The following is a 72,089-nucleotide window of genomic DNA, read 5'->3' on the forward strand; positions in this document are numbered from 1 at the left end:
CAATTTGCAAATTCTGTTTCCCTGCACTTCTTGGGAGTTTTTTATCTTTTGTAATTCACATTTTAGGAAGTTGTTACTCTCTTGCATAGCTTCTCTTTCCTTTTCCCATTTCTCTTCTAGCTTTCTTTTAAAGTTTTTAATAGTCTCTTCTAGGAGAGCCTTTTGTATTGGGGACCAACAATTGTCTGGAGACTGTATGCTATTAGTCTCTTCAGGGTTGAAAAGCTGTTCTCTTTCTGTATAGAAACCATTAATCATTCTTTTGATTTTTTTTTTTACTCATTTTGTTAAAGCCTGTAAAGTCTGCCTTCAGAGCCAGGAGGTTACCAGCTTCCTCTGCAGAGCAGATGTATGGTGTATGGATGGGTAGCTGTCCTGCCAGCTGGCTACAAAAAGCAGCAAGGTACTGGAGTGCTCTGGGAAAGAGTTCCCCACCTGAAAGTAACTCAGGCCTGCAGGGTCAAGCTGGGAAAGTGCCCTGCAAAGAACCCCAGCTGTGTGAGATAATGCCTGTCCTGGGGCTGGACACTGAGTAGTGAGGGTTTCACTTCCCAAGTCAAATCTCACCCTGGGCCTGTGAGTATTAGCAGTTGAGCAATGAATGGATTTGCAGGGACAGGAAGTATCTGCCCAGGAAGGATTGTCTGCTGGGGAAGTTCTATTGCCCCAGGCCGAGCCCCCCATTGTGCCGATTAGAGGCTGTCTAGGCTGTGCCCCCCTGCTATGCAGATTAGTAACTGCCCCAGCAAAAGCCCTGAACTGCAGGATGTGGCTTCAGGGCTGCCTTAAGATCTGCCTGAATAACTTCCGGGTTTGAGTGGTCACAGCCAGATTTCATTAGGTCCTGGCGTTTTTTTCAGAGTACTCTCAGTTTTAGGCTTTAATTTCTCTGCCAGTTTGCTGATTTATAGTCAGGCAGAGCAGTTAGCCTATGGCAGAGTCATCTCTATACCTTCTCTAGCCCCAGAGATCATCCCTGCCCCTGGTCTGCTTAGGACACTAGTCTCTCGCTGCCTGTGCTAGTCTGTTCCTGGCCCCTAAGGATAAACCTTTCCTGGTGATTTTCCAGATTGACTATGGCTGGTAAATTGTAGTGCTTCTAATCTTCATGAATTTAAGCAATAAAGAACTATTTTTGAGGCTGGATTAAATAATTGGTTACGAGGGGAATGAGAGGAGCTTAGAGTCGTGTGTGCCTTCTCAGCCATCTTGGCTCCGCCCCTCATTCATGGCAAGTCTTTATAGATAAAATACTAAACTTGATAAGCTGTGTGACTTTGGATTATTCATTTTATCTCCCTAAAAATCAATTTCTTCATCTATAAAATGGGAGTTAGAATAGCTTCTATCTCACAGTATGTTATGTCTCTAATAATTTATAATGTGATTTACAAATCTTAAACCTCTATGTAGATGTGAGCTATTATTAATATTTGTTAAATTGTTAAATTGATTTTTATAGCATAACAATCTTATAAAGTAACACAATATAGTCATCTTTACTGTCTTTATTGAATTATTATGGCTAAATTAATTATCCATATATGATACTTTAAAGCAGGAGTCCTTATTGGGATCCATTGATAAATTTCAGGAGATCCATGAAGCTGGTAGGGGAAAAAAATACATATTTTCCCTTAATTTTTCCATATTTCAAAATGAAATTTAACATTGCATCAAATTATTTTTAAAACATCAGCATTATTTTGAGAAGGGGTCCATAGACTTCATCAGACTATAAAAAGGCTCCTTAATTAAAAAAAAAAAGTTTTAAAATTCTTGGTTTAGAGCAAAAAAAAAAAAAAACGAAACAAACTAACAAAAAAAAAAGCATTGTGATCAATGCCTCCTGTGAGTTGAAGACCCCAGATATAATAAGAAATTAAGCACAATAATGAAGACATAGAGACCTGATGAGGAAAAGGCCATTTGGAAATATAAATTAAAACATACACACACACACACACACACACACACACACACACACACAAAAAGTGATACTAGTAATAAAATCACACAATCTTGGAGTTGGGAAAAACATTCAAACCCAAGTATTCAAAGGGTATCTGAACAAGCAAGTCACCTCCAAGGAAGCTGCAGAGTGAAAGGGAGGCAGAGTGATAGTAATGGGAAAGAATATTACCTTGAGAAGGATAAATGTTCTTCTCTTGTTCCATTTGATCTTGGGCAGCTAATCCATTTCCCTCCTTCATTGGTAGGATAAAGAATCTGAACTAGACCTCAAAGTTTCCTTCTAAATGTAGAATTCAATACTCCTACTATAGGGAAAAATAGAAAATCAAGCATATTTCTTAAATTCTTACCAATAATTAATTAGTAGAATACAATATCATGGACTTGGAAAGATGTCTATTTTAATCTAAGTTATTTCAGTTCAAATTGAACCTGAAGAGTTTTGTTCCTTTTCTTTTGTGACCACCATATTGATATATGAGAATGAAAAGAGAGAAGATAAGCAAAAGACTTTCAAAACAACTGGTAATTGTTATAAAAACACCTATCCTCCTCTTCCCTTCCTCCTTTTATCACCCCTTCTGTTTTTGGAGTCAGCGCACCTTTATATTACAGTCCTTACTTCAGAAAAAATTAAACAGAAAGTTCAGTTTGTTATATAAATTATGAAAAAAAAAAAGGATGAATAAAAAAACAGACTTAAAAGTTATTGGTAGAGGATAACATGCCATTAAAAAAAAAAAGTGTGGTTAATAACACTTATACTTAATGCAACCACATTTCCCTTTAAAGCACATACACACATGCACATAAGCATTTGTAGACACAGACATAAAGGATGATCTTATCACTTGGGATTTGCATTATGTGATTTTCTTTTAAATTAAAATTTCGAAATCATCAGTTTTCTAAATAAAGAAATCTCAACATTCTACTGCCATTTTCTTCCAAATTTTTATAATACTTCCTTATTTGTATTGAGCTTCAAAACTTGTTGTGTATTGTGGATTTTTCCCCCTACTCAAAATTAGGTCTGATTTAATTATTTTTGCATTTGCATCAATAATTCTTTGTTAAATCTCACTTAAGTTGTTATGAAAAGCACATCAGATTAAAAATAAGGTAACACTATTGCTAGTTTTGCTTCCATTATCCAAGGTTAGGTCACTTAAATTCTGTGGGACTCAGAGTTTCCTCATCTGTAAACTGGGAATATAATTTGTTCAATATCCTAGGAATAATAGCAGTGATTTACATAATGCATTCAGGTTTACAAAGAATTCTACAAATATTATCTCATTTGATATTTATAACAACCTTTGGAGGTAGATTTTATTATTATTGTTCATACCTTAGAAATGAGAAAATTCAGGCAAAGGTTAATTGACTTGCCTGGAACATGATTATAGATATCTTAGATTGCATTTGAACTCAGGTCTTTCTGCCAGGCCCTTTATCCTATTAATCTCCCTCGATAAGATCAAAAACCAAAGTGAATACACTTCAAAAAGTATGAATTGCTATGTAAATTGAAGATTATAAAATTATCAATGTTAAAAACATGCAAAGGGATCCATTAGAAAAGAATTTCAGGAGACAGATTAATTTATAATGCTAAATAAAATAGTTTTGAGGAGATTAAACAAACATTTAAAAAATATCTTTTACATCCAAGGCCATATGCTTGCAGTCTAATAGCATCTATTCCATTTACATGGTGACTACTAAATAACCACTTTTCTTTTTAAAGTTTTGTAAGGATTTTTCATAACCATTTTGCCACAGGAAGCTTCTGGGACTGAATCCTCAAATGGATCTTCTTCTTTCCCCAAGGAGTATATGAAGACCATTCTTTTCTTCTCTGACTATCTCCTATATTGTTAGGACAAGTCAAAAATCCTATCTAAATTAAACACCCTTGGATGCTCAAGCACTTTAGATCACACATATAAATACACACTTATTTGTATATGTATGCATATATATGAATATGTATATTCATAATCTATATCTATTGACTGATCTCGTAGCCAATCTATGTGGCTGGATAGCAAAGTGAACAGAGAACCATCTCTGGACTTAAGAGGACCTGAATTCAAATCCAGCCTTAGAGGCTTACTAGCTATGTGATCTTGGACAAGTCACTTAAATCTGTTTGCCTCAGTTTTTTTTTTTTTTTTCTTCTTCTGTAAAAAATCGATTGGTGAAGGAAATGGCAAATCATTGCTATATCTTTGCTAAGAAAATCCCAAATGGGGTCATGAAGAGTCAGATATGAATGAAACTGACTGAATTATACATATACACACAGATATATACATATGTGTGTAGCCTATGGAAATTATAGGATCCTATAGATTCTATACATATACAATACCTAGGTATGCAACTACTTACATCACAGAACTATTGGAGGAGGACAGGAAGATTGAGGAAGGGGATAAGGAGAGGAGTAGAAGAGGCCAAGAATAGAAAAAGTTACACCTCCATTGTGCAAAATATAATTACTATTTGGGATGTTACAGTGTATTCTAACATAGAAAGTATCATTTTATTTTTGTATCCAATCTTAGTTTAGGATTGAGACAGGTCAGCTACTACAATTTTTATGCAAGGAACAACTTAATCTTCTTTCTGCAAATATTGATGATAAGTTACAGAATCAAAACCAGAGAATTTTAGAATTGGAAGAAACTTCAGACACCATTTCCTCCAACTTATACCCCAAAATTTTTGAGCCTATCAAAATCTTTTTTTTAGATCTTGACTTTGCCAACTAATTTGTTCACTATCTTTTCTGTCTTGGGTCATAAGCAAATATAAAAACAAAGTAGGCATATATATATATATATATATACATATATATATATATATATATATATATATATATATATGTATATATATATATATATATATATGCCTACTTTGTTTTTATATTTGCTTATTTATATTTATATACATTATATAAATATATACATTATATATTTAATTATATTTATATACATATATATGTATGTATATGTATCCACACACATGTATTATATGTATGGGAATATATATATATATATATATATATATATATATATATATATATATATATATATATATATATTTATACCATACCATGATTCACATATGTATACACAAACCCCCATAGAAAGATAGATAAATACACACACATCTCTTTACCCAGAACATTGATAAAAATATTAGATGTCCAGGAATATTACCCTGGAAGCCTCCTGCTAAGTGTTTACTGGATCCAGTGATAATTGCTCCTTTTGACCAATACTGGCCATTTGACTAGGTTTAAATACATCTAATTGCATTTTTATCTAATTCACATGTTGTTATTTTATCCCCAAGAATAATATGGAAATTTTTAAAAATCATATTTTTTTGCTAAAATTTAGGTAAACTCTACACCATTCCCCAGTTTAGGAAGTCCGTAAAAAAGTAGAACTTAAAATTAGTCTAGTATGACCTGTTCTTAATGATTTAATGTTGGCCCTTAATAATCACTTTTTTCCTTCCTAGATATTCTCTAAACATCTGTCTCCTCAATAATCACTCTTAGAATTTTTCTGGAAATCAAAATCAAATCACTGGTTTATAGTCCATGAACTCTCTTCTCTTTCCTGTTTTGAAAACTAGGAAAATAAAATATTATTGTGTATCTCTAATGCTCCATAGACATACAAATATTACTTTTGGTGACTTGTCAATCACATTTTTGAGAGGTATTTTAAGAAACCAAGTGGAAGACTGTAGAAGGTTTGGGTTCAAATTGTATCTTTGATATTTGTCACTAATGTGACTCTTAATTTAATCTCCCAGTGATTCATCTTTCTCATGTATGAAATGAAGGGGTTGGACTAGATCTCTGCGGCTCTTCCAGCTTTAATTCTATGAATTTTGTCACATTGGCATTGATGAATGAATTAGCTGATATCAAGATATTAATCACATGGAAATGGTTAATAAGGAATACTGAACACAATTCTCCTACCTAAATTTCTTTCAGAAATATCTGTGGTACTCAGTTAATCTTGAGAAATGGAAATCACAGCAATCTTCAGCATCCACTTTTGTACTCATTTTCTCTGGAGCTTTTTCCTCATCTACAAAATGAGGAGGTTGTAATAAATGGTCTCTCTGATCCTCTAGTTCTTTTTAATTTTTATTTTAGATTTGAAATTGCAGGGCACAGGCAAATATGAATACCTTTGTGCTTCTTGGCCCATTTCGGATGGACCAGATGATATGTGGTGAAGGTAAATCATTAGCAATAAAATGCACATGAAGTCACTGGCATGTAGGGAATCTTGGGATATGCTGCTGGGAGAAAATTGCATTTTGCATTGTGTGTATGAGGATTTTCAGAGGGAATACATCATGAGAACAAATTGTTAGAAGTAATTGGTTTTAAGATCACTGAAATTGCACTTTTTTCACTAAGCAAAGGTTATTTTGAAAGGATAATTGGTTCAGTGCATTAAGAATATATATGGTTTCAATTAATTGTTTAACAAAATGGGTACTTGGGAAAGAGACAATAGATTCCTTTTTCTCTTTGGCCTGCAGGAAAAAAAAAAAAAAAAAGCAGCTGGAAGGCTCTGAAGACAGCGAGGATTGGACATGTTTTCCTTCTCTAGAATCCCCTAAACTCAGATACTTTAGTGATACACAAAGAGAATTTCTCTGTGCCACTACCTCATTTGTGAACCTTAAGAAAATGATGATCTTTATGTAGTTTATTTTTGCATGTGTCAAATGAGTGCACATGTACCAATTTTATCTTTTACTATATGTTTTTCATATTAATATAGTGTTCATGTTCATCTAATACAATTTTCTCATTTTATGAACAAGGAAATGGAAGTTCAAAAATGTCTGAGTAGAGCCTATAGTAAAGTGTAAAAGGAAATAATATGAGGTATACTCAAAAAATCACCCAGATAACAATCTAAGATTTAAATATAAGTCTTTTAATGCCAAATCTAAAGCACTATATAGTATACAATATTACCTCCTCTAGTCAAATTACAGCTTACTGATTTAGGTTTCATATGTATTTGCTATCTTTCTACACATGACTCCTAAATCTACATATTCTGTTATAATTTCTCTCTTGAATCCTAGTTCCACAATACCAACTGCCAGCGTCAGCACCTGTCTAATGATGTACCATGGTCAGCTCAAACTCAAACAAACTCTTTTATATCATCTCTCCTAATTCCACCTCTCCTTCAAGCTTCCCTAATTCTATTTGGGCCACCTCTATCATTTCAGTCACTCAGATTCACAAGCAAAGAACCATTTCTAGTTCTATACTATTTATCATCTCCCTCATAGGCAATCTGTGGCCAAGTCTTGTCAGTTCTATCTCTTGAGCATCTCTTGCACAGATTCCCTCTCTCTACTCATAATATCATAATTTATCCTTTTCCATTTGCATTGTTACAAAAACCTTTTAAATGAAGATATGTATTTAAGTCCTAGTTATGCCTTTCATCATCATTGTAATCTTGGGCAAGTTATTTAATTTCTCTGGACCTCAGTTATTTAAAATGAAGACATTACTCTGGATATGTGGGGTCATTATAAACTTTACATCTTAACATCTTTGCTTCCTAAGTCTTTGGTCCATTTGTTCTTACCTCCCCTTTCTAGGATCTTTACTTGTTTCATTCTCTCCTATACCATATGGTCTGTCAGATAACTAATTGTTTCATTCCATTCCATTCCATTCGATGCCAACTGATTGCATTTCATTCCAGAATCATTGATTATGGGATTGTCTTGTATTAGCCATTTTTCTAGGCACAAAGATCCAGATAAAAATATAAAAAAGAGTTCTTGTTTTTAAGGAATGTGTATGCTACTGGGAAATACAACTTTTATGCAAAAAAGTAAATGCTTGAGTAGGAGAGAATTAACTACTAAGGAAAAGCATCAAGGCTTCCTGTTGGAAGTAGCCCTTGCACTGAGTTATGATGTAGGTAGAGAAGGAAGGGAGTTCATTCTAGGCATGGATGTAAAGTGTACTCTATGCTCTTTGAAAATATAGAAGTAGAAGTTTGAATATCAAGTTTAGAAAATAACAAATAGGCTTGTTTTACTGGAAAATAGAAAACAGAGGAAAGTATTGTAACTGCTAAATGTAGATAGATTGTGAAGGGCTTACAAAGCCAACAAATAGGAAGGTTTGAGTTTTATTCCAGATGCAACAGGGAGCTATTCATGGTTGTTGTTGTTGTTGTTTTCTAATCAGGATAGTAATGGCTATAGAAGTGGAGAGGAAGGAAAGGGTATGAGAAATGTAGGAGAGATCAAAACCACAAGACTTGATAATTAATTGCATTATGAGAAGTGAAATAAAATGAAGAGTCAAGGGTGATTCTGAAGATATATGGCTAAATAATTAGAAGGATGATGATTTTCTAAATAAAAATAAAGAAATTCAGAATAGGGATGAGTTCTGTGTTTGACATATATCAGGGTTGGGGTACCAATAAGGCATGAAAAGAAGACTCCAATAAACAGTTAGAAACTAGAACACAGGAGGGAGATTAGTTCTAGATATATAGATTTAAAAGTCATCTACAAACAGATGATCTAGATCATGAAAGTTATCATTATGTCATTAAGAGAGAGGATGTACGGAGCAAATAGAAAACTGCCCAAGGCCAAATCAAATAGCGTTCCCTTTCTTTGAGGTCAGATCTTTGATGATAATGCAGCAAAAGACATTGAAAAAAATGGATCTGATGGGTAAGGAAAGAACCTGGCAAATGCAGAGTCAATGAAAGTCAAGGGTGTAAAAAATATCCAAGAGAAGGGATTGACAATCAATGTCAAAAGTATTAGAAGATTCAAAAAAAAATATTTATAGAGAAAAAGGCTTTGCAGAAAAGAACTTCAGTTGATTTAGATTACAGGGTGTTACAAAATGGCTGGGAGATGACAGTGAAGATAGTGATTGTTTTATTTCTAAAGTATGCTGGAGATCTGTATATATTTATATGCAATAAAGTAGGGTTTTTTTGCGGGGTAGGGGGGACAAGCTAGAGATATATAGAGAGACAGAGATACAGAGAGAATAACAGAAAGGGCCGAATAGAATGTATGACAAAATCAATGGATCAATTAGTATATTTATTCAGTACCTACCTTGTTCCAGTTATTGTGCTGGGTCCTAGAGATACAAACTTAAATAATAATAATAATAATCAAATATTTTTGTACACACACACATAAATGTGTATATTTAGGTCTTTATCCCTATCTTCCTTCTCTTCTTTTTTCCTCCTTTTCTCCCTCTATCCTTTCCTCTATCATCTCTTCTTTCTTTCTTTTTTCTTTCTTTTTTTCTGTCCTCCTTTCTTTTCTTCTTCCTTTTTTCTTTCTTTCTTTCCTTCACTTATCTATCCTTTCCCTTACAAAAAATGCTTGTCTTATTAAAAAAGAAAAAAGAAAAAAAAAAAAGAAAAGATTGTGACTCTGGGAAAACCTGGGTGGGCTAGTGTACTTCTTCTTGTACTCAAGATCTACAATCTACTAGCTATAGAAAGCTGCTATATCAAACCCAGCTTGGTGTCTCTGTGCAGGAAAATGTTAAGACAATTGGCATTTGATAAAAATTTCTCCCTCAATTTATAGGCATAGAGATGTCTGGGCAACTGTTAGATACCATTTCTTACTAACTCCCTTAATTATTTCTAGGTACTATAGTATGGCATATAACTAAAAATTATCAAGGAATTTTACAGCCTACTGCAGACTATTACTGTATATTATAGTAGCCTATAATCATTCTAATGGTCTAAGATATTGCAACTAATTTACCCAAGGTCTGAGCACCAGAAGTATAAAAATTGCTTGAGAGTTTTATACTGCATATAGCCATTACCACAAAGGAGGGTGTATTACTCCTCATTTCTTTACAAGTGTCAACACAAATCCAACCATCCAACAAAAGTTGGACCTAAAAGCTTTTTGATTACAGCGATTATTACAGATTTTACATGAGATAAAAATGTAATTGCTCTGTTCCTTCCCCCATCTTCTCTCTCCCTCCCCCCCACCCCCAGCCTTTTCCTCTCTCCTTTAGCACCTCATCCTCCTTGCAGAAATCAGATCTTCTTATTTGATTTTCCAGGTCAGTTCCAGTGCCCAGCAGCAGCTGCTGCCAGAAAAAGGAGCTGGGGAACTCTTTTTCACTCAAGACAAAATGGATGACATTTCTCTCAGATTAGCTCACAAAAGAGTTCCTTAAAGCATTGTTTCCATTTTTAGTCTTTCACATTTTCTTATGTTTATGTAAATCCATGCTGTCCATAAAGATTGTATATCTCAAGGTACTTGGATAAAGCCATGGAAGAGAGAATTTATTAAAGGCAATGATCATTCTCTGTCCCTTTCATATTTTCCTCCCTCAGGGTTCTCAACTCTGAAAGCTTTTCTCTCTTTTATCATCAGAATTAACAACTAACCAGCTCTGTTCCTCTTCCACCAACCCCAGCCCTCATTTTAAGAATGGCAATGATTATCACTTCAGTTCCATTTTACCACTTGATATCAATGTTTTTTTTTTTTTTTTTTTTTTTTTTTTTTTTATTAAGGGATAGGCACTTCAAAGATTTAGTAAGAACTAACATGAAGACATTTCCTTATTAATATATCAGAATTATTTAGAGTAAGGAGAAAGAGACCATTAGAGAGAAGGCACTATGAGGGGGAAGAGAGAGTAACATAATAGTGGCCTTAGTCCTGAAGACTTAGCAAAGATCTTCTGATTAGTCTAGCCTGTTAATGGTTTTCTCCTACCTCAGGGAGTATCTTTTTTCCTAGTTAATTGTGAGTTCCCCTGAGGAATTTGTCTTTTTCCTCATTAATTATATGCTTTCTCAACTTTATTTCATATTTGCCACTACTGGTGCTTATTTTACTTCTTATTTTTGTCTATAACCTATACCTTTAACTAAACTTGTCTGTTGCCAAACAGAATGACCATTGTGAATTAATGATATTTAATTTGAACTAGATATTGCTATCCTGACCACATAAAATACCCTTGCAAAGGTTTGGGACTCCCATCAGGCAAAAGTGCACAGCAATGCTAGCTTTGAATGTGAATGCTTAGCTGGGGAGGAACTGAGAAAGTTGTGAAACTAATCACCTTCTTAAATTCACACACACACACCAAGGAGATACTGAAGGGATTATATCCCAAGATGATATATTAAAAAAATATTACCCTACATATTTTAATTTTAATATTTTGAAATGCAATTGGGGTTAAGTGACTTGACCAGGATCACACAGTTGGGAAAAAATTACATGTCTGAGGCTTGGTTTGAACTCAGGAACTTCTGACTACAGGATAGTGCTCTATCTACATCTAGCTGCCTTATTTTCAAAATGATTAATTTTTTTCTCCTCTGAAACTCTTTTTCTCTTGTTTAATCATAAACTCTTTCTCCATCCTCATAGATCTGATAGACAATTGCTTCCATGGTTTATTGGTTTGCTTATGATATATCATTGCTTATACATATTTTTTAAACAAGTTTATACATTTCTCATGTTAGTCCATGCCTAGTTTCTGACAGACTACTTTTTGATTTTCCCAAAAGTCTTTATGTCAAATGATGACTTCTTGTCATCAAAACTGAGATCTTTGGGTTTATCAAACATTTGGTTAGTGTGTTCATTTCCTTCTATATTTTGTGTAACTAACCTTATCTTTTTTTCCTAAACCTTTTCCTTTCCCTGTTATTAGAGAAGGCAACACCATTCTCCTAGTCCCTCAGGCTCACAATCTGGAGTCATCCTGGATTATTCACTCTCTTCCCCATCATCTTCATATCCAAGGTTTTTACAAGCCCTGTTGATTCAAACTTTTGCAAGATCTCTCTAGTCTGTCATTTATACCTTTGACAATATCACCACTCTAATGTAGTTCTATTGCTACCTTAGTTTTCCCACCTCAGTTTCCCTGGATTATAATAGCTCAGTTTCTCTGCCTCAGTTTCCCTGAATAATTATGTGTTGGTTGCCCTGGTATCAACACATCTTCCTGGCCATTAGGACTGAAATAATTAGGGCTTTGGAGCTCTGGCCACTCTATCATTCCAAAGAGCATAAAACTCCAGATGGCTTATCTCAAATGCCTGGGCATCTTCTGGCCCAGACTTCCTGTCTCTTGCTCGACCATTTTCTTCATTCCCAGCTTATCAGAATTTATGATCCTTCTTCACCCCAACCTGTCAGAATTAAAAAGTTATGGTCCTTCCTGGAATTTCCACTCATCAATGTTCTGCCCCCCCCTTACCTTTGTTTCCCTGATTGCTGGAGCCCTATAAAAGTCTCTGGAATTACTTGCTTGTTGTTGGATGCTTTGAGACAAAAGTCTGATCCAGCTGGCTGGTTGTGGCTATAGCTACACTAGTCCAACTTGTCCACTATTAAAATATTAAAAACCTCTAATCTCTGTCTTGTCTCAGTTTCTCTGACATTACATCTTGTCACCTCATACCTTGTTTATTGCAATAACCTGTTGACAGCTCTGCATATCTCAAAATTTTCCCCATTCTGATTCAAAATGGAGAGCTACATTGACATTTCTGAAAATGCAAAGTCCTCTATAAAGGGAGGCTTTGAGAGGAGTTTAATGCTTCACTTTCTAGCTCTCCAATCAGAGGGGAGTGGCAACTGAGGGAGTTAAAATAGTCTTTATTATCAAGAATTTGAGTCAAACAGTATGGAAATGAGATTTTAAGTTATGACTGCTAATTGTGTAATCTTCCAGCCTATTTTCCCATATTTGTCTTTTTCCCCCCCTCTCTTTCCTGTCTATTTTGCTTCTGATGAGTCCTCCCTTAATCTACCCTCCTATTTATCCCTTTCCTTTCTCTTGACCCTTTTCCCTTAAACTTCTCTTTTGGATAAGAGGAATTTCTATATCCGAGCATGTATACTTTTTGTTCCCTCTTTGAATCAGTAAAGATGGAAATGTTTTGTCAAACATTCTCCTCTTTCCTCCTTTCTTTTTCAGGTCATTTATCTTTTTTTTATTCTTTCTTTCTTCTTTTTGAAACAATCCAAATATTATAACATCATACTCAACCCCTCTAACTCTCTCTAGCACCATGATTTCTTTCTGGCTTTTTTCCATTTCTACCTAAATCTGCTTATATTTATAAGCTGTCTTCATCTGGAAAAATGACTCATTTTGATTTTGTCTTACTTTTTCATTCAGAATTTGATTTGGAGAATTTTCTAAGTTGAGATAATGTGCTGGGGAATTAAGGTTAAGGGAAAAACAAACACACACACACACACACACAAAAAAAAAAAAAAAAAAAACCTTTCACTCCATCATCTTGCCTCTAGTTCTATTGTTTTATGATAGTGTTATATTGTGGTATTTTTATTTTGTATATTGTATAATTATTGAATATAATGTATAATAATAATATTATTGTACAATATTAATAATATTCACTTACTCATTTACTTTAGAAAATATGTGATTTCAGAAACCTCTGCCTACAAGCTCATAAGCACTTTCAAGGTCCAGCACATTCTCTACATTTTTTGAAACCTTGCTTTGAAACCTTCAATTTTTATTTCTCACTCTTTTAAAATACTCTTTTGGAACCTATGGATCACTATATGAACAGACTTTCCCTTATCCCTCTTTTATTTTTCTGCTTTGCCATTCTGTTCTCCTTTCCTTCCCTATAAACCTTTCTTTTTCCTTTTTTCTCTGAATAGTTAATCCTTAGTTGATACAATGTTTTTTTTTTTTCCCTTCATTTTCAAGATATGTTTTAGCAAGTGCCTTTGAACCTAATGTTAGCCATGGTATGTTACTTCTATTGCCCTCAATTAAAATGGTGAACTTCATTATTCACATTTATTTTTATTGAAGCTAATATCTTATCTTATTTTACCTAATAGAAATTTCTGACTTTTTAATAATTTTAGTGAATACCCTTTAGAATGAAGAAGGTTTTCTTGGTAAAAATTAAATTATGGTAGCTTACATATGCAAATGTCAGATTTAATAATCATTTTCTTCTTAGAAATTATGAACTCAACCAAATATTATTCAGGTAGATCATTTTTTATACTGATTAAGTTACTGTCCTAAACCATTTTTTAAAAAAATATATATTGTCGTGAGATACTTGAAACACAGCGAACACTTTAAATAGCAGAATCTTTGGTTATCAAGTTTGATCCATGGTTCAGGTTAGAGAATGTACTTAAAGGAAATTTCATTTATTTTTTTTAGAAATAAAAATATGTTCTAGAAACTTTGTTATTTACTTTGAGTCTTCTCATTGTGCCTTCCTCTTTAGACCAAATTTCTGATATAAAAAGAATCCCATAAATGCTTCTTCAATAAATAATCCAGCTCCTTTAAAAACATAACCAAAAACAAACAACAACAACACAACAACAAAACTATCTGGATCCAGTCTTATTACAACCTTATTAAAAAGTAACTTACTTTTCTGGCTCAAAAAGGAAATAACATAACATAGGGGTATAGAAATCTATTTTACCCTATAGAAAAATAGGAGGGGAATGGGATATGGGAGAGGGTGATAAAACACAGGGCAAATGGGGAGGGAATGGTCTGTAGCAAAACACTTTTGAGGAGGGACAGGGTGAAAGGAGAGAGAGAATAAATGGAGTAAAATATAATTAGGAATAGTAATTGTAAAAAATATTTTGAAGCAAGTTTCTCTGATGGAATACTATTGTTCTTTTGGAAATGATGAACAAGATACTCCTAGGAAAAAAAACACAGACAAACAAACAAACCTGGAAAGTCCTCCTTGAAGAAAGAGAAATATACTGTTTACAAAGTAATAGCAATGTTCTTGGATGACTTGGTTATTCTCAGTAGTACAATCATCCACAACTACTCTGAAGAATTTATGATGAAAAATCCTATTCATACCCAGAGAAAGAACTCATTGTGTCTGAATACAAATTAAAGCATTCTTTATTTCTCTCTATATATATTTCTCTCCTTATTAACTTAATATTTCTTAAGGGTTTTTATTTTTATTAGGGTAGGGCATCTATTTTTTTTAACAACTTGACTTTTATAGAAATGATTTGCCTAACTTCATATGTGTCTTCTCAATTATGAGTGGGGATAAAGGAAAGAACATAGAACTCAAAAATCTTAAAAACAAATGTAAAAAATAATTGTGTTGAATATAACTGGGAGAAATATTAAATAAATATATTTCTTTTAAAAAGTGACTCATTGTGTTCCAAATCACTATTGATCAGAGAAATGCAAATTAAGACAACTCTGAGATATCACTACACACCTGTCAGATTGGCTAAGATGACAGGAAAAAATAATGATGAATGTTGGAGGGGATGCGGGAAAACGGGGACACTGATGCATTGTTGGTGGAGTTGTGAACGAATCCAGCCATTCTGGAGAGCGATCTGGAATTATGCCCAAAAAGTTATCAAACTGTGCATACCCTTTGATCCAGCAGTGTTTCTATTGGGCTTATACCCCAAAGAGATACTAAAAAAGGGAAGGGGACCTGTATGTGCCAAAATGTTTGTAGCAGCCCTGTTTGTAGTGGCTAGAAACTGGAAAATGAATGGATGCCCATCAATTGGAGAATGGCTGGGTAAATTGTGGTATATGAATGTTATGGAATATTATTGCTCTGTAAGGAATGACCAGCAGGATGAATACAGAGAGGCTTGGAGAGACCTACATGGACTGATGCTAAGTGAGATGAGCAGAACCAGGAGATCATTATACACTTCGACAACGATATTGTATGAGGATGTATTCTGATGGAAGTGGATTTCTCTGACAAAGAGACTTAACTGAGTTTCATTGGAGAAATGATGGACAGAAACAGCTACACCCAAAGAAGGAATACTGGGAAATGAATGTGAACTATTTGCATTTTTGATTTTCTTCCCGAGTTATTTTTACCTTCTGAATCCAATTCTACCTGTGCAACAAGAGAACTGTTCGGTTCTGCAAATATGTATTGTATCTAGGATATACTGCAACATATTTAACATATATAGGACTGCTTGCCATCCTGGGGGGGGGGGAGGAAGGAGGGAGGGGAAAAAATGAAACATAAGTGATTGCAAGGGATAATGTCGTGTAAAAATTATCCTGGCATGGATTCTGTCAATACAAAGTTATTATTAAATAAAATAAAATTAAAAAAAAAAAAGTGACTCATTTGTATTTTTTATTTAGTCATGTCTAATTCTTGATTTCACTTCTAATGGGTCTTTTTATTTCTTTGTTTGTTTTTATTTTGGCAAAGATATAGGAGTGGTTTGTTATTTCCTATTCCAGATCTTTTTAAAGTTGAGGTAAATGGGGGAAACAGGATTAGGTGACTCGCCTAAGGTCACATAGCTAGTAAGTGTTGGAAGTTGTATTTGAAGTCAGTTCCTCCAAGTCGCAGAATGTTCCCTCAATACACAGAACCATTTAGTCACCCTGACTTAACTTTAGGCACTCTTTTTTAGAATTATACTGAATTAAAGACTTTTAAAGAAGTTGTCCTTCTTTCTTAGACCCTCTTAAATTTGTTAACAACATTATTCTCCATGCCTGAGGCAATCCAGACTTTCTCTTCCTTCAGGGTCTACATTAGATGTAATCTCTCCCCAAAACTGTTCTTTGATCAGTTACTTGAAATGATCTCTCCTTATTTAAATTTTTCAAAATGAATATGTCTAGATCTATTTCTCTTTTTTATCTTTTATCTAGCCAGTAAACCCCAAGTTATTTTGGGAGAGTTCATACATGCAAAGGGTGAGGGGATGCTTTTAAGAGCATGTATAGGTAAGATTATGATACCCTATCCTATCTGGACAGTGAGAGAGGGAAGGAAGGAAGGAAGGAAGGAAGGAAGGAAGGAAGGAAGGAAGGAAGGAAGGAAGGAAGGAAGGAAGGAAGGAAGGAAGGAAGGAAGGAAAGTAATAAAGGAGGGAGGGAGGGAGAGAGGGAAGGGAAGGGAGAGAGGAAGGAAAGGAGGGAAGAAAGAAAGGAGAGAGGGAGTGAAGGAGGGAGTGTAATGCCAAAGAAACTGAGCAAGACAAGAGATTAGAGACCAATTCAATAGTTTATTAAATTGACAGAAATACTGGGACCAATGGATCCATGGTTGATCCCAGGGCCAAGAGTCTATTCCTGAGTATCGAGACAGCAAGCTTTTTTATAGAATAACAAGAACAATGACATAGTGGGGGAGGCACCTAGATGGGATTAACCTAATGGTGGGGGAGGTTACTGATATTCTAATGACATCTAAAATGGATAAACCTTTATCTTGTCAAACATTAAGAAGGAATGTCTATAACCTAAAGATATAAAACCTTTATCTCAAACATTAAGAGAAAAAGGTTGTAACCTGAGGCAGAATAACTAAATAGGACAATTGGAGAAACTGGGTCATGACATTAAAAAGGGAACTTTGGCACAACAGGAGGGAGAGAAGAGGGAAGGAGGGAAGAAGGGAGAAAGGAAGGAAATGAGGGAGGGAGGAAGGGAGGAAGAGAGGGAAGAAGTAAGGAAAGAAGGAAGGAAGGGAGTCTTCCAATTACTCACAGACACTGTTGTTTGTCCTTTATTTTTGAAGAGGATCATGACATCAGGGGAGTGATACCATATCATGAAAGCAAATTGGATTTTAGTGAAGGGAGGCTGTGTAAGGTCACTTGCTTCACTTTTCTCCCAGAGCCATCTGAGTCCTGTGGCCAGATATAGATCAGGGTGATAGGGGTGAACCCTGAAATTGTATCCCCTTTAATCTGTTAAAAAAAAAAGAGAGAGAGAGAGATTTAGAGTCTCAGGCTCTCCCCTGGGAAAAACCTACCTTCCCAAGCCTTTCCCAAGTTAAGTGGCTTCATTCAATCAAGAGATCTTAGTCAAATTATCATCTATTGAAAAAGAGATCTTTTGGGGGTGACCCAGATCCCCTTCAGGGAATTCCCAGACTCTGGTAGAAAGTCTTCAAACTCATAGTTAAGCAATTTTATTCAATTGCAGATCTCTGTTGATGGTCCTTTATTGATTAGCCCAGACAGCTCCAAGCTCCAGGCCAAACATTTGCCCATATAACCAGGGGTCTGTTAACACACTTTTGCCAAATTCCTAATGAGGAGTTTTGCCCACTGAGAGAGCATCTTCTCAGTTAACAATAAACTTCCCTTTTGCCATACAGACTTTTTGGGTTTGCATATTCTTTCGCATTGGACCTACATGAACCAGAGGGTATTCCACATGTCAATTCTTGCATCTCTTCACTATCACTAGCACTGCATTATTTTGGTTCCCTGACCAGGAATCCCCAAGAACCTGGACAAGGTAAAATATTTTCTTATTTTCTATTCTATAGCTAGACACCCAACATTTTCTGGGAAAGATTTGGGTCATTAGAGCCCTAGGCTTGAGTAGAATTCTCTCAGGGATGCTTGAAATGGGAATTCCTGTGGTCTGACAAAAAGGCCCCTTAATCAGGGAGCATTTTGTCATCTCTCTTATCTCTAGAGATGTCTAGAGATGGGTGAGGAGTTATAGAATTGGGGAAACTAATGCTTGTGGCAAAATGAGATAAAACATCTTTATTTCTTTTTCTTTTCTTTCTTTTTTTAAAATAACAATTTAATAATTTAATTTATTTAAAAGGGAGAGATTTACTGGGACCAAATGGATCCATGGTTTGGTCCCAGAGCTGAATGAGACTATTGTCTCAAAGAACCCAGCTGTGAATGTCAGATACAAGATTCTTTTAATAGGGTAACAAGAGCAATGACATAATGGAGGAGGTACCTGGATGGGGATGACCTAATGGGGGGAGGCACCTAGGATGGCATAATGGGAGGTACTGGAGAGGCTCCTGATATTCTAATGATGTCTAAAATGGATAAAGACCTTTATCCCATCAAACATTAAGAGGGAATGATTATAGCCTAAGGTCTAAGATATAAGACCTTTATCCTAACATTAAGAGGGAATGGTTATAACCTGAGGCAGAGTAACTGAATAGAGCAATTAGGGAAACTGGGTCAGAACATTAAAAGAGAACTGTGGCACAACATTCCACACTCTTTCTCTTCTAACTATTCAAATCATTTAATTACCTTCCTCTAGAAGGTCTTAGCACCACAGTTTTGACCAAAACTATCTTAAGTAAATAAACCAAATAAAAACCAAAATAAAGCTAGAACAATGCAAGGACTTATGTCAAGGACAAGTGTCTCCCTGATTACCCCAGAGTTAATCAGCAATACACAAAGCTCCTCATTGCAATCATGTTAGGTCCTCTGCAGAATTGTCCTCTGCACAATTCACTGTGAGCTAGGTCTAAGGTCATTTGTGCATGACTCAGCCTCTGCTTACAGAGCAGCAGGGCTCAAGACAGTTGTGCTGCCTATTCAGAAAGACAATCTGCTCCAGGAGAGAAGGGTGAGGTTTGGGGTAGCTCTACTTGTCCCTGCCCAGAGGAACAGACAGGAACGCAGAAAGGATCAGATTTCTGAGCAGATTATGCAGTTAGACCAAAGCAGGTAAAACCCAAACTTTTAGAAGCCTGATACAAAACTTCAAGGTTCTTTTAAGTATGCTGAAATACTAATTTAGAACCTGGGATAACAGGAGTGGAGAAATAGATCAGAGAGACTGCCAGTTCCAGGACAGGTGTCTGATTTCTGGCTGTTTCTAAAAAATAATCCCCAAAACTGAGTCTGCCAGGGCAATTCAACAGAATAAGGGGTTCCAAGGTTAAAGCATAACTAGAAAATCAGTCCAGTAAATTTAAGCAAGGAGTAAAGGACTGTTTAAAGGACTTCCAATAAAATCTGAACTAGTAAGATAGGGGGCAGAATAGAAGTACCTAAGAAAATACACCAGTTTCCCCAATTTCCTATGTCTTCCTTCCTTTTTTTTTTTTCACAGAAAGGAATTATCAAATAACCATTCCACATATAAATGCCAAGAGTGAATCAAAATTCCTATACATATATATAACAGACTAAAAAGCTCTCAAACATAACAGCAATAGTTGAACAATTTCTATCCCAAATCTTAAACACAGAAATAGTTTTAACAATTCAACCACTTTCCCAATCCCCCATATCAGTCCAAATTACATGAGGAGCAGGGGCGATAGTTTTCTCAAAAATTACTTCCTGCTGAAGATGGGCAGAGATGCTCAGTCCAGGGAGGGAGATGGGTATAGTGTGAGGTGCTGACACTCAAAACTGATCTAGGTCCCAGAAGCAAGTCAATATATCTGTAATTTGACCAAATCTAGAAACAAAAGTAAATCTTAACCAAGAAAAGTTAAAACAGTCTGAGATAGAAAGATTGGTCCACAAGGATTGCTACAAGATGTGGTCTCTCATTAGTTATAAACCTTAAAAAAAATTGAATATCCAGACACAATATCTAGTAATATATAGATGACCAGACTAAATACTTATTTGCTCAAGTATTTAGGGTATAATGATTATAGATAACTAGCCTGAAAACAGCAAGGTATGACATAATTAAATTGCATTAACAGTTTCTTCTTGACCATTGCTCTGATTATAGAAATCAGTTACAGGAAAAAAAAAAAATGCAGGGACATATTAACTACAAACCCAAGAAATTTTACCTCCAATAACAAATCTCATTAACCAAAGTTTTGGATAAATTCTAAACAGATATTTACCATAACCTTATATTTATACAAATCAGTTTGCTACTTTTAGCCAAGAGCCAAGTAGCTACAACTTGATCCAAAAAAAAAAAAAAAAAGTCTGGAACAATTTAGAGGGAGAGGGGAGGAGAGAATTCCACATGGCTGCCCTTCCCCCCACTCTACCTTCAAAGAGGCAGGGGGGAGGGAAGACGAACTTAACTCCAGCCTAGGCTAACTAGATACTTCATACTTTAAGTAGCAATGGGGAGGGGTGGGGTGACTTTAAATCTTCACCTTTGAAGACAAAAGATCCCTCCCCAACCCAACCTTTAAAGTAGCAGAAATCAGTGTGTGTGTGTGTGTGTGTGTGTGTGTGTGTGTGTGTGTGTGTGTGTATGTGGGTGTGGGATTCTACAAAACCCACATGTCCATCAGAGCTGAATTTAAAGCATAACTTACAATGTTATAATATAGGTAACAAACTCTGAACTGAAATACAGCTTAAAATTTGCAATAATATAAAACTACTTTTCCTATCATAATTCAAATAATAAGACAGCATAGTTTTTCTTTCTCTCCCTCTGGCTCCACGTGGCCATTATTCCCAATGGACTTCTCCCAAGCTCCAACTTTGGCCAAAAATTGGAGCCTTCAGAAAAGTCAGATCCTTTTTGCTACATGCTTTACCTAATTAGGGGCATGTGACCCCTTTCAGGCAAGTTAACTTCACTTTAACATTAACATATTGTTCTTTTAAGATCTTATACTTAAAGATAACTAAATCTAGCCAGCATAGGGAACAGTAAAATTATTTCCCACAATTTTAAAACTGCTCAAAAGAATACTCAGAACATATCTGACATGCAAAGGCAAACTAGTAAAATTATTTCCCAAATTTAGAATCATCCTAAAATTCCTAATCAAATGTTTTCTCCAGCTGGAGTTCAGAATTATACTAAATACATTGAAATAATCAATTCCCAAATTTGATCATTGTTCTTAAACTTAACAGAGCTCTTAAATTCTTCTTCTTCTTCTTTTATTATTATAGCTTTTTATTTACAAGTTATATGCATGGATAATTTTACAGCATTGACAATTGCCAAACCTTTTGCTCCAATTTTTCCCCTTCTTCTCCCATCCCCTCCCCCAAATGGCAGGTTGACCAATACATGTTAAATATGTTAAAGTATAAATTAAATACAATGTATGTATATATGTCCAAACAGTTATTTTGCTGTACAAAAATAATCGGGTTTTGAAATAGTGTACAACTAGCCTGTGAAGGAAATAAATGCAGGTGGACAAAAATAAAGGGATTGGGAATTCTATGGAGTGGTTCATAGTCATCTTCCAGAGTTCTTTTGCTGGGTGTAGCTGGTTCAATTCATTACTGCTCTATTGGAACTGATTTGGCTCATCAAATCAGTGGCTGATGGCCATGTCCATCAGAATTGATCATCATGTAGTATTGTTGTTGAAGTATATAATGATCTCCTGGTCCTGCTCATTTCGCACAGAGCTCTTAAATTAACAAAATAGACAAACAAATCACACAGAACACACATAGAATGTGAAGTCAAAACATTTAACACAGACCAGGGGCTATCTGGAAAGAATAGCCCTGAAGGAAGTTGTTGGCTCCAGTCTTTTCTCCCATAATCCAAACGGAGCCTTTTTTTTTTTAAAGTCAGATGGTGTCTTAAAAAAAGACATCCAGATTTATACTCTGGAATGCCCAGAGTTGTGCCAACTGGCACACAGATGTGTTTTAGACACCCAGGGTAGGGTTGTGTCTAGAAGACACTACTCCCAGAATTTATGCCCATCAGCATTTCATAATTCTGGGAATCTAGATGCTAGTATACAGAACAAAACAGAACAGGTCTTAAGACTTAACCAGTTGGTACCCCAAAAGGTACCGAGATAGACTTACTCTCCTATGGCTGAAATTGGGGTGTCTACCATCAGGCTGTTGTGGCTGGAAACTACTCTCTGTCCCTGAGGTTCTAGCAAAAAAAATCCAGGTGGGGCAGGCCTCTCCAGGCCAAGACCAAGAATTCACCCCGAGACCCAAGGCAGAGACTGGAAAGTCTCTTATTTCTAATCCTGCTCATTTTCTAACATCTCACTGGGGAGCTCCAAAATGTAATGCTGGAGAAACTGAGCAAGATAGAAATTAGAGAAGAATTTAATAATTTATTTAAAAGGGAGAGATTTACTGGGACCAAATGGATCCATGGTTTGGTCCCAGGGCTGAATGAGACTATTGTCTCAAAGAACCCAGCTGTGAATGTCAGATACAAGATTCTTTTAATAGGGTAACAAGAGCAATGACATAATGGAGGAGGTACCTGGATGGGGATGACCTAATGGGGGGAGGCACCTAGGATGGCATAATGGGAGGTACTGGAGAGGCTCCTGATATTCTAATGATGTCTAAAATGGATAAAGACCTTTATCTCATCAAACATTAAGAGGGAATGATTATAACCTAAGGTCTAAAAAATAAAACCTTTATCCTAATGAACGAGATAAAATGAGATCTCTCAAGACAGTTGTGAAAATCGAGTAAGGCTTCATCTATTTCAAAGTTTTGAGTAGGCCTGAAGGACTTTAAGGTCAAGGGTTTAAGGTTTAAGTCCCCTTCTTGTTATTCTCCCTATTTCAGCCAAATATGGGCAACTATGTACTTGTTGGCCAAGTTCAATTTCTTGGGTAGTTCCCACGTTTAGAATGTAAGATCCTCAGCCAATAAGGATGAGGGTCAGTGGTGGGAGGGGGAATTTGCATTAGGGATAAAAGTGCCGACCCTACCCCCTACGGTGCTTCCTCCCTTCGACTGTCTGCTCGATGGTGGGATGCCCGATTATCGCGAGAACGTAAATAAACTTTGCTTTGCTTCTAGAGTTCTATCCAGTTGTTTTATTAATGATTTCTGACTCACACAGTTTTGGGGGCTCGTTCTGGGATTACACTACTTGCGGTGAGTAGGTGAACCCTTGGGGTGCTAGCGGGGTGGCGCCCTGCCCTGATTTAGGCAGCCCGCCAGCGTCCAGGGCTTCTCCTTAATCCCCAAGGAAAGTGGGCCCGAAGTGGAGAAACTCAGAGCAAAGCAAAGGGAGAAACTCCGCGGTAAAAATCCCGACCGGTTGGTGGAGGACAGATATCAGTCAAGCAATTTGCTGCGCAGCAACCCAGAAAAGGTAAGCCCCCTGTGAGGCCCTGAGTCTTAAACTCGGAGGGGTATCTGGGCAGGAGCCTGTGAGGCCTGGAGTCTTAAACTCTGGGTCTCTGGACAGGATCAGTTAAGCCCCCTGTGAGGCCCTGAGTCTTAAACTCGGAGGGGTCTCTGGACAGGAGCCTGTGAGGCCTGGAGTCTTAAACTCTGGGTCTCTGGACAGGTAGGCTTGGCTAGGCCTTCTAGGGTGACTGGAGTCAATTGGCGACAATTGGCGTGTTTGGGTGTTTTTGGAATTTAGATTCCGTCCAAATTCAATGGGTGTGGCCCAGTCCCAGCCAGCCCTCGCGGAGAGAAATGAGAAAAATGATCAGAGAATACTGGTAGATAGTCCCTTGGGAAACAAATTAAGTAATTGGAACAAACTGCCAAAATATAAAGGAAAAAGCAAGAAAAAGATGATAAGGTATTGCTGCTTTGTCTGGGGTGACAAAGACATTGGTGGAGGCACTATTTGGCCTAAATTTGGCTCCCTTGAAGATTGGGTGTGCCAAATACTGAATTTGTGTGTTAATAACAAAGAACCTGTTAATCCAGAGGAGGTTCTATATGCAGGACTATGGCTTTCCGGGGCTTCTATAATGTTGAGTAAGAGTCCAAGTGTAAAGGACACGAAGGAGGAAACTTTAAAGACCCAGCAATGGGACCCATTGTTATCTCTCCCACTATCTGGTGGAGGATGCATCCTCCATACTTATCCCCACCCCCAGAAGAAGCCATGGTTTTAGGAAAGGGAAGGTGAGAACTTAATCCCATCAGCTCCTCCTGGGCCCCTCAGGGCAGGGGAGGATTTAATTCGATTGACCCCACCTGGACTCCGAAAAGAGTCATTCTCCTCTTTAAGGAAGGAATTAGATCAAATTCAAAGAGATATCCGAAATTATCCTTTGCCGGGAACTAAAACCCCAAGTCCTAAATTATATCCCTTAAGAGAGGTTCCTTCGGCCCAGGGAGGTATAGGATTTGTGAACGCTCCCCTGAGCACCACAGAAGTCAGGGCCTTTAAGAAGGAAATGAGGTCCTTGATAGAAGACCCCACTGGGCTAGCAGAACAGTTTGATCAATTCCTGGGCCCTAATGTTTTTACTTGGGGAGAATTTGTCAATTTTGAATGTTCTCTCCTCACTAGAGGAGAGAGGACTAATTAGAGGTGCAGCTATGAAGGAGTGGATCAGGAGAAACCCTCCAGCTGCAGGAGTAGTGTGAGCTAACCAGAAATACGGTTAGCAGATCCCAATTGGGATCATAATCACCCTATACATCGGGGAAGTATGTGGGATTGAGAGAGTGTGGCTTCTTTCCTTTCCCATGGATCCTGACTGCAGCAGGGCCACGTGGGACCAAGGGAAAGAAACTGCTATTTGGTGAAAAATATAGGTTATTAAAACAAAATGCTAGAAGTTTACCTTAGGGGAGGTTGGGGTTGTATCTCCCTACTTAGATGGTGTGTGTTCTAGAGGTATTGGGTAATTTGTAACTGAGTTATGCCCTAAACTTTGTCATCTCTGTTGGGCAATTATAAGTTTTATGAAATTTGGCAATTATAAATTTTATGAAATTTGGTTCAGTTATTTGAGAATCTTGGAAGTTTTAAGTTTTAAAGACAAGAGACAAGAAAGATTGATTTGCAAAAGCAATCAATAATTTAAATGGAGCATCTAGTATTGGTTTGGGAGTGTTTAACTTATGTCAGAGAAGGTTTAAGCAAATAAGCTTTGGAAGGAGAGAGATGGGACAGGAAGAGATAGTGGGAGAGAAAAAGAGAGGAAAATAGCTCTCCAAAAATGGGGGGAAAAAAAAAAAAGGCAAATTCCCTCGTGAATCTGCCATTTGCCATGGGAGAAGGAGATATAGCCCATAAGGTTGGGGCCTATCTTGAGCTGGCAGATTGGATCCTGGGGAAATGGCACCCTAAAAAAGGTTAATTGAGATAAGTTAGGGTTGGGAAGCATGGTGGAGTGGGGGAAGAGTGGCCACATGGAGAAGGGACCCTGTCAGGTGATCTAATCCCCCTTCTCCATTAAGTATGGTGGCTACAACACCTTGCTGGTTCGGCTATCAATTGCTTCTACTGTTTAAAGGAACAGCCTACATTTTTATGGTGTTAATAACTGAATGTTTTATATTTATTTTTTTTTTTCTTCAAGTCTGCTCTAAGAAGTTTGTTGGAACTGTAAGTTATCTGAAAGTGATTTATTTCTACTAAGATTCCATCTGTTTTAAGCAAATTATTTAATGCTTATTTACGTGCATGGTAGTCTCCTTGTTTAGTTAGAGCAGGATTTTAATTTGATCTGATAATTTGATAGTGTTATTTCCAAAAATTCTTTATTTTTAGAATGAAGAGAGTATTGTTGTATCTGGAAGATTTAAAAGTTTCTTTTATGTGGAAACGGATGCACAACATGTGATTTAAAATTGTTTTTCTTTGTATTCCAGTATTTTAAAGGCAAATGATCTGAACTATCTACTTAGATAAGAAAGATAACTGTATAAGATGTAAACCCTTTACTGTGATTCTTGAGAACTAGATTCATCTGAAGCCCTTGATTAATAATTGCTGTAGAAGATAAAATCCTTTGGCACTGCAGCTAATATTTGCTGGGAGTTTTGAATTCAGGTGTGACTGCATAGGTCAAAAGGTGGAAAAACTTAAGGACAGTTACCTGAAGTAAAACTGCATTAAATGGATATTTTAATTCGCGGCCAGAGTTTGGTTGCTGCTATTAATCTTTTAACCTTTTTACTTCCTGGGGCTAGAGTTTCTTTATCTAAAGGTTTACTTCACCCAAGTACTTGGGGCCACTCCCACCCTGCCTTTTGAGAAAGCTGGGAATCTCATTGTCCTGATTAGGCTAAAGTTTAGGCCTAGAGCCTTTTACATTGTGTGTTGATGGAGGGCAGGGCTATCTCTGGAACCCCTGTCCTAGGCCCCTGATTTACTTATCAAAGATTTATATTGTTAGATGCGTTTTTCATGTTTTGCATGATCATGGGGAGGCTATAAAGTAAGTCTCCCACATCAAGTAAAAACTCTATTAAATCAGAGGGCTGGGAAATAGCTCACAGATTTTAGAATGTTGATAATCTTAATCCTGCCTCCTGTCCCCAGGAACAGAACCACTCCTGCAGAGGAATATTGTTGTTTAGTGTTAAATCGATTTTCAAATGAAAGTAAGAGGATTCACAAGACTCCCCAATGCCTGGGGGAGTAAATTGGTTTGTAGATGGATCCTCTAGAGAGTAGATGGGAAAAGGAAAATGGGTTTGCTGTTGTGGATGGAGATAGGACTTCCATTGTTACCAGAGGCAGTCTGCCTGCCTATTGGCTGGCTCAAACTTGTGAATTGTTTGCCTTAAATCAAACCTTGAAGTTAGTGAGGGACCAAGATGGGGATGATATATACTGATTCGGAATATGCTTGAGGTGTGGTGCATGTATTTGGAAGGATTTGGGAGGAAAGAGGATTTGTAAATAGTAAAGGAGAAGAACTGGCCCATTATACACTAGTTAGAGAGGTACTGGAAAACATTCTGGCCCCTAGGAATGTAGCAGTAATACATATAAAGGGACATCAGATGGGAAGCTCTTTTGAGGCAAGGGGAAATAGATCAGCAGATGAGGCCAAGGGAGCTGGAGACCAGGAGATTTCTCATGATGACTGTGATACCCATACTTCCCCCTAGTCTACCCTCTCCCAGTTTTACTAGAAGAAAAAAGAAGGCCTCGACTCTCGGAGCAGTTGGGAACTCGGAAGGACGATGGCTCTTACCTGATAGGGGAGAGGTACTGACCAAAGCAAGTATGAGGCAGGTCCTTCAGCAACTGCACCAGGGCAGTCTCTGGGATGTCCAAAACTTGTGTGATGCTGTGCTGACAAGGTATGTTTCCCCTGGCCTATATACAATGGCCCGACAACTGGTGGACGGCTGTCTCGTTTGTCGAAGGACTAACAAGGCTGCTCAACGCCAGATCCCAAAAGGGGGACGAGCTCCAGGAATCAGACTATTCCAAAGCATTCAGGTGGACTTCAATGAGCTGCCACCAGTGGGTCGCCTCAAATACTTGCTGGTCATAGTGGACCATCTGACCTCATGGGTGGAGACATTCCCCTCAGCCCGAGCAACTGCCTCGACAGTAAGGTCTTATTAGAACAAATTATTCCTAGATATGGAATAGTGGAGAGGATAGACTCGGATTAGGGAACACATTTTTCTACCCAGGTGTTGCAGAATGTGATCAAATCACTTGGGATCTCCACACCCCTTGGCATCCTCCCTCTTCTGGGAAAGTAGAAAGGATGAACCAGGAAATAAAATGGCAACTGACTAAATTATGTTTAGAGACCCAATTACCTCTTGCTCTGGTCAGAATCAGAACTAAGCCTTGTAGAGAAATTGGGCTTTCAAGTATTGTACGGTCATCCTCTCTAGGCTTGTCCTATGGGAAACTGGGGCCCTATCAGAGACAAAAGGATTTATTTCTTAAGAGGTGTTAAATCACTGCTAAGACATTTACAAGAATTTCAACAGAAGGGTTAATAGCTCAGACTCCTAGATTTCCCTCTTCATAGAATTCAGCTGTAGATTGAGTGTTAATCCATTCCTGGAAGGATGAGAAGCTGACTTTGCTGGGACGGACCCTGATGGACCCTACCAGATAATACTGACCCCTCGGACACTGCTATTCGCACCTGGGTGAGGTTGGACACACCACACCAGAACAAAAGGACCTATGGCGCCACCTTTATCTGAGTGGACAGTTGAAGATGGGGAGACCTCAAATTACATTTGAGGAGGGGACTTCCACTGAATGGGACACATTCTGAATCCAGTGCACTGTAATTGTATGACTTTTCTTACATTAATTACTTTGGGAAATTCTCATGGGGCTTTTCCTGAGCTTTGGGTCTGCCTATTTCCTCATGATAGCCATAGAAACCAGACCTTTATCTTCCAGAGACGAGAACCAGCTCCTCCTGCTCATGCAGAATATAGGGAGAACTTTTAATTTATCAAATTGTTGGATCAATTGGTGGATCCCAACGACTGAGCTTAATGGCCATGGGAACCTATACTTTTTAAGCCCCGCCTGGATCCTTAGTAACTGATCCCAAATTCATAATGGGGCTGATTTTTGGAACTTAGAAGAGAAATATCAGTGGCCATTGATAGAAGATAGGATTTGTTAAACAGGGAGCTGGGAAATCATGGACTTTTTCTTTCCTTATCTTGTAGTGGACACTGCAGTTGTCAAATGACATTGCAGTCGTCATTTGGAGCTCTTGGGAGCTCTGGCACAATTCCTCAGGAATTGCTGCGGATTGACAAAGAACTTCTTTTGTCTGCTCTGTCTCTAGAAGACACGAGGGAGGCTGCAAAGATTTGGAAAAGTTAAATTTTTTTACTTGTCTGACATCAATGGGTTGGTACCATGTCACCGCAGGGATACCTGGGAAACATGGGGTTGTTTCCCACATTTTGGAATACCTCTAATCCAATAAGTCAATTGCCAGTTCCCAGTTGTAGGAGGAAGGATCAGGGTTTATGGAAATGTCAGTATGTCATCTTTGTAGGGGAAGATCCCCTAGGGATGAAGGACCAGCAATATTGCCCTTTTACAAGGAATAGTTCAGACATATTTTTGAGGGAACAACCTATTCTAATGGGTCATTATTAGATCTGTGGCATAACTGCTTATACTCTCCTACTTGGACTAATAAGGCCAAAATTTTTCTTTCTTCCTGAATAGGCAAATGATGATTTTGGAAGAGAGAAATGGGGTTTAGACACCTCCATTGGAGAGGTATACCTCCAGACTGGAGATGCAAATGTTTGGGGTGATTCCTGGCCTCCAGAAAGAATAGAGTATGAGCCAGCCACTTGGGCTCAAGATGGAAGTTGGGGATTTAGAACCCCAATATATATATATATATTGAACAGGATAATTAAGCTTCAAGCAGTTGTAGAGATTATCACCAATCAGACAGCTGAGGCACTAGATCTTTTGGCTGACCAAGCTACTCAAACAAAATATTGTTTTACAACAGCCTTGTGCTGGATTATTTGTTAGCTGAGGAAGGGGAAGTTTGTGTGAAACTAAATTTGTATATTTTGTTGTATAAAGATGTTGAAGAGATCTCAGTGTATAAATAAGAGGGGGGACTGAACGAGATAAAATGAGATCTCTCAAGACAGTTGTGAAAATTGAGTAAGGCTTCATCTATTTCAAAGTTTTGAGTAGGCCTGAAGGACTTTAAGGTCAAGGGTTTAAGGTTTAAGTCCCCTTCTTGTTATCCTCCCTATTTCAGCCAAATATGGGCAACTATGTACTTGTTGGCCAAGTTCAATTTCTTGGGTAGTTCCCGCGTTTAGAATGTAAGATCCTCAGCCAATAAGGATGAGGGTCAGTGGTGGGAGGGGGAATTTGCATTAGGGATAAAAGTGCCAACCCTACCCCCTACAGTGCTTCCTCCCTTCGACTGTCTGCTCGATGGTGGGATGCCCGATTCTCGGCGAGAACGTAAATAAACTTTGCTTTGCTTCTAGAGATCTATCCAGTTGTTTTATTAATGATTTCTGACTCACACACTAACATGAAGAGGGAATGGTTATAACCTGAGGCAGAGTAACTGAATAGGACAATTAGGGAAACTGGGTCAGGACATTAAAAGAGAATTGTGGCACAACACAACCTTGGGTGGTAGTTTATCCTCATTTTACCATTAAGAAAAGTGAGGCTGAATGACTGGTTCAGCATTTCTGAGCTAGTAAATGAGTAGTCACATAAGAACTCAGGTTTTCCCCTAAGTCTCTCCTGAATTCTAGTTCCTGTTTAAAAGTCAATTTAAATTCCATTTCCTCCAAGAGATCTTTTCTGATTCCTAATTGTTAGTACTTTCCCTTCCCCCATTAGTTTGGGTTTATTTTGCATTTACATACTATCTGTGTACATGTTTTCTGTATCCCTTCTCCCACCTTAGTAGAAATCAAGTTTCTTTTGAGAGAAATGATTATTAATAGCCAGTGAGCTAAGAGGTTTTCCCTCTTTTTTTAAAGTACTGATTTTAAAAGTTCAGTATCTTGAAGGACATTGCTGATAATGAGATTGGATTTTCTTCTTCATATCTAATTTAACTGTTGTAGCTATTGTTTTCTGCTCAGGTGTGGCTAGGGCATAAATTCTTTGAATAGATTGTTTAGAATTGAAGTTAATGACTTAATCAAAATTCAGGTCCAGCCCCTCATTGTAATATTCTTTCTCTCATTAATTATTAACTAATTAGAGTTGATTCCCATGTTGGGGAATATCTATTCTTGAAAACTATATAAATGGTAAACTGGCTGCCCCATGATCTTTTTTTCTAAGAGAGGTGACCAAACGACTGTGCTTTTATTAAAATTCTGGCATTATTTATAAAATGATTAAATCACACAAATTTTTTTTTGACCTTTTTTAAAATCAACACAATTGAGAGCTTGGGCTTTTTTTTTTTAATCTTTATTCTTAGTTCTTAAGGTGTTATGCCACAGTTTTCTTTAACTGTCCTGACTCAGTTTCCCTGTTTCAGTTACCTTAACTGTTCTGTCTCTGACCCAGTAAAACTAAGGATTATTCGCTCTCGGGTTGTAAATTAGCAAGATAAAAGAGTAGCTCTCCTGACTCTTTTATGGATTTACAATATTCCTTTAGAATATTCCAAGACCAACCCATGATATCTTTACTTCTTTGTCTCTAGAATTTTTAGGTTTTATGGCTTCCCCTCCCTGATAAAAAAACTTTCCCTCCCTTTCTCTTCTTTGTCTCCAAAAATGTATTTAAGAAGTTGTTGTTCCTCCATTCATTGCTGGAGAATGGCATCTGGCAGCTGTATGCTGGACGCTAGATTCTTTGGGTCCTCCAGCCCTGGGACCAATATGGATTCCTTGGTCCCAGTATACTTATCTCTGTCTGACTGGATAATCTGAGACGAGAGTCCTGTCCAGTCAATCTTACTCTCCCATTAATAAAATATTAAAAACTCTCTAATCTCTCTCCTGCCTCAGTTTCTCCGGCATTACAAAGGCACTTAATAAATGTTTATTTTTGTTGGTATTGTTATAAGTATTATTATATTTGGAGCTAGAAGTTGAAAGCTTGTAAAACACAATTGCTTCCCTGGAACACTTATAATGTAGTTGAGGAGAGTGTAGTATATAAAACATCAATACTCTAATTCATCAATACTAACAATTGAAGATAGTATATGCTAAGAGCCAGATAAAGATAACTGATTGATAAATGATAAAGTTAGTAGAGTGACCTGATCTATTAGAGTCATCGATTAAGTTTGGGAAATACTTGCCCAAAGCCTCTTTGGAAACTTCTGGGGATTATATATGGTGATATAAAGTTTGAAGGTGACATGGATTTCAGGTCCAGAGGCCCTGGAATGTCTTTGACAAGCTACTTGGAGGCTTTAAGAGGAGTCCTCAGCAACTACCCCATAGCTTTTGGAGAAACTGGCTATCAACAAGAACCTGAGCTGGTTTGTATAAATAGGAATTGTTTAGTCTTAAAGCACCAAAATGAGATGTGAAATGTTTATTTAGTAACCCCACAAACTACTTTTATGCTCTGATAAGGTTCAAATATAATTCACTAGAAAGATTGTAACAGTAAATATAAGCTACACTACTGAATTCTATTTTAACTCTTTCTTTGAGATATACTGAGACTTTTTATACCTTAGAGAATCCTAGAATCAGAAAGACTTCAGTTCAAATATGACTGATCTCAGATCTTCTCTTTGTGACCTGACCTTGGGTAAATAACTTTCAGCTTCCTCAACTATTAAAAAAAGAAGGATAATAATAGTACTTACCTTCTAGGGTTATTGTAAGGATCAGATGAAATAGTATTTGTAATGCACTTAGCATAGTGCCTGGCAAAGTAGTAGGTACTTTTTTTTAAAGCATTTTTTTCTTGGGTAAATGAAGAACTGTCCTATATTTGAATCAAATTGCACATTGAATGTCTTTTTTTTTTTTTTTTCTGAGACTTATACTTGAGCCATAATATTGGTTTAAATATTTTGTCTTGGGACGTTAAGGAGAGTGTTTAGTGAAAGGAAGAATATGAGAAAAGGAAGCTTAGCCCTCTTTTTAGAACACGTTTCCACAGCAATAAACTTGGATTGCAAACATGGATCTATCAGAAGGAGCCCACAGAGACATGGACTTAAAGAAGATGGGCCTCTTAGTGGTGAAGGGATTGGGCACAGTGCCCTATCCTTGTGGGCTAGGAGTGGCTTATTAATGGTTGATGTGAAAAAGTTAGCCAAAGTTTTTGAAATGCTAATTCTAATCAACACCAAATATTTAATCTCTTTCAAATGTCTCACACATGTTCCAGGTCATCTGACAATGTTTTCCTTTTGAACTTGTTCTATCTGTGGGTGATTTAGGAACAATATTTGAGTTGCCAAGAAACTATTGGAGAGATTTTGATGTGGCCTATATAATGAAACAACATCAGGACATCCGTTTGGATTGTTTATATGCTGCAACGAATCATGGAAGAATTTTCACCCAGGGCAGTTTGATTTCTCTCCTGAGAACATATTCCCTTTCTAAATCTAAGGTGATAATTGAGTTCCCTTCAATTCATATCAGTCTCCGTAAGAAACTCTTCCTTTTCTTCCTCATGCTGATTGTTTCTCATTGTGTCTTCAAAATTACATTCTTAAGAGCTTCATATGCTTTTCAGGTTGATCCCCCCCCCACCCCAATACAATTTATATTTATGAAATGTCACCTCCTCAGTAGATTTTGAATGCAATTTAGTCTATTCAAATGAATTCTGTTACTTTCATTCTGTGTAACTTCTAAGAGTCACACTATGTTTCTAGATTCTCTGGAACCTGGGGCTTAATTTCAGATGCAGGTATTTCCTACTTAAATGATGATTTCATTAAGTCTTTTAGGCCCAATATTACTTATCAGGGGTATGTGAAGTAACTAGGTCAAAGCAAAGAAGGGAATGCAGTGATATCACTTTGAAAGGAGGCTTTTATTTTACCAAAGATAAAATAAAACTGTAAGACACAGGTCTTGTCAAAAGAGATGCCCAAATCATACAGAAGTGTCAGACTATCACCCACTTGCTCTACAATGCTAAGAAACTGAACAGTTTCTTCATTCATCTTGAAAAATGCTTCTATATTCTCTAAGCAAACATATTTTCCCCAAAACCAAAAGACTTTTCTAGGAGAAAACATTACCACCTAAAACCAATTGTGTTCCATGTCTGAGAGTTAAGCCTTTGGAGCTCCTTACTGGTGACCCTATAATGGGGTGAAAGAAACTGTAAACATTTCCTAGATAGTTCTTAGTTTCCATTTGAGCTATAAAGAAGAGACATGAAAGGTAGAGGAGTGAAATACAATGCTTATAGTTGATTGAAATGGTCAAATCCTACTTTACTTAGTTCATTTCAGCCTTTTAGGTAAGGGAGGGAAGTGATAGACATGCAGTAAATACTTGAAGGTCATATGTATCTAAAGCATTTTATACTAATTTAAAATTTTCTAATTAGGAGAAATGAATAGGATTTTTTTGAATAGGAAATGTTCAAAGATAGTTCCTGGATTTATGTAGATATAGTATGGGGCGGGGGAGGAGGGTAGGCAGGGGGAGGGGTGGGGTGAGTCTATACTCTGGAATCTCAGCTTTAACTCCCCCTCCCTCATCAGTTTTACTGTCACTTTCATCACCATCATTTCCACCATCATCATCTTCAGAGTTCACTTCAAAGACTAAGCGCCTATTTGTTTCTTTTCTTTCTTTCTTTTCTTTCTTTCTTTCTTTCTTTCTTTCTTTCTTTCTTTCTTTCTTTCTTTCTTTCTTTCTTTCTTTCTTTCTTACTTTCTTCTAAGGCAATTGAGTTAAGTGACTTGTCCAAGGTCACACAAATAGGAAGTGTTAAGTGTGTGAGGACAGATTTGAACTCAGGTCCTCCTGACTTAAGGGCTGGTGGTCTATCCACTGCACCAACTAGCTATCTCCATCTATTTGTTCCTAATATTGTGTAGGATTTCTTTGAAATCTCAATGTCTAATTCTTATAGTTGCTCTACAAAGAAAGCATCTGAGATTTGCTTGCTCATTTTAAAAATACTAAATACCTAGAGACTTATATCATTTAAGATATTTCTTTCACAATAATGGCCAAAACTTGTAATCAATGAATTAACAAATATGCATTAAACTTCTACTCTGTGCCATGCAATATCCTATGACCAAGGGATATAGAGGTTAAAAAAAAAAAGAAATAATTCCAGTTCTCAAAGAATTTATACTTTTTGAAGAAATAACAGGTAACAAAAATAAGCTTTATTTAATATTAAGCAACTAAATAAAAAGTAATTTTGTGAATGTAGCACTAATAGTTTCAAGATGAGGAGAGGTCTGATTTAGGAGTTATCATCTGAACTGAGCTTTTAAGGAAGGTAGTAATTGTAAGGTATGGAAGCGAGAAGGGAATTTGAATGTAAATTCTTTGAGAGTAGGGATTATTTTATTTTTTGTACTTAAATTTTCAGGGCCTAGTACAGCTTGGCACAAGCTTGGCTTAATAAATGTTTATTGATTGATTAATTGATTGCATTTCAGGTATAGGGGAAATCCTGCCCAAAGATAAAAGAAAGGGAAAAGGAATATAGTGTTTAAAAAGAAACAAGACCAGTTTGTCTGTAGCCTAAGTATGTGACAAATAGAAATATATAATAAGACAGCAAAGAAACTAAGTTGGAATTAGTTTTTCAAGGACTTTAGATGTCAAACAGAAAGGTTTGAGACCTTACACAGAATTCACTCAGATGAATTTATAACATTAATGTTGCAGATTATTACTATTCTGTTTGAGTTTTTCCATTCCATAAACCTGGAGCAAAACTGTGCTAGAATTACCATCCCAAGAATTTGAATGAATAAAGAGTGTAGGCAGGGTACCAAATTCTGCAGGAAAAGGTCATAATTTCCATAAGACTGGGGAGGGATCCCCTTTTCTATTAACTTTGAATCTCCTTCAACATTTAACAGTGAACTCTGAACATAATAGATACTTTAAAAATATATTATATCTAGCTGGGTAAAACAAAAACAAACAAACAAGCAAGCAGATAAAGACATTGATTAAATGGGAGTTGAGTGAGGGAGGAAATGTTGGAGAGGATAGAGAAATGACTTTGATCTAGTGAAGAATTTCATGACTTTGAACTCAATTAATTTAAAGTGATCTTGTCCCTTACTTATTTGAACCCATCCATCTGACCATTCATTCTCAAAGTCCTTTTCTAAGTCTCCTTTTTTAACCCTTCCAAAAGATCTTCCCATAAGACATTTGCCCACTGTGATATTTGACTAATACTGGAACATTTTCCTGCACTAAATGTTGGATTTTTTGAGAGAAGTCAGTATTCATATTCTATACCCTCTGATCCTTTTATGTAGGTACATCCTAAATCTTGTGTTATCCTGATTGTGGAGCACTACATTTGAATTGTTTCTTTAGTTCCAGAATTTGGCTATACTATTTCTGGAAGTTTTCATTTTGGGATCTCTTTTAGGAGGTAGGTGATCAGTGAATTCTTTCACTTTTTATTTTACCCTCTGGTTCTAGAATACTTGGACCATTTTCCTGGATAATTTCTTGAAAGATGATGTCTAGACTCTTTTGTTTTTTTATCAAGACTTTCAAGTGGTCTAATAAGTTTTAAATTATCTGCCCTGGATCTATTTTCCAGGTAAGTTGTTTTTCTAATGAGATATTTCACATTTCTGTTTCACTTTTTTGGTTTTGCTTTATTGTATCTTGATTTCTCATAAAGTCATTAGCTTCCATTTCCTCAATTTTAATTTTTAAGGTATTATTTTTCTCAGCGAGGCTTTATACCTCCTTTCCCAGTTGGCCAATTTTGCTTTTTAAGGCATTCTCCTTATTAATTTTTTGTATTTCCTTTTGCACCACTTTCACTCAATTCCTTTCCTAAGCTTTCCTCTATCTCTCTTACTTTATTTTCAAAATCACTTTTGAGCTTTTCCATAGCCTGAGTCCAATTCTTTTTCTTGGATACTTTGAATGTAAGCAATTTGGCTTGTCATATTCTGAGAGTGTGGTTTTGATCTTCCTTGAAGCCATAATAACTTTCTATGGTCAGAAACTTTTTCTGTTGCTTGCTCATTTTCTTAGCTTATTACTGGACTTTTAATTCTTTGTTAAAGTAAGGTTCTGTTTCCAACATGGAGGGTGCATTTTACTAAGCTTCAGAAGTTTTATGCAATTATTTTCAGAGATCCTCCTAGGTATCTGACCACAAGTACTGTTTCTGTCCTGGAGCTATTAGGAGTGGCCCCGCCAAATTGTAGCTATAAAATCTATTGTGCTAAAGCAAGAGAGTCCTGCTTTGAGAAGTAGGGCTGGGACTAGGGTTGAGGCTTTGGATTAGGACTTCACTGACCAGCCTGTACTGGGACTGCATGCCAAATTCTCACCCTGATACGACAGACCCTCTTTGCTGACCTTCCAAGTCCTCCCTGATATCCTGGGGCTGAGAAATTCAGAAGCCTTCAGCACTGCTGCTGATTCAGAGGTCCTACCTCCCTGATATTGGGGCGCAGCCCAGGTCTGGGGCCAAGATTAGTTCTGTATTTGGGGTCAGGGTTGTGTTGGCAAAGCCTGTGCTAGGATTACATGATGGACTCTTACCCTGTTTTTTTTTTTGTTTTTGTTTTTGTTTTTGTTTTTGTTTTTCCTTTTCTTTTCTTTTCTGCTGACATTCCAAGTTCTCTTTTGGTGTCTCTGGGTTTAGAGGTCTGGGAACCACCATTATTGCTACTGATACAGAAATTGGGTTTGGGGCCAGGGCTGGGGCTGGATGGCACAGCTTATACTCGATTGCATGCTGGAGTTTCACCCTGATGTCATAGACTTTTTCTGCTGAACTTCTAAGTTGCCTTCAGCTGGAAAATGTTCTACTCCATCTGTCTGTATGTTCTGATGTTCTAAAATTCGTTTAGTGTCATTATAAGCTCTTTGGGCAAGAGATTGGGCAAGTTCCTGCCTTTACTTCTCCATCTTGGCTCTGATTCTTAGGAAGAAGAGATTTCATAAGGATGAGCTTCCTGGGGCATGAGGAAGCAATTCAAGTAAGTCCTTGAAGATGCCTGTTCTTTCTCACTGCTCCCACTGCAATTTATTTCCTACATTTTTTAGGCAAAGCTGCTGCTTAATGACTTTCTTCATGGCAAAGACAGTTTCTTCCAATCTTCTCCTAGAGATGCAATCTCATACACTCTTTTGGAGTATAAAAGTTAAAAAACAAAACTCTATACCTTCATAATCCCATCATTTCAATATTATAAAAAACGAACAAACTTAGCTAAAGAGAATCACAATCTCATACATCTATGGAAATAAGCCTGATTAAACAGACTCTATATGTAAACTGAGGCAACAGATTAAAGTACATTTAAAAGATTCATATTGGGCTGATGGGGAGAGGGAATTTATAAGCCTACAGAATTTGTGAGAAATCTCCCACAAATAACTAAATCATTTTGGGAAGCTCAAGTTTCCTTTTGACTTCATATCTGAGGAATGTTAAAAAAAATCACATAATTCTATCATTTCTTGAATTAGGCTTTAGCCAAGTGAAGTTAATATTAACAGGAAACTACCTGTGAGAAGATACATAATAAAATGTAATAATAAGAACATGAACAAACCTCATCACATTACGAACAGAAGAAATACATGTTGGGTGAAGTCCAAATTAAGTCAGACTAATGTTTGTGCTTTATTCATGAAGAGGACCATGACAGCCAGAAGGTGATGCCACAACATGCAAATGGAGTGGATTTAAATGAGGGAGGGCTGTGCAAAATCACTGGCCTCACTTTTCCTTCCAGAGTCATATGGGTCCAGTGGTAAGGTATAAATCAGAATGACTGAAGATAGTTCTAGATATAATGGAAGATCCTGGCCCATTTAAGCCAAAGTCTTTAACAAGTCTCAATTCAACCAATTGGTGATTAAAGCTAGATAAGAAATGAAGCAAAGAATGGCTTCTTTTTCCCAGTAAAATAAAAATAATAATAATCTGGGAAGGGAAAGCTCCCAAAGGTCCAAACAATGACCCAGTGGGGCTTGGCCTAGGACCTATTATTGATCAACCAATGAGATCCAAAACTGAGCTACATAAGACCAAAAGGATGGGGACCCTGAAAGATTGGTTCAAGAAAGTGGCATGTTCAATGAACAGAATCTAATCCAGTTTTTCCTCTGTCAGAAATAGGACAGTCAAGATTAGGATATGCAACAATTTTAAGTTTGAATTTTTACCAAATTACAAATTCTATGCCCTGGGCAAAATTGAGATTCTAAGTCCAGAGTCTGCATTTTCAATAAAGACTAATTCTGTGGAAAGACTATTTGAAAATCCTTAGTAAACTGTATTGTAAATAGTCTTTTACATCATTAATGGAGTATACAAGTACATTTTCTAGGACTACTGAGTTCAAATACATTCTATGTTTGAATGCTTCTGGGTCTTAAAGTGCAGAGGAACATAGAGCAATCCCAGTACCAGATTATTTTTGCTGACCATTATCAAGTTAGAGGCTACTGACTTCACCTAGTGGCTAAAGCTATGTTGTCCTAGTGTTTTGAGTTGATCATTGATGCCTGCTGTTGGAATCTTTACAAACTGCTAACTCATTAGAGTTGATTATTGATCTGATCTTAAAAGAAGATGTTTTGGGCCAGAACCTAAAACACAGTACTAAGTAGAACTAATTGATACAATGCTTGTGTTCACACCTTTACTCATTAGAGTTCACAAATATGGGAGATTCACAAAATTAACTATGTAACTTTGTGAATTCACACCTCCCTCGAAGCTATTAGGGCCAGAGAGCACTATGAGAGAAACCCATAATCCCTCTCTCTCTAATCCCACAATTCCTCTCTCTCAAATAAATAGAGCTTCAAAGGGGCCAGTCAGAAGAGTTTTCCGAGGAAGAAGCTATGAGTCCAGAGTTCAGCGGAAGATTGAGAAGGCTCTCTCAGAGGCACAACCAGATTCACTTCATCTCACACCACTGTGGTGGCTGGGCTCCTGCACTTCCCCCACTGAGATCAAGCTGGTCTGAAAGACTCGCCAGGAAGCTAGCCGAGCCCCAAGTGAAGGAGACAAGACATTCATTCCATCTTTGTGCTGGCTGGAGGCTGAAGAAAGCAAAGGCAGAGCTGAAGGACAAAACCTTTGGATTTGGAGACATTTGGAGGGAGCTCTTGGAACCAAGCAGAGAGATAGGCCTCTAAGCTAACCGGGCTATATTAGAGAAAATAAAAATCTGAACTTTTATCACCTGGCTGCGTTTTGGGTGATTATTACTTTCAACTGAAACTAAGGCTGCCTCCAGAAAACCTCCCCAGAGATGCCTACCTTCTCCCAGAGAGAATCATTATATTATATTTTAAAGAAGAACAAGATCACCACAGCCTGCCAATTCTTTCTTAGGGTCATCTCATTCTCTTATCAGGTGTGTTTCTGATTCTTCATTCTTTTATATTATGCCTTCTCTACTTTGAAACTTCATTCCTCCTTGTGCTGGCCCCTTTTACTCTTTGGGGATTTCCTTCCAGAGATATCATTTTGAAAAGAGACTAGACTGGCCTTGTCTCATTACTTTATCAGCTGTGATTCTCCACCTAGTCATGCTTCCGGCTTTCTAGATTTCACCATCATGCTTCAGTCCATGTTCTGTTTTCATATATTATCTTCCTCAGTTAAAATGTAAATGCTTTGAAGATGTAGGATTTATTTCTCTTTACTCACACTTGTGTCTCTAACACTTAGCATGGTATTTGACACATAATAAATATTGGTTGCATTTTCTGCCTTCCTACCTGTCTATATCAGATCCCAACCTACCTCCAACTTCTTGCCCTCACCTCTTCTCTCTATCCTCAGTATTCTTATCCTGACTTTTGTTTTCTTTTTTTGATTGACAACTTTCTTGAACCTAGACTACACCGGGCCAAAAACTAACATAGACATATCATCTTGGCAGTGAGGTTGTGAGTCATTCCTATATTCTAGGGTAGTTTATGGGATGGCATAAATAGCATGGAAAGGTGCAGATAATCTAAGGTAGTCTTTTTCTGGCCTATTTTGTTAGTCACTCACTTGTGCTATTGTCTGTATTGAAAGGTAATGAAGCACCATTTCTTCACAGTTTATAATTCAGGGGCCTGTCATTAATGGAGCCTGATTTCCCTCATAATTATTATGAATTAGAGACATATTTTCCTACTATAAGAATAGTTCTTCCAGACAGGCCTGCTAGCCTGGCTGCTAGAAGTCCCTAAGGTATGCAGCAGGGATAGAGGAAATGAGGAATTAGATACAGCAAAAAGGAAACAAGAAATTCAAGCCAAAATATGTTTTAGAACGTTAGTGTACTTCCTACTCCATCCACATGTATTTCTTGACTGTCAATTTTTTCTCCCCTGGGGAGGGTCAGAAAGGCTTCCACTCCAAAGTGGATCAATCATTTTTTTTTTCTCTTTCTGAATTTGTAGTCTTTGGAGTCTCTATCATATAATCAAACACTCGACTAACTCCATTTCTTTTTGTTCTCTATTTAATATATATATTTGTCATATATTCCAAATAGAGTGAAAGCTACTTCAAGAGTAATGTCATATATACATGCAAAATACATGCATACATATATGTGCATGACATAGTAACACAATTTATATGATGATATACTCATTTATATATGTGTATTAAATTGCATAGATACATATATAGATACTTAAATATATCATAACAAAGCATAAATCATGTATGATTAACACTCAATAGATACTTGTTGAAGTTGTTTGTTCTGTTTGGCATTATTTAGTTAAATTCATAACACTTTGTGCCTCTAGTTGCATTTTAGCATGTGTAATAGTTATTTTATAAAATGTCTTATTTTCTCACTTAATATTCCATATAAGAATATATATTTTTCTTTTTAAGAGCTTTTTTTTAAAAATCCAATTCTATTTTATTTTCAGTTATGAATTAAAGGCATGAGACCATGCCTTTAAATTAGAGGATCATAGATAGAAAGCTAGAATAGACTTGGGAGGTCATCCTTTCTAATTACTAATTTTATAAATAATCAAACTAAAGCTCAGAAAATTCATTTCCCCAGCATCACATAACTAGTAAATATCTGAGATAATATCTGCACTCATCTCCCCAGTATAAGTCTTAGTGTTTATCATATTGCCATGTATATAATAGGTATTCAATAAGTATATAATGGTGCTCTATATTTAGGAAATCTCTGTGACAAGCTGTTTCATCAATAGATCTGAAGGCAATTGAGTGGACTAAGTGGGAAATAGAAAGTAAAACAAGAAGTTTGGGAGAATATCAAACCATAGAGGTAAAAACTCTATGCTAAAAAGCCTGCAGTGATCTTCTGATTCATCTTCTATTTATAATTAAACAAGATGGAGCTCAGAGAGTTTGTGGCTTTACTTAGTCGCACAGTCAAAAAATGATAGGGCTTGCATTTAAATACAAATCTTCCAATTGGAAGTTTTCTGCTCTGTTCACTGCAGCTCCATTAAATTGATTGAATTTGTGTCAATCTGAGTCCCTAAATGCCAAAGAGGTATAATTGGCATATATCATATCAATATCATAATATCGCTCTTCATGTTCTTGTTAGAGAATAACCTATGGAAAAACTGTGATATCAGCATGGATTAGCTCAGCATACCCATGCTGAGGGATAGTCAGACTACAGTTTGATTATTTTAGTGACAAGCAGAGAAGATTTTTTTCTAACAAAGCCAATAATATTGCCATTGCATTCAAGGATTTTGGTAGTAGATATTTAACAAGCTGATCTTTGGAAAAAAATGCAAGTGATACACTTTAAAATTCAATCTGGGGGCAGTTAGATGGTGTAGTGGATAGTGTGTCATCCCTGAAGTCAAAAGGACCTGAATTCAAATCTGACCTTTGACACTTAATACTTCCTAGCTGTGTGACCCTGGACAAGTCCCACCCCCAATTGCCTCAGCAAATACAAAATTAAAATAAATTTTAAAAATGAAATAAAATTTAATCTGCATTATGAACATTTCCCCATCATTTTCTTAAATCTAAATGATTTCAGGTTTCAGTTTGACTGAGGTAATGCCTAATCACTGATTAAGGCTACATAAGAAATGAGGCACTTCCCCTTCTCCGCTCCCCCTCCCCCATGGACTTCATCGTTTAATGTAGTCTTGGAATGAACTCTATTGGGAAGAAATATATTTTTTTTGGCTTGGTGATAGTTCTTTTTTAAAAAAAATCAGTTCTATTTTATTTTCAGCTATGAATTCTTTAACTTCTACCTCTTTCTTCCAAGGAATGCTTCTCTGTCCCTTGGGGGGAAAAATAAATGAAAGAAGTTCTTTAAAGGAAAAACATGGGTGGGGAAAAAAAACTGAACTTGAAGAGTGGAGGAATGTGACACAGAGTTGGAAGATATGAAGGAGTACTGAACTTTTGAATGTATATAGGAATATAATATTTTTATTATACGGTATATCAATATAATGGAATATTAATGTTCTGTAAGAAACAATCAGCAGGATGATTTCAGAAAGACCTGGGAGACTTGCAGGAACTGATGCTAAGTGAAGTGAGTGGAACCAGGAGAACATTGTATATAGCAGTAACTAGATTATATAATGATCAGTTTTGATGGACATTTTTTTTTTCAACACTTAGATGATTCAGGCCAGTTCCAATAGACTTGGGATATAGAGAGCCATCTGTACCCACAGTGAGGACTGTGGGGACTGAATGTGGATCATAACATAGTATTTTTCCTTTTTTTGTTATTTGTTTACTACTTTTCTTTCTCATTTTTCTTTCTTTTTGATCTTTTTTTTTTTTTTTTTTTGTGCAGCATGATAAATATGGAGGTGCATTTGGAGGAATTGTGCATGTTTGACCTATATTGGATTATTTGCTGTCTGGGAGAGTGGTGGGGGAGGGGAAAAGAAGGGTCTGGCGTACAAGGTTTTGCTGGGATGAATGTTGAAAACTATTTTTGCATATATTTTGAAAATGAAAAAAAACTATTAAATATATATGCATACATATTATTATTATAAATAGTTGGATTTGAATCTCTGAGGAGAAAGAATCAACTTGTGTACCAAAGTAGATCCAAAAATGTTCCTAGGGAACAAGTAATCTAGTGCTACTTATAGGAAGAAGAAGCAAGTCATCATAGCTGATGTGACTCCAGGCTGACAGATTGCAAAGCAAATATAAATCAGTTTGACATGAAATAGAGAGATATCTTCTCTCTTCCAAAGATGGATATGCAGAACATGGTAGAGTGCGTCCTCAAACCAATCAGATCTGATGATGACTCCCACTACCTACTGATTCACATGAGGACAAATGCTATCACCAGTAGAAACCTAGAAAGCATTGCACTAAATTATGAAATCCTGAGCTGTTTTGTGCAGGAAAAAAGTAATCATCACCAATTTCCTGAATGGAAAATTCAGAGAGAAAAGTTTAATTCTTTAGGGAACAAAGCAGAACACAGTGTAAGGTTGATATTTAAGCACAGCTGTTTCCGTTGCAGCCTCTGCCCTGACAATGTGAACAGAGCTCCCATAATAGTCTGGATGGCTCTTTTCTGAAAAAACTAAAATGCTGAGCAGCTGCTAAGTCACCAAAGCTGGAAAAGACCATAGCAATTATTTAGTGAAGTTCAATTCTTCTTTCTCTGATGAAAAAAAAAAAAAAATGAATCCCAAGGAAAGTATTTGACTTATCTAAAGTCACTCAGCAAGTTCATTCTCATGCTGGGATTGTATCCTACAATTCTTGATTCCCAGACCAATGTTGTTTTTTATTATATTAAATAAGTCATAAATGACCTCAGTTGGGAATCTCTTAGTTTGTCTGTTGAAACGCTCAGTAGGTGCTCCTCCTAAGGTCTTGAGATCAAATGAAAATTCAACCTTACTTAGCAATGGATACTTTGTTGCAAAAAGAATCTATACCTGGAAAGCTTGTAGTTTATCATAACTGATGCCAGAAGCAGGATGTGAGAGCTAGTAACAGGTCTGGTCAGGCACCAATCTGGATCAAAGAAGCATTTTTCTCCATACTTTGAACCTCCTTATCCACATTATCTCTGGTTTCAGGTTCAGAACCTAGGCAAGTTAGAGGAGTAGAGCATAGAATTCAAACATTTTCACAGAGATTCTGGGCTAGTGATTTAGGGGTCAGGAAATTCATTTTTATTGGTCCAGATGAGAAAATGTAGGACAAATATATTGATAAAAATTAGACAGATTCTGGCACTAATTTAACGATAAGACTTTCATTAGCTGAATTTGCTGCTTGGGTAGCAATCCTGCTTTTCTCCCTGGATAATTCAGATATTGTCCAGCCTGTACAAAGGAGACAATATATTTTCACTTTTTTTTTCCAGTTGTGGAATATGTAATGCTTAAAGTAAAAGAGGGCAGGGTTGGATATCATCCTAGTATTTTTTCAAAAGTGGGTTAATCAAGGAAGGAAAAATTTCTGACATGATACTTTATGGGAGATGGATCTAAACTGAGCGTAATGGTTCCCCTAATCCAATGTCCCCATTTTAGTTCATCATTCCCTGTGACTTTTAGCTTACTGTTATATTATATCCATAATTGGAGACTGTGAATAGAGACAGAAAAGTATGATGGGAGAGGGAACTAGTAAGGCCTGAGAAGTTCACAGGCATGTCATGAACTGAAGAAGCTTGTAAAACACTGAATACGATCTTTAGTGAAAGGTGGAAATGCTTTTTTCCATTCTCCACTCAAAAAGATAACTAACCAGGACTTATGCATTGGCCATGCCCCATTAATATTCTTGCTCATTTCTCCAGGCAGACTCATTATTATTATTCAAGTGGTTATTATTTATTATAACAGAGTACCAGATTTACAATTGATGCTGCAAGAATGAATGGTCTTTGAAACTGTGCTCAATGAGGAAACAGAAATCCATTTGTTCTTTATTTTAGGTCAATGAGGAGCTTCATTGTCCTTAACATGCCATACCATTGTCTTTACAGACCAAGGTCATGAATATCTACCTGTGAACAAATCACAGAGGAACCACAAATACATAAATATTTAAGAAAGAGAATCATTCATTCTCTCTCTCCTCAAATCTCTTTGATATGAACTGGTAAGTGCCACACCTCCCTCATCTTCTATTTGCCAAATTGAGGAAGTTGATTATTTGAATTCAAGTGTAGTATTTCACATTTATCCTCATGAATTATTTTATTTTATCTTTATTTATTTATTTGTTTATTTATTTATTTATTTATTTTGTACAGATCATGAACTGGTTCACAAGAACTTATTGTTAAATTTTCAGTGTTAGAATTTATACATTGGGAATCCCAAATGCTAAAAAACAGGGCCAGATTTATTGTTCTGTTCATTGTCTAGAATAAAAAATCGATGAAGAAAATGCTAATCATGCATATTAAACTTAATGTTGTGTCCTGCATACTTTTTTTTCTTTTGGAGACATGATTGTTAAACCTTTACTAGCCCATCCTTGATGATAGCCTTTTACTAACTTAAAGACACTATCCTCCCTTTCTCCATTTTCATATCCATCTCTAATTTTTTCTCTTTTTCAGATTAAATATTTATTTATTTTTCTTTTTTTATTAATCTTTGTATGACATTGTACTTTATTCTTTCTTCATCTTGCTTATATTCTTCTATATGCATTCAGTTTTGTCTGTATCTTTACTAAAATGTGAACCTGAAAACTGAAAGTGATACTGCAGATAAAGTCTGACTAGTATGGCATACAGAAGACCTATCCTTGACCTAATCAAAAGCCTCTTGTAATGCTAGCTATGGTCATGTTGGGTTTTGTTGTTAACTTCTTTCACTGAGGATTCCTGTTAAACTTCGTAATTTACTAAAACTTCCAGATCCTCTTCAAATCAGCTATTGTTTATGTCTCCATTCTGTATTTGTCCTCTTGATTATTTTCTGAATTCAATGTAGAATTCTACATTTATCCTTAGTAAATTTATTCTTATTAGGTTCAGTCCATTGTTCTTGTTGAAGTATTATGGAAATAAGATGTTATTCTGCCATCATAATATATATTTTTCTGCCTCCATTGCTTTCCCAAATAATTTCCACTTTATATCTTTTACTCTAGTTCCTGAATTTCCTTAAAAAAAAAGTATGTACTCTTAATTCATAGACTCAATAAAAAGCAATGTTGCTTTGGATTCTGAAGATTTCAGTTCAAATCCTGGCTCGTGTATTTACTGGTGATCTTTGCCAATACATTTAATCTCGATGAGCCTCATTTTTCTCATATTTAAAATGCTGATATTATATTAGATCATTTCAAAAGGTCTTTCATACACTAAATCCTATAATCACTGAGATATTTTCTGATCTTGTTGTATGTTATATCCTTTAACAGTCATGTTGCAATTATAAATCTTATCATATGTTCCACAATTAAATTTTCCTTATTGAATAAAGTTTTCATTTTCATATTGCACATATGAGGTGATGATTTTAATTGTTGGATTTTTTTGCTAATTTTTTTTATATATAATTTTTGATATATAATAACTGATTTATAAACACTTTGTTCACTTATATGGATCTTCTGAGGCATATCTATTATTCTCAGTGGTATCTGGCTTACTATTTTATTCTCATTTTGATTTTCTTAATTGTGTTGTCATCTCCAAGAAAAATGTATTTTTACCTTTTTTCAGTGGGCAGACTCCATCTTATATCTTGTACTGTGACTCAGAAATCTTTATTACCTTATCAGAATATATCATCTTAATTATTCCATCACTTTTCAGATCCTACCTTTAATGAAGAAAAGTGATGAAAATGTCACATGTACTCCCAATATTTTCAAGTTCTTGACTAAGAGGTACTAACTTCTTGTGTTTAAAAAATACTTAATGTGGTATCATGTATACTTACAAGATTCACCAGTAATAATGACAGGTCAGAAGGCTTAAATAGTTCATCATCTAGTATCATTTTTGTGTCACAAAGAGGTACTGGATTAGGTCCTCTTTGGAGGGAAGTAATGATTAGAGATAGTGAAACTAATCTGTGGATTATGGGAGATAGATCTTTAAGGGGCCTTAGAAAACAGCTAGCCCAACCCAGGCATTTTATGAGGAAACCAAGATGTAGTTGAGGAAAGAATTTTCCTAAAGACACACAAACATATGTCTTTATAATTATCCACCCTAGCAGCTAGGTGGTATGTAGTGTCCAGCTTTTAAACTGTGATTCATGGTTCTATATGAGGTCTCATACCTCAATATGGAAGTCACAAAATTATGACTAATCAGTAAATGTTTGATTTGTACATGTTTTGTATACTTATATACCTGGGGTCACACGAATTTTTTTGGAAGAAAAAGGATTGTGAATGGTACAAATTTAAGAAGCCCTACAGTAATAGAGCAATAGGCCTGGAGTCAGAAAGCCTTATCTTTCTTAGTTTAAATCTGATTTCAAATGCTTACTAGCTGTGTGACCCTGATCAAATCACTTAACTTTTTTGCCTTAGTTTCCTCATCTGTAAAATGAACTGGAGAAGGAAATAGTCAATCAATTCAGTATGTTTGCAAAGGAAACTTCAAATGAAGTCATAAAGAATCGGACTTGACTGAAAACAACTAAACAACATTTTTAAAAAGGTATTATTTCCAGGGATTAGGCTTCCTCCTGGAGTGTTGAGAACTTCCCACATATCTTTCTATCCCTAACACTAAATCACAGTTACATAGTAAGGAAAGTAAGGAACTATCACAGTTCCTTACGTATAATTATTTATGTTGTTGTTTTGAATTAATAGAAAAATCCAGAATTTGTAGTATCATGCTTTAAATTCCATGGAAAGACATAGCTTACTCATTTTGATAATTGTTTTCCATTTTGTAAATATGTTTTTCATTTGCAAATTACCCAAATTAAAGACATGTGTGTGAATACACATGTGGCCATGGGTGTGTTCTCAATCATGTATGAAGATAATTTTGAAAATCATAAAATGAATTGCTGATCTGGGGTTTGTAAAAGTTTGATTAGTTGAGTTCTGACAATATGCTAATAGGAATATTTATTCAGCATCAAAATATATGTGATATATTCTAAGGAGTTTATCTCAATAGGAACTTTAAGCTATCTTGGTCAAAGAAGGAAAAGTGAATTCAGAACCTTGTGAAATAGCAAAGAAAACCTCTCTACTAAGAAAGAAAACTTCAAAGCAAAAAAGTCACAGAGTACATGGTGAGGGAAAGAAACATTCCCTGACAGGAAAATTAATTATGCCTTTATATGTTCTTTGTACCATTCGTTTGTATGAAGAAAGAAGTCCAAGGAGAAAAAAGAGAATGATCTGGACTCTAATCACTGAAAGCAGAAAATAATTAGAAGTAGTAAAATATCTATTATTGTTGTTGTTTTTATTATCACTGATGTTCATTGGTGAGGATTGGGTGGGTTTATTTCAATAGATGTCATAAAAAATATTTAATATTAATGTTCATTTCTCATTCATTCAACATGAGTTTATTGAGTCTTTTTTTTTTTTTTATGTTTATAGTATGCCTACTGGGATTCTAAAGTGTATGCAGGTTAGAAAGGAGTAATTGGGCCCACCACCCAAAAATTTTCATTCAGTTGGAGATGGAAACCTTAAATGAGTGAAAAAGTTAAACTATACAACACAAAAATGGATAGTAAATGACACATGAATGAGTATTTGCATAATTTAGGGGAAGTCAGAGATGACTATTAGCTTAGGAGCTCAGTCATATTTTGAATAAAGGAATGGTTTAGAGAGAAAGGAAAAGAGAAGATATTTTCAGTAGAAAAAATAAATAGCCCAAAAGGTAGAGGCAGGAAAGAGGAAGATTTTGGTAAGTCTATTTAAGAAGACAATAGAAGCAGTTTCATTGGAGCAAAGGGACTATGTAGAATAACAGAAAATAGTTAGAAAGGTACACTGGTTTGAGTATCATAGAGGATCATGAATGCCATGTTGAGGAATTGATTCAATAGGAATTTTGATTGTTATTATGAGGACTTCTGCCTATTTTCAGTAGTAGTAGGAAGATAGAATATTTTACATTTATTTAGGAAAGAAACTGGATTCAGAGTTTAATACCAACTGAATTTCTGTTCAATTAATGAATAACATATTGTTCTCATCAAAAAAAAAAAACTGTCTTATTCATCCATAATATGGTACATATTTTGAATTGTTTTATTAAAGTTTAAAGTGTCTTAACACTTCCATAAGTTACATGTGTTTCTTCACTAGGGAACCCACTCCTTGGAATTAGGAACAAAAACATTGGCTGAAGTCTAGACCAGCTTAGACTAGTTTTACATGATAGGCAAAATACATTAATATGGTATGATTGAAATGGCACCAAGAAATTGCTTAAAAAGGAACAGTGATTTCTCCATTATTCATCTCCTAACTTACCTATCACAGCAGATTTGAGTTCAAAATCAATCTGAGAATAAAATGAAATATATCTTCTTTTCACCATTTGGAATGTTTGAATTTTCAAAGAAGAAAAAAAGTAAAGATCACAGGATTATATATCTAGAATTCAGAGGACCCTAAAATGAAATTTCATCTGATTTTCTCTTTTTTACATATAAACTGAGTCATAGGGAGATTAAGTCACTTGAGTAAGTCACTTTCCTAATGTCACAAAGGGAGTTAGCACCAGAGATAGGAATAAGATTTGGAAATAGCATCTAGGAAGAATTAAACAATTTTGTATTCTCATGTTGATGCTACGCCTCTGTTCACAGAAATGGTGTCATGTATCAATGAGTGAACACTGCATGGAAAGAAAAGTCCATCAGGATACTGACCGTGAAAGGACAGAATTGGAACATATTGGATGAGAGGGAAGGAAGGCAATCCTATTTCATCTTTACTTGTTCCATGGAACATATACTTTTTTTGGTATGCTTAAACAAAAGTGGAACCAAGGATTGATATGTATGTATACATTATTTCTGTGTGAGGAGGAAGAACAAAGCAAGGAGAGACTAATCATTGGGTCCACCTCCATGGAGTTTGGCACAGCATTAAAAATTAGATGCATATCTGTGGGTACTGGGAGGCAGCTCTCTCCTGACTCTGAACATATCCCTTTTGCTTGGAGCTGGGACTACTGCCCAGTTCCTGCAAGACCCTAAATAAAAGTTTTGTTCTATACCTTGAGACACCTCAAGGTATTTAATTTAATTTAATTTAATTTTGGGTAAGATTGTCCCACACAGGTACAAATTCAATTTATTACATACTTTAAAAGAAAAAGCAAGTTATACATAAATATTTGTAATCACACACATATGATCATTTTATTTATGTGTTAATTTTATTCTATGGAATTTTTTTCCATTTCACTATTTTTTTTTTTTTTAGTGAGTTATTTTTGTTTTGCTCTATGGAATTTTTTTTCCATTTCACTATTTTTTTAAGTAAGTTTGTGTGTTAATTTTAAATAAATAAATTAAGTTGTTGTTAAATGGATAACAATTAACTCATCAAAGAGCAATTGTGGAAGGGGAGGGAACTTCTAGAAACTGTGCAGGATATTTATCTCCAGAAATTATACCTTACTTTTAAACTTTGTAGCCTTTGTTTATGATGACATGGGAAAAACTCTGTACCTGTAGTCAGGTGAGAAATCGATTTGAATCTGCATTTGATACTTGAATGAATGAATTAATAAATGAAAATTTAATAAGCTTGTTCTATATTTCAGTTATACAATGTGTGATAAGGATAAGTCACCTAAAACTATATGAACCTCAGTGTCCTAATATTTGAAATTCAGATAATATAGGTAACATTTGTTGCAAAGTTTAAAGTGCTTATGAATGCCAGTAATTAGTTTTTCCCATAAACCTTCACTATGAATATATGATTATCTAAAAAGCAACTGGGGGACTAAACAGTGAATACTTTTCAGGTATTGCTGTCTGATTTCAATAATGTTGAGTAGAATATTGAGAAAAGCATAAAACACATATTATTGCAATGAAGCGACTGGTATGGAGAAATAAAACTGAGATGAATCATAAATCATTTTATCTTAAGAAATTGAGTGTTTATTTGCATTTGAAAATATATTCTTTTAAATATTAAAGAAAATATTTCAAAATAAAAAAAAAATTAGATGCATATCACTGCAAAACCAAACCAAACCAAAACAACAGCCCTAAAATAACAACCCCCCAAACAATAACAACAACAAAACCCAACAATAAGCAGAATCCCATAATGCCATTTTTGGAAGGGATCTCAAAGGCCATCTGTAATGGGCTGAGGCTTGAGTTGATGCACTGAGGTCCCAAGCACATGAGGCTAAATAGTAATTGGACCATACTCTATTAATATATAAGCTTGGAGAAAGAATGGCCCCCGCCCACTCTTTGTGCAAGTCCTGATGTGTTGTATAGGAAATGACGATTTTGGTGGGTGGAGGCAGGGGAGTGGAACAGGAAGGGGAAGGAGAGACTGCTTGCATTCGCCATTGCAATGGCCCTTTCAGCTCAGATCCCCCTTTGTTACCTGGCTTCCTATTGCAGCTGCCCATATTGCTATTGCTATTGCTATCGCAGTCCTTATTCATCTCTTTACTTCAATAAAGATTGAAGATTTTTCCCTTAACCTGAATTCCTGACTCCAGCTGATTTTAAATATGCGGTCATTACATTTGGCGCCCTAGCTGGGGAACCAAGGACCCTACTTTCACTGAAGAAGTCTCCAGTGACCAGGAACTTAGGTAAGTATAAGACAAACAGGGAACTTATTTTCTTAAAGACTAAACTAGTAACTTTTTGGTTGAAATGGGACAGATCCTAGGTAAAGATTCTCCATCCCCCACCCCCAGCCCCACCCAGGAGTGGTGCTATAGAAAGCCTGCTTAAGCTGATAGAAGATCAAGGGCTACTTATAACTTGGGAACAAGCAGCTAGATTTCTGGGTACATTAAAATGCACCTACTCTTGGTTCTTAGAGGAAGAGTAAATCTCTCTAGATAACTAGGCATTGGTTGGTCAACAGCTCTCTGCATATTACAATGAAAACTGTCTTCATTCAGTTTCCACTGAGGCATTCTATTTATACAATATGATACAGTTGGCCTTAAGATACCATATAAGTTCAAGGAGAAAAGGAAAAAAAAAAACTCTAGGGATAGCCAAATGGGGAAGCCTGAGATAAAGGAGGAAGACAAAGAACAGATTAATAGCCATATCCCCACAGGGCATGGAGACTTTAAGTGAGGCTCAAGGGTGTGGTGAATCTGATGCAGCTTCAGCCCCACCTAAGGAGCAGGTAATTGACTCTCCTCCATCAACTCCACCCTCTGGGATGGAGGGAGGAGGGGTAGTGGGGGGGGGGCAGTGACAGCACCAGCACACCCCCCCCCCAGAATCCAGCACCTTCCCCCCTGCATCCAGCTGCTCCTTTAAGTAGATTGCAAAAGGGACTAATTAAGGCCAAAGAGGAAGGGAGAAATGTATTGGAATTGCAACACCACATTTTCCCCGTTATTCAACAGTATAATTCTTCAGTTCAAGAAAGTAGAAGATACTCTCCTTTTGATATAAATATCCTCAAAGACCTGAAAAAAGCTTGCACTCTTTATGGGGCTACATCAGCTTATGTTAAGATGTTATTACAGAATTTGGCTTTTGAAACCTTGACCCCTAATGACTGGAAATCTAAAGCAAAGATATGCCTAGAACCTGGACAAAACTACTTGTGGCTTTCTGAATATAGTGAGCTCTGTAGGATACCAGCCCAACAAAATAGTCAAAGTGGAGTTCATGCTGCAATCACTTGTGACCTACTAACAGGTGTAGCTCCTTATGCAGATGTCTCAGTACTTAACTAGATTAACGATACTATAGCAGCATATGAGCAAATTGCTGCTAATGCTATCAAAGCATGGGCTTCTCTCCACAATAAAGACTACAAGGGTAGGGCCTTCACAAAAATAACACAAGGGCCAAATGAACCCTTTGCTGACTTTGTGGGACGTTTGCAGACAGCTATCACAAGAACAAATGGAGAAAATCTAATAACAGACATTTTGATAAGACAACATGCTAAGGAAAATGTTAATGAGGTTTGCAGAAGAATTATACTAGGACTACGCAAGGATGCTCCTTTAGAAGAGATCATAAGACGCTGTGCCACAGTGGGCACAGATGCCTTTTAAAGCCAGGTTATGATGCAGACTTCCCAAAATCCAAACATGGGAAGACAGAGTCCCTCTTAGCAAGGGACTTCCAGAGAGACTTGTAGATGCTTTCAGTGTGGAAAAGTAGGGCATCTGAAAGCTCAATGTTGGTATAGAGATAGAATGGGAAAACAGGGTGGGAGAACAAACCCAGTACCCCATGTCCAAAATGCAACAGAGGCTTCCATTGGGCCTCAGAGTGTAGACAGATTCAGGGAAATGGGATGAGGGGCCCAAGGCAAAAAACACTTGGGGCATGATGGCAGCCAATGGTGCACCCAGAGAGTGCCTAGAAGTGCAGTACCCAGACATGACCAATCAGCCAGAAAGCCATATGATGGGAGAAGGGGATTACACAGTCAACCAGCCAGGAAGCAACTTGATGGCAGAAAGGAATTACAATTGGGGAGAATAGAGCTGTATGCAGCTGGGACAACTGAGATATCCCCTGGAGAGGTGAAATCTGTTCCTCTCCAGCCTATGGATCCCTTACCTCCAGGCACTGTAGGCTTGACCATCTCACCTCCTTTTTGTACATACAAAACAGTGTCCATCCACACACTGATGTGGAAACTGGGGAATGTGTAGATAATATCCCAGTCACTAATACAGGTAGACAATGTGTCATTTATCACCCAAGAGAAATAGTAGCATCAGGTTTACTCCTAATACAGAATCCTAATAAGCAACCTGGTGATAGTCACCCAGATTCTGACTCCAGACCACAAAATCCAGAAATATACTGGACAGCAGGTGTAACAGCTGACCGACCTATGCTCATGATCTATATAAATGGCCTACCATTGGAAGGATTGGTAGACACAGGTGCAGATCGTACAGTTATTAGAGGTGCCAGTTGGCCCAGTCACTGGCCAAAGATTAAAGCAGACACCTATATGTCTGGAGTAGGAGGATCAATAGCAGCTGAAGTTAGTGCTGTCCCTATGAGATGGACTTTTGAAGGCAAAACACGAGTTTTTACTCCTTTTATAGTTGAAAAAATCCCCATCAATCTGTGGGGAAGAGACATTTTACAATTAGGGTTAAAAATGAATACTTCGGTTTTTTAAGCAGGGCTGCTATTGAAGGCCTGCCAACACTTTCACCTGTTCCTATCCAATGGAAAACTGATATACCAGTGTGGATAGAACAGTGGCCCTTAGGTAGTGATGAAATTCAGGCCTTATTAGATATAGTACAAGAGCAGCTTGAACAAAGGCATTTACAACCTTCTCTAAGTCCTTGGAATTCCCCAGTGTTCATTGTAAAAAAGAAATCAGGAAAATGGAGGATGCTCACTGATTTAAGAAAAGTGAATGAACAGATGGAAACTATGGGAACTCTTCAGCCTGGACTTCCATCTCCTACTCAGTTGCCTAGAGAATGGCCTCTTTGGGTCATCGATATTAAGGATTGTTTCTATTCTATCCCTCTGGATAAGGAGGATATGAAAAGATTTGCCTTTTCAGTGCCCAGTGTTAACTTAGCTGAGCCTTATAAAAGATATGAGTGGACAGTTTTGCCACAGGGAATGAAAAACAGCCCCACTATGTGTCAAATGTAGGTTGCTGCTGCTCTTGCTCCAATAAGAAAAGCATTTCCAAAAGTTATGCTATTACATTATATGGATGATATATTGGGATGTGCACCTGAGGAACAAATGCTAGAATCATGTCTACAAAAGACCATAGAAACACTAAGATACTATAAATTATACATAGCTGAAGAGAAAATTCAAAGACATGATCCTTTTCAATATTTAGGATATGAAGTATACCCTAAGGTGCTTACAGTACAAAAACTGTCCTTCAGAACAGAGAAATTAAACACCTTAAATGATTTTCAGAAATTGATAGGAGATATCCAGTGGATGCAACCAGTGTTAGGCTTGACTACCTATCAGTTACAACCATTATATGATATTTGCAGGGGAGCCAGTGCTTTAAATTCACTATGCCAGCTTACAAAAGCAGCTCAAGAGGCTTTGAGAAAAGTTGAACTGGCTTTATCCAATGTGATTGAAAGAGTCACTCAAAAACCCTTGGAAATATCAGTTTTTGCCACATAAGAGGTACCCACAGCAATCCTTCATCAAGGAGACAATGTGATAGAGTGGGTGAACCTCCCGGCACAACCAGAACAAAGCTTTACTCCATACCCAGTGCTTGTGGCTAGAATTTTGTTAAAGGCCATTAAGCGAGCAGTACAATTATCTGGGGCAAGACCTGATAAGATATACACCTTTTACACCAATACACAAATTAATGTATGTTGTGAGACCATCCCAGAGTAGCAAATTTTATTAGCCATGGCTCCAAATTTTACACATGGGTCTCCATTAAAGATAACCAGACTTTTACATAAGTGGTGATGGATTCTTGAAGAAAAAGTTTCTAAAGTTCCTCTTAAAGGACCAACTATCTTTACAGATGCATCCAAACACAATATTTGTGCTGTATACTCTCATGACTTAACTATAAAGAAAGTAGTCAGAACTCCTTTTCAGTCCACTCAGCAGAACAAATTATATGCAATCATGTTAGCTCTTACTTATTACCCAAGAGACATAAATATAATATCTGATTCAGTGCTGCTATTCAGTAGGTGTGGTACAAAGAATTGCCACAGCCCAAAAAATTTGCAGCTTCTAATATATATCAGCTCTTTAAGGAACTTCAGGAGCAAGTAAGAAAACATCCAGGGTAAGATTTATATCTTGCATGTCCACTCACATAGTAGACTTCCAGGTCCTATTTTTGATGGGAATTCAAAGGCAGATAGCCTTTTAACTATGTTAGCCAGTATGCCTTTATTTCAGGAGGCCCAGGAATCCCATTCTAAATACCATTAAGCTGCTCGAGCTTTGCATTTACAATTTGGGATTACAAAAGAGGAAGCTAGGAGCATAGTAAAAAGCTGTACAGCTTGCCTTCCTTTCCACGCTCCTACACTGCCTCCAGTGAAGAACCCTCATGGTTTGAGACCCAATGAAATCTGTCAAATGGATGTGACCCATTATAAATCTTTTGGTCGTCTGTCTTTTATCCATGTTGTGGTAGACACCTTTTCAGGATTCACTTTTGCCATACTAGCAGTAAAAGAGACAGCCCGAGTGGTTACTGAATTCCTCATGCAAGCATTTGCTATTATGGGTGTGCCACAATCAATAAAAACAGACAATGGTCCTGCATACACCTCCAAACATTTTGTACACTTTTGTGCACAGTATAAGATTTTACACACCACTGGCATACCCTTTAATCCTCAAGGACAGGCAATAGTAGAGAAGAGAAACAGAGACATTAAGACGCTGCTCCAAAAACAAAAGAAAGGGGGAGCCACAGGTAACCCTAGAGAACTACTAAATCTATCACTTTATACTATTAACGTCTTGATTTTTGACAAAGATGCACTGTCTCTGGCAGACAGGTTTTATAATCCACCGGAAGGGCAGTGTCCAGTGCGAGCAGCTCCACTATCTTTAGATAATTGCCAGGTGATGTGGAGAGACCCAGAAAGTAGTAAATGGAAGGGACTAGATAGGCTAACTTTTTTGGGAGAGAGGGTTTGCTTGTATCTCTACAGGTGGAGAAGGAATCAGATGGGTGCCAACGAGCCGTATTCGCCTTGTCCATCGCAGAGAGACAGAGCAGACCCTTGAAACGAAGGAGAAGACCCAAGAAACATCGGGTGGTTCTGTTGATTCTCTGAGACATTAGATTGTTGTAGGACTTTAAATCCCTCAAGAATCATCGGATTCTTTGAGACATAAGACTTGAAAGCCCTCAGGAATCATTGGATTTTCTGAGAAATGATAAGACTCTTACAGGACTTCAAAAGCTGCTGGAATCATTGGATTCCCTAAGACATAAAAAGACTTTTGCTGGACTTCAAAATTTGGGGGGATCATTGGATTCCCTGATATGTGAAGCAGTGGACAATAGATTGGTTTTGGACTATCTCTTGGCTGCTGAAGAAGGTGTATGTGTGACTGCTGTTTACATACTCTCCTTCTAAGACTTCTGGCAATCTTTTACAACACAATGTTGATTTATATTGTTTGTTATACTGTTACTTGAGTGTATAATTCATGTTTGTTACACCACATCAAGCCTGCACTGACTGGGGAGAGTCATCACTAATAGCCTCTGCATTGTTGCTATGTGCTTGTGTAATACTTCCCATACTGATGGGTTTGTGCATAATAAGACCCTTGAGCCCAGAAACCTGCTAGCAACCCCCACTTCCCTTTGGTGCTTTTCATCTCCCTTCCTGAGATGTCAGGGAGAGCATGATTATCTCCTTTTTAGTGCTTTCACCTCCCTTCCTGAGAAGTCAGGGGGTTGTGATCATCTCCTCTTTGGTGCTTTCACCTCCTTTCCTGAGAAGTCAGGGAGGGTATGATCACCTCCCCTTGGGGGGCTCTGACCTCCCTGAGGAGTCAGGGATGGCATGATCATCTGTGTTCTAAAACAAAAGAAAGCGGGAGATGTAATGGGCTGAGGCTTGAGTTGATGCACTGAGGTCCCAAGCACATGAGGCTAAATAGTAATTGGAACATACTCTATTAATATATAAGCTTGGAGAAAGAATGGCCCCCTCCCACTCTTTGTGCAAGTCCTGATGTGCTGTATAGGAAATGACGATTTTGGTGGGTGGAGGCAGGGGAGTGGAAAAGGAAGGGGAAGGAGAAACTGCTTGCATTTGCCATTGCAATGGCCCTTTCAGCTCAGATCCCGCTCTGTTAGCTGGCTTCCTGTCGCAGCTGCCCATATTGCTATCACGATCTTTCTTGCCCATATTGCTATCACAATCCTTATTCATCTCTTCACTTCAATAAAGATTGAAGATTTTTCCCTTAACCTAAATTCCTGACTCCGGCTGATTTTAAATACGCGGTCATTACAGCCATCTAGTGCAAATCCTTCTCTGAATTAGAATTTCCTTACTGACAGACCTGATAAACAGTCATTTGTTCTTCCTTCAAGTTAGTGAAAACCTATTCCCTCCTAGGGTAGCTTATTCTGTTTTTGGAGAATTCTCATTGTCTCATTTTTTACCCTTTCATTTATTTTCTTTTCCTTAGACCTTTAGGCAGAACCTAGTACTCTGTATCTCTCCCCTCTTAATCCTAATTCTGCCTCTTTGGCCAAGAAGAACAAATCTTGTTCCTCTGCTGCATCACAAGTCCCTCAACTATTTGAACACAAATATTATATCTCCAAAATATCTTCATTTGTTTAGGCTATCCATGTGCACTATTAGCAAATCCTTCTTTAAAGTATTGTCTCAAATCCTTTCAGAAGTCCTTTCGTCTGGATTGTTTCCAATTTATAAATACCCTTCCTAATTTTAGATAAGTGGAGGCACTCAGTTCATATAATGCGGTACCAAGTAAAAAACAACACTCCTATTGATCTGAACAATGTAGTATATATTGGGAATGTATCTTTCTTAGCCATGAATACTGTTACTTTCTTAATGAAACAACAAATTGTAGCATCTAGAGATACTTTCTGATTCCCATAGTAGTTTCCCAAGACAAGGCAGTTTTAGTTTTAAAGTACTCTTTGCTTCTATATCCACTCGAAACCATTGCCCATGAGTCCCTACCAATGAGTTTATCTTTCTAATAGCAATAAGACACAACAAAATCAAAGCAAAAATATTTAATAAAATATGGTAAGAAAATTAGCTATAAAGTACTTCTGACATACACTTGGGAAGAATTACAAATACACATACTATCAATAGTGAATATAGATACATAGAATGAACACATATTGGAAATATTTTAACCAAGGCACATAGATAAAGATGTGACTCTCATTTCTGTCATTGTAGTATTTTCTAGTGATATTGGGTTCTGCTCTCCTGGTCTTTAGTGGCTGATTACTTGGCAGTGTTTAGCTGGTCTCATGGTCATGTACTTATCTCTATTAGATACAATTGCACTTTGAATTAAGTTTTGTTTTCAGCTTCTCATTCCAGTTAATCTTCAAGCTAAGTATCTGCTTCTTCCTCATAAAGCTCTTTTAGCTCCACACTCAGACTTTTTTACTTCTTTTTTTTTTTCTATTTCCATTTTTTTTCTGTTTTAGAGAAGACCCCCCTCCAGTCATCAGATGAAGAAAAACAAAGAGATAAACTCAGTGTGTTTTTTTTTTTTTTCCCCTCTGAGATGGCTCTATTTGTTTTTTTTTTTTTTTTTTTTTGTTTTTTTTTTTTTTCCATTGACTGGAATGGATAGTTCCTTTCCTGGATAAGATTTTTCTTTAAAGTTGCATTTGTTTTTATTCTGAACTTAAAAAAAACAAAATAAGACAATTATTTTGATATACATTACCAAAAAATTAAATAGGATTGTGCCTGAAACTATACATTTTTATTATGTACTCCTTTCTTTTTATATTTTATATGCATATGTGTGTGTGTGTACACATACACAATAATTTTAATGTGGAATTTTAAAAGTGATACTTCTCTGTAATTCTGTTTGGCCTTCTATTTTTTTATGTATTTTAAAATACACTTCTTTTTTACTTTTTCTTTTATTCTTTCTTTTAGCAACTCTATCTCTATCACTTTTTGCCTCTTATTCTTACTACCTCACAGTTGGGAAAAAAGAAAAAGAAAAAAAATCTCCTATAACAACAATTCAGTCAAGCAAAACAAATTGCTCTATTGGCATTGTTTTTAAGATGTATGATATGACACATTATTAATCTCTCCGTATCAAGAGATGGTTAGCTTTATCATCAGTCTTCTAGGATTATACAAGCCACAACATTCATAATAATTCTTAAGTCTGTTCAGTTTTTTTTTTTAAACTTTACCCTGTTTTTGTTATTGTATAAATGGGCCTCTTGTTTCTATTTACCTAACTTTGCATCAGTTCCTGCTAGTCTTCCTAGGTTTTTCAAAGGATAATTTCTTTAGATTAGGTCCCTTTGTAACACAGTATTACTCTATTTAACTGGTGTTTACAGACTTAAATCCTTTTTTCAAAAACATTTATTAAAAATGAAACTAATAACTTCATTTCTGTTGGAGATTTCTCATGACTCAGGGCCAGAATGTTAATATATATCATTGCGTAATTTTCTTCTGGGGACTTTATGCTCCCACCCTCATTTGATGGAAGAAAATCTTGGCCCCTTCTGCAAAAGCATTGTAGTACTTAGGTTTGACTCTAGACTTTTGAGGTGGCTTAGTGAATAGAGTCAGAAAGATGTGATTTTAAATTCAGCCTTAGTTAATAAGTGTATGATTCTGAGGAAGTCTGTCTCAGCTATCTCAACTGTATAATGGAAACAATATAATTTACTACTTAGTTCTCATGTAGATTAAATGATATAATACTTCTAAAGTGGTTAGCAGAGTACTGAAACAAAGTAAGCACCATATAAATGGTTATTAACTTTTTCTCCCTTCCAGTACTCTCCAAGTGCTTTATATCATCCATGATGATGAATTTGAAGAAGTTGTTAGTCCTTCATTTTTGAGGAGGACCATGATATCAGGGAGGTGATGCCATGACATGTAAGTGAATTGGGTTTAAGTGAGGGAGAATTGTGCAAGGTTATCTGTCTCATTTTCTCCTCTAGAGCCATCTGGGCCCAGTGTCCAGATATAGATCAGGACAACTGGCCCTGGATGCAATGGGTGACCTTGGCCTTTTTAAGGTAAGGTCTTCTGCAGGTTTCAGTTTGACTGAGACCCACCCATTCAGTGATTAAAACAATGGATTTGAAGAAGTACAAAAACTAAATCCAGAATGCAAGGATTTTATCTTTCCTTTGCCTAGAAGAAATCCTTCCACAATCCATCCTTGCATTAATTAACTAGTAGAGGTTTTTGCTCTGGTTGAAGTCTTCCCTGGGGTAGTGTGGATGTGGCAATTAGGAATTTTTTTGCTCAGGTAAGGTGAAAAGATATGTGTGAAGGTGTGAAGGGTTACCTGGATCAGAAGCCAGGGTGGACACAAAGAACATAACAAAGTTGGAGGGGTTATCAAGAAGTGAGTTCTGGGGTCAAGTAATGTCAGTTCTCTAACAAGCTATTTGGCAAGAAATTCACTAACTTGGCTGCTCCTGATGCTCCGAAGGCCTATATATAATACCAAGCCCTGATGAGCATCTCACCCTCTAGTTTTCTCTGAATTCCCTTCAGCTAATAGAACAGTTTCTTTGCCACTCTCTTAGTCATTCTCCATAGCAACAATCATTTCTTAGCTGCAACTGGATAGAGGAGCATACAGATGTGAAAAGTTCCCAATGAGTTCAATGATAGAAATATTAGGTTATCAGTTTTGCCAAGTAGTATCTGTATGACTTCAGGCAAGTTTCTTGACCATCTTCTTTTCCTTATCTATAAAATAAAGTGTTTGGAGTAGTTCATTGATCTCTAAGGTCTCTTTTGGGCTCTTAACATTTTATCTTGGTGGTTGCATTTCCTGGTTCCCCCTCAGGTGAAGAGGGTGCTTTGGAGAAAACCCAATCCCAGGCTACTTCAAGGACAGCCAGTTGGCTGGCCGGAATCATTTCTGAGGTTGTTTGAGAGACTATTTTCCTTTCTGAAGGGTCTATGCATTTTCATGCTCTTGAGACCCCTGATGTATAAAAGTATGGGAATGAGTCAAGCTTTAAACTGTTATTTGCTGTTAACACGTACTGTCTAAGAAATAAAACGATCCCTAAGTATGATTTCTGTGTATAAACTCCTTGTAGCTATTATTGAGCTAGCAATAGGCTCTCCAAACTTCTATTAAAATATCAATAGTATTTTTCAGAGCTTAAATTGAGCGGTGATTTTATTTCAGGCTGATCCTATAAACCACTTTTCTTCGGAGATTCTCTTGTTGTTGCTAAAAATGAAAGCCATTCAAACGAGCAGTGATTGAAACAGGGAGAGAGAAGGGGGGAAAATCAATACAGTATTTTCCAGGGCACTATCTCTGTTTTTGAAAAGAGACCATTAATAACAGGCTTATAGGAGAGGCAGCTGGTTGCTCAAAGGGCATTCAGGGGTGAGTTGAACGGATAGCTTTCTGGGAAGCATCTCCAGAGGGAGCTTACAGAGATTTCAAACCCCATGCATAGAATTTGGACAAAGCTGAGTCAAAATACATGGAAAAATCTCTTAAGTAATCTGTGGCATCAGGAGTGCTTTATCAACTGAAATGCTTTCAAGACACTTTCTAGAGGGCAGCATAAGACAGGACAGAGCTGGACAGGATAAGAAGATCTTTGCCACTTGGATACTTCTTCTTAGACATAGAATTGTAGTCACTTGTAGAATATTTCTGAAGTTGTCCTATTGATTTCACTTATATAAAGTACTTGTCCAATATATCAAGTCAAAGAAATCAGTCTAGATTCTAAGCCCCTTTCTTCTCTGGCTCATTCATAGGAATCTATGAGCTTTGGAGCCAGAACAACTGAATTGAAATCATGCTTTTTCTGTTCCCTACACCTGTGGGAAGTTGAGCAAATAGTTCAAGTCACTCTTTGGGCCTCAGTTTTCTCACCTGTACATAGAGGACATTAGACAAGATTAGAGGTTCTTAACCTGAGGGTGAAAGGATCACAAAAGGTTTTATGGATAGATTTCAGGGAGTCTATGAATTTGGAAGGGAAAATTATATCTTTATTTTCCCTAAATTCTAGCTGAAATTTCCTCACATTGTGAATATAGGCAACAAAGTCTAAGAGGATTCCACAAGACTCCACATGCCAAAGGAATCCATGACAAAAACAAACAAATAAATAAATAAAGACCTCTGACTTAGATGATCTCTGCAATACCTTCCAGCACAAAATCTAATATCCTATGAAAGTCTCATCTGAATGCATTCTGTCATTCCTCCCACCTTTTAATTCTTATATTTTGATGTTACTCTTTATAGTTTTTGGATCTATCAATCTTTATAACTGATTATGGCTCCTTGATCACTTTTTATTTTCTCTTTGTCTAAATCCTGAGTTTCTTTGAGAAATGAGGATTAGTTTCCCTTCCTTTAAGGCTTTTTTTTGACTATTTCCAACAACAATGATTCCTTTGTTCCTGAAATCACCAAGTAATGGAATGGCTATAAGTGGAATAAAGAATTCCTAAGTAATTCATAATTTCTAGCATGATAAATGTTCACACGTGCTACAAAAAACAGTATCTTGGGGGTAATTTTTTACCTCTTGACTCAAAACCTTTCTAGGTGTGCTAGGGAAATGTATAAGATATATTAGCTATACTAAGTGTACTGATGCTGATTCCCCACCTATGATCATGCAGCTCAAAATAATACAGAAAAAAAAATAATAATGTAGAGAAAGCTTTTTTTTTTTTAAAGGAAAGAACACCATTAAATGAGAAACTGCAAAGATTTATATAACGTCCAGTTAAGCAAGATCCTGAATATGGATCTAATAATATATAAAATATAATATCTGTCTTTTAGGAGCTCAGAATCTGTGGGAGAGTGTAAGAGTGACATACAATTAACTAGAATTCAAGCTTCCTGAGGTCAGAGATCATGTTTTTTCCCCTAGGGCAGCTTGATGGCATAACAAGTAGAGCACCAGATCTGTGGTCAAGAAGCCTCATCTTGGGGAGTTCAAATGTGGCCCTGAATATTTACCAGTTGTATGATCCTGGGCAAATCGCTTAATCTTATTTGTCTTTGTCTCCTCATTTCTGAAATGATTTAGAGAAGGAAATGGGAAACCACTCCAGCATCTTTGCCACTGAAATGTGGTGATGAAGAGTCAGACATGACTGAAACAGTTGAACAATGATAGTTGTGTCTCTAGCACTTAGCACAGTAACTAGGATTTAGTAAATGCTTTAAAATGCTTTGTGATTGATAGTTAATACAAATTAAACTATATTAAGTGTTCAGAAGAAGTAAGATCTAATTATTATGAGATCTTAAGGGAAAAAAAGATTTCTTCTAATTGAGGGGGGAGGAGAAATGAAGACTCCAGGGAAGGCTTCTTGGACAAACTGATATCTGAGAAGTATTGTGAATGACTCTAATAAGATTGTAGGAAGGAGAGTGTCTTCCATATGTGGCACATGTAACAAGAGCAAGACTATAGACATGAGTAAATATGAAACAATTTGATGGGATGGTGAATGTGATTGAACATAGAATGAGCAAAGGGAAGTAATATGAGAAAATCCTTTGAGTAGAGGTTGGGACAAGATTGTGGGGGCCTTATATGCCAGACTATTTGGATAGTGGTATCTCACACTTCCATAGCCTATAATATATGCAAAGAAGTTACCTCACAACAAGGAGGGCAATTATTATTCCCAATTTAGAGATGAAGAAATTGAGTCTCAGAAAAATAAAATTGCCTAAAATTACACAAATGGTAATTGTCAGAACCAGGATTCAATCTCATTTCCATTTGTGATAAGGGCTTTTTTGATAGGCAGTGATATTTAGTTCCTTTTGTAAGATATTGGAACATAGAGTTCCAGTTGTAATCAGTAGAAATCAGATTTCTGATCCTGATTTTGATACTGTTACCTTTTAAACTCTAAATAAATTATTTTAACCTCTGAGTCTTGGTTTATTAAGTTCCTTAAGTGTAGAAATAGTTAAGGTGGTGATACTAAGTTGCATCTGGAAGATCTGTTTCAAATTTGGCTTCAGTTATTTGCTACCTGTGTAATCCTGGGCAAGTCACTTGAACCACTGTTTGCCATGGTTTTCCACCTGTAAAATAGAGATAATACTAGAACTTTCCTCCTAAGGTTGTTGTGAGGTAAAAATGAGTTGATATTTGTATTTAAAGCTCTATGTAAATGCTAACTGTTCTTATCATTTTTTTATCTTTAAAATTGGAATAAAAATACTTAGATTTCTCATTAATATGAACTGAAATTCAAATGAAATACCATGTAAAATAGGTGTTTAAGACTTTTCTTTAATACTGTAATAATAGAATCAAAAGGAGTGGCCTAAAAAACCTGAGAGCAAATTATGAACTTCCTCATTCTTAGTGTAATTATAAGACATTGGTCAGTGGAGAAAGGTATCTAGTGAGACATAGAGCTTCATTATCAACATGCTCTTCATGACTGAGTTAAAAAGCAAATTGGTTTAACTCTAAGCCATCCAGCACTGAGGAAAAAGTTCACTTTTTTTTCACTGTACTCCTGGGAGGGTAGCCTTGAGCATTAAATGGATTTTTTTTTTAAATTATAGCTTTTTATTTATAAAACTTAGGCATGGGAAATTTTTCAACAATGATCCTTGCAAAATCTTCTGTTCCAAAATTTTTCCTCCTTCCCCTCAACCCTCCCTTAGATGGCAGGTAGTCCAATACATGTTAAATATGTTAATATATATATGTTAAATGTAATATATGTACACATGCTTATATAGTTATCTTGCTGTACAAGAAAAATCAGATCTAGAAAGGAAAAAAAAAAAAAAAAACCCTGAGAAGAAAAACAAAAATGCGAGCAAAAAATAAAGAGTGAAAGTGCTATGTTGTGGTCCACACTCAGCTCCCATAGTCCTCTCTCTGGGTGTAGACAGCTCTCTTCATTACTGAACATTTGGAACTAGTTTGAATCATCTCATTGTTGAAGACAACCACGTCCATCAAAATTGATCATCGTAGCAATCTTGTTGTTGCCATGTATAATGATCTCCTGATTCTGCTCATTTCATTTAGCATCAATTCATGTAAGTCTCTCCAAGCCCCTCTGAAATCATCCTGTTGGTCATTTCTTACAGAACAATAATATTCCATAACATTCATATACCATAATTTATTCATCCATTCTCCAATTTATGCATATCCATTCAGTTTCCAGTTTCTAGCCACTACAAAATGGGTTGCCACAAACATTTTTGTGCATGTGAGTCCCTTTCCCTCCTTTAAGATCTTTTTGGGATATAATCCCAGTAGAAATACTGCTGGGTCAAAGGGTAGAGCACTAAGTGTTTAAAAAACTGTTTGTTGTTTTGGTTAAAGCTAGAAAAAATGAAGCTCATACACTAGATGTCTCAGTTAATGACTCACACAATAGATATAGTGCCAACCAAGAAGGGTATATTTAAAAACAAGCAAACAAACAAATTAAAAAAAAAAAAAAACAACAGAAGAGGGGGCCCCTAAAGTACAACTTGTCTTGGTCACATATGTTCCACAGTTGTGTGCCTCTTAACTTCATAAGTATTTACTCTCTCTTTTGACATGCTTATATTTGTGGGAAAATATCCTCTAAGTTTATGGAAGAGATGTTTTGTTACTATTTTTCTTACACTGTATTTTTAGCAAACAATTTATTTTGAACTAATTGAATCCTCTGGCTAACTATCCAAAGGTAAAAATTTCACTGGGAATGTGTGAGTTATAGTTTTTTTAATGTAGATCCCAGTATATCTTGAACCTGCAATGCCTGTCCCCCAGGGAAGTTAAAATTGGGACATGATACCCCAGGGGAAGTACTACATATGTATAAAGCACTTTATAAACCTTCTAATGTTATTTAAATTAACATTAAAATGTTATTTTACTTCAATTTCTCCATAATGCCACTCTATCTACCAAAGAATTATGAGCAAGGGAATAAAGTGATTGGGACTGTAACTGGGAAGATGAGCCTGAAGTGATAGAGAACAGTGGTTCCAAAGGGACCTCCCATTATGTACTGAGAGTAATCTTCTATACCTGGAGGATTTGGCCTATCCTTGGTAAAACACTCTTACTTTCCTGAAGAAAGGTGCTAGAAGATCGGTATTACTTCTAATATTTCTGTTATTTGAAATTATTATTCCTTTAGGAGAATATGAGCTCTTGTAAAGCATTGTATTAGTACTATGTAATTAAAATATACAACTAATTGTAAATCATAGATGCCAAGATGAATTGACATCAGTGTTTCCTTTGATTAAATATTAACATTGTTCAAAAATTGGTAAATGAACACAAACATTGAACAGTGGGACATAATGAATGGAATAAAATGGAGCTTTTTTTCCTCTGAAGTTGCTAAGTTTCTAGAAAAAGAAGTAGCAATTACAGAGTCAGGATGACTTCATCAGGAGTAAGCCAGGCCAATTAATATATTTCCCCTTTTGATAAACAGATTAGAATGATAGAACAAGGAAATAATATCAATATGGTTTATCTAGATTTTGACAAAGTTTTTAACAGAGAGTCTCAGATTTTGCATGTGGGCTAGAGGATAGAACACTGAGGTAGATACTGAACTGATTGAATTGTCAGACTTGAAGAGTATTTGGAAAAAAGTTTTCTAGTGGAATGCCTTAAGTAGCTATCCTTAACATGCTGTTAAGTAAGATAGATTTATCAAATACAAGATAACACAAAGATGAACAGAATAGCTAACTGCTTTGGTGATAGAGCCAGGATTCAAGATAATCTAGAGAAATTAAAACAAACAAACAAAAAACCTAAGCCAAATTAAAAAAAAAAACATGAAATATAACAGTTATAAATATAAAGGCTTCTGCTGGGGCTCAAAAAAAAAAAATCAAACACATTCTCTGTTCCTCCCTTTATTTAATATTTAATAACTTTTTCTTGATTATACTTCTACACCTCTTATTTTAGCTCCTTTCCTTCATTTTCAGAGCCACCACCTTATTTGAGTTCCATATCACACCTTACTTAGACAATTGCAATAACTTCCTATCAGGATCCTCTAATTCTAGCTTCTCCCTTTCTTTATTCATCTTCTACATACCTGCCATGTCACTATCTTCAGTAAGAAGTATCTGTGACTTCTTATAATCAATGATAAAGTATCAATATCTTTGTTGAGCACTTAAAGCTCTTTATGCTCTGGTTCAAACTTGCCATATCTTTTTGAAATGATTGCAAATTATTTCCTCTCACATACATTACAGACAAATTGGCCTACCTAGTGTTTCCCAAATATAATATCATATTTCTTACTTCCATGTCTTTGTATAGCTTTTACTTCTTGGGATTCTTTGCTCTCTGCAAAGTTCTGCTTTAATGCCATCTCTTTTGCCTCTTTATTTATCTACTCTGCTATTTATTCTCTCTTCCATTGGTCATCCTATCCTTGCCCAGAAATTACTTTATGAATTTATTTATTTATTTATCTAGCATTTTGTTATTTCCTCCAAATAGAATTTAAGCTCCTTGAGGTCAGAGACAGGTTTTTTTTTATTCCTATTTATTGTTTTTTTTTTTCCTATTCTACTACTTAGGATAACTTTACACATAACAAATGCTTTATAAGTTCTTATTGAATTGATTTGGAAAATGATTTATAGGTTCTACTTGGAGAGGGAAATAAATGAGTTGGCAGAATTGATTTTATTGTGCATTCAAAAACAGCAAGAAACATTATTCATTTGACTATTTTATAGTACATGGGATAACCATTTATAGAAAAAACACTGTGGAAATAATGTAGCATATAAACCAGAATTTATTGGAAGGAATGAAAATGAAGAGAAATTTTTTTTTTAAAGTAAATTTTATATTTTTCAAATGAGAAATCTACTTTTTTTCTACCCTACTAACTTCCCAACTCCAATAAGAAAGCAAGAGAAACAAAACCCATTATAAATATGTATAGTCAAGAACAACAAATTTCTATAATGTCTATGTTTCCAAAGCCATGCTGAGTTCATAAACTCTCCTTTAGGAGGTGGGTATCATGTTTCATCATGAGACTTCTGGAATCATGTTTGAGCACTATATTGAGTGGTTTGTCTTACATAATGTTATTGCTGCATAAATTATTCTTCTGGTTCTATTCATTGTGCACTTCATCAGTTCATACAAGTATTCCTGGATTTCTCTCATACTAAACTCTTCTTTAATTCTTATAATACAAGAGTATTCCATCAAATGTATGTATCAGAACTTATTTAACCATTTCAAATTTATGAGACCCTTCCAGTTTCCAATTGATTGATTTCACAAAAAGAGATTCTAATTATACTTTTCCTTTTTAAAAGATCTTGATGGAATATTCATGTAGTATTGATAGTGCTGGAAAAAAGATACATATATTTTTGAAGTTTAATTTCAAATTGCTTTCCGGAATGACTAAACCAGTCCATCATTCCCCCAATAGTGTTCAAATGTATATATTTTCTCACAGTCTTGTTTTTCAGCACTAGCCAATTTTTGCATTTCTCTTATGACCAGTAATTTATGAAATATATTTTTAAATGTATACTGATAGCCTGGTTTTCTTCCTCTGAAAACTGGTACTTCATATCCTTTGATCATTTAACTACTGGAGAATAGATCCTATACTTATAAATTTGAATCCTTTCTCAACTCATTCAACCTCTGTGTCTTTTTTTTTCTTTTTTTCCTGCAAAATGGTGAATGTGTGTTGAAGGGATTTACTTAGGTGGTTTCTAAAGTCTTGTATAGCTTTATATGTTACATTTCTATGATAAATGCTTACATTTCTATGGTAAGTTCCAAGTTCTGTCAGCCTTAGCACATATGATTCATGAATTGCTGTGGTTAAAAATAAGTCACCTGATGGTCAAGTTTCTGGCACAAACACTTACTAAACTTCACATTTTTGAGAACAGCAGCAGAAAGGCTCAGTGTATGATTTTTTTTTTTTTTTTGCAAATTCACAGAACAATAAGTGATGTGTTTCAATGGCATAACATCATCCTTCATTAATAAGTATCTACTATGCACAAAGTTAGAGTTTTCAGACATCAACTAGACCTGCCAACTGAAGATAATAACAAAACAAATAAAAGCAGAAAACAATACAATAGGAGATTGTATCTGTTTTCTAGTTATTTTCTGATCTTAGATACCTGAGAGGTGATGAGGCTATAGAATGCTGTTGATCAATTAGCCTAGGAAATGATAGTAGTCTGATATCATAGATTGAGAATTTATCAGCCTTAGAGTCAGAACAACCTAGATTAAGGTTCCAGACTTTGTTACACAGTGATTTTGACTCTGGGGAAATTACCAGGTAGTTTCACCTCAAGTTTGTAGTCAGTATAAAATGAGACCATTTATATACAAAGAACTGTGCAAAACTTAAAGTATCATATACAAGTTAGCTATCATTATTATTATTGTCATTGTTTAAGAGAAGTCTGCATTTACTTAGAAGATAATTGACTGATCACATGAGGGAGTCATTACATTGTCATTACATGAATTAAACATGATGTCTACCATCTATTCCAATTCTAAATCCATGTGATCCTTTGTCCAAAGCTGGGGAAGCCATAAAGTAGTCAGGAAAAAAAAATTGGTGAATGCAGTAAAACCCTGGAGCAAGAGAATAGTTTGATTCATGTCACTTCTTTGCCTAAAACAGGATTCATTTGGTGGCAACATGCTGGTTACATCTTCTCCTTGTTCCATTGTGTTGTCATCTCAATGTTCTGTAGAGTACCATAAACATTTTTAGTTGACTCACATGTACCACCACTGAAGCAGTAACATCTAAGATGATGACTTGAACATAGGGAGTGTGCTGAAGACAATTCTAACTGGCTTTCTTTGTGAAGCATTTAAAACTCAAAAATTAGCAGTTGTTACAAATCAAGTCTTGATTATTATTTTTCTGGTTGGACTTTAAAAATGTTGATAATGCAAAAAATGTGTGACTACATGTGTATATATACATACATATATATACATATATACATATACATATATGTATATGTGCATGAGTGTGTGTGTGTGTGTGTGTATGATATCCACCAGAGAACCT

Source organism: Antechinus flavipes, chromosome 1, assembly GCF_016432865.1.
Source record: "Antechinus flavipes isolate AdamAnt ecotype Samford, QLD, Australia chromosome 1, AdamAnt_v2, whole genome shotgun sequence".
In the NCBI taxonomy this organism is placed as follows: Eukaryota; Metazoa; Chordata; class Mammalia; order Dasyuromorphia; family Dasyuridae; genus Antechinus; species Antechinus flavipes.